A 71,469-nucleotide genomic window follows, 5' to 3' on the forward strand; every position below is an offset into this window, starting at 1 on the left:
GTCCTGCATCCCATGCAAAGCAGGGTGTGGCATTTGACGTAAGAAAAGGTCAGAAGGCAAAGATGCTTCCAAGCTGCGCAGGAGAGCTTGACCGGCTGACCTCACCCATACACGCGGGTTTGCCAGAAGAAACCACACCAAAGTGGCTGAAAGCAGCAAAGTTGCAACCAAATTGTGCAGGCTCAGCTGAAAAAGATGTGTTACTAGTGCTTATGTGGGGGGGATCCTGCGCAGAAATACTGAGAAGTGAATGGTAACAGGAATATCATGGGCAGAGCCAAGAGTTTATGTACATTGTAAATGTGAGTATGTGCGTTGTCTTACAGCTGCTCATAAGGAACCAAGATTTGTAACACAGGGTCCGACTCATGCTCCCGGCTGAGAGCACCTTTATTGTGGCAATAAAAAGAGGTTATAACCAATGCGTGCTTCTGCTGCCTTCTTCCCGAAAGGAAGGAATTTCTGTAAGCAAATGCGTTTTGGTAAGTCCTCCCCCTGCTGCCGAGACGTGGGAGCTCTGAGATCCCTCCTGCTCTGCATTTTGCTATTGAAAGTGAAATTGCCCCAGTCCCAGGCGTTGCTTTGATTTTCTCTACATCCTAAAGCACCGTCTTGGGCAGGAGACAGGACACCTCGGGAGGTCTGACACTCCTCTGGACCAAAAGCTGGGGTGTTCCTAGGAATCCCGGGAGGCCTGGCATGCCGATAGCTCCCTTTGTCGAGGGAACTGCTCACAAGACCTGTCTCCATTTCCATCATGGTGTCTCAGCTGCCTGGCTCATGTGCACGCTCTGCAGACACTGACATTGCTTGAGCAACCTGGTCTGACACCAGAGCTGACACTGCTTTGAGCTGCAGCTTCCACTAGGGACCTCTGAAGCTCCTTCCACCCCACATGGGCCTGTGACGCGCTGACGGACACAGGATCTGTTTAGAGCATTAGGTACGTATTTAGATCTACTCAGCTCCTGCTGAATCCCTTCTCGTAAGGAACACGCCAGGAGCTGGCAGCACCAGCTGATGAAGTGGCTGAAAGGGACTGGCTGGGGCTCTCGAGCTGAGCCTCCTGCCCAGAAGGGAACTATCGCCAACCCCGGGGTCAGGTTGGCTGCAACACTCTGCAGTGAAAACTGAAGGGATCCAAAGATGGAAATCACAAACACTGTCTGAGGGCCCAGCAGGTTTCTAGGGTGTCTTGGTACAACCTCTTTACATGAGTGACAGGTAGACCAAAGCAAGTGATGCTCGCCTGACTCTGGTCCTTCCAAAGGAAGAAGCGGAGATCAGGGATGTAAGAACCGCTGTCAGCCTTGATTGCGGTGACCACGACATCGCGGGTCAAGACTTTTGCCTCTTCAGGGGACTTTTGGTGGGAATTCCATGGGCAGCAGCCATCAAGGGACCACACGTGGTGACCGCGAGGCTGGGGACTGTCAGCCGTGGGGCCACTCTCACATCTACCCAGGCTGGAGACAATGGAGTCGCGCTGGACAGACCCCGGACACGGGGCTCCCCATGGGGTCCTGGGACGTTGCTGTGCCCTGGCCCTGCCCATGGGGTTCCCTTTGCCACCCCCCACCACAGCACAGCCACCTCAAAAAGGATAAAAAGAAAAAAAAAATAAAAGCCCTACTAAAATCCAGAGAAACTACATCCATCGCCTTCCCTCCATCCATAAGTTGGCTGACCTTTTCCTAGAAGGATTTCGAGTCAGTTAAACAACACTTTCCCTTTCTGAACCCACATTGTCTGTGCAGCAGGTGCCAGGAGGGCGGGTGCTGGGACCTGGTGGGGCCTCTGCCCCACGGCAGGGGCTGCGGCCCACGGAACAGCAGGGGCCACAGGGGTGGGACAAGGTCGGCGCTGGCGGCGAGAAGCCGCGTGGCCCACGGCTGCCGTCTGGTGGCACGGCCCGGGATACTGACTGTGTGAGTGGGCGGCTGCCATGGAGACGGGGGCTCTAGAACATGGGGGTGGCTGGGGCGGAGGGGAGGGAGGTGGCACAGGGGCCATGGGCCGGGGGCTGGGGGCTGCTGGGCCTTTCCTCTGATTGGCTGCCTGGGAACGAACCCTTGATCCTTGTGTTGGCAGTTGCACTTTCCTCCCCCACATGCCCTGAGAACTGGTGTGGCAGTTGCACATCCCCCTCTCAGAACTGGGGCCTTCAATGGGGCAGCTAATGGCTCTTTGTGGAGACCCAGAGTCGGTGGGCAGGGTCGTTAGCAGAGGAGGGGCCAGGAGCGCCCACAGCCCAGAGAAGCTGAGAAGCTTCTCGAAGGCCCACACTCGAGGGGGTGGGGTATAGAGAAGCCGAGAAGCTTCTGGAATATCCACAGCCAGATCTGATCAGACTAAAAACGGGGTTCCCGCCAGCGACTGCCCTTGGTGTGGTCTCCTCGGAGCTGCGGGTCTGCCATGCTGCCGGAGTCCCTCCGCTTAGACGGAGAAGCCGTCTAAGGTAACCTCCCGGGAGTGGGAGCGCCTCACCTCCACGTGTGGGTGAGTGATAAATTACTGAGTATATGCTTTAATAAGTCCTTGCCTGGTAGGCAAGTGTACCTTCCTCGTCTGGGGCAGACGAGTGTAAAGTCCTGGCCACAGTAGGCTAGTGTTTATCTATTATGGGCACAACGGGGCAGAGGGGGCTCTGGTTTGTTTCCTTGTGAGTGCGTATCTGCACGCTGTGGATCCTCATTCTTATTTTGCTGCACCCCAAATAATTTCCTAACCTAATATCCAAACCTTTATCTTATGTTATCGGAGTGCTAGTCCGCCTAAACTTATATTTGGGATGCCTCCATGACAATCCTCCCATCACATGACTGGTCAGAAAGCCTGTCAATCACCCATGCGCCACTCTCCTTCCAGGCACGATTGGTGGAGCCAGCATGGCCCGCCCTTCACAGTGCCCAGCCTTTTCCAAGCCTTGCCACCTTCCCTGCAGCCCGAAAGCTTTATTGGTTGGTTACATGTAAATCACGGACCTTCTCCCCGCCTCCTCAAATGCCATTGGCTGTCCTCACTCCCACACCGACTTCTGGGCGCTTGCTGCCACGCAACGAGCTCCTCTTAGAAATGAAGCTGGGGGCTCTGAGCAAAGGCCACGGGTAATGAAAGACATGCCAGGACCCTCAACATGAGGATTTGGGCCCTAAGAAGGAGGCGCTGGGCACTCCAAAGGACGGGCAGATGCTACAGATGGCGCTTTGGGCCCTGAACACGAGGGGACCCTCTTGGTTCCCACCCGAGCTGGGTTTGGTGCCTGTGACCCCACGGAACAGACACCTGTGCTGTCTGGAGTGGCCACGGGACAGACGGAGCCCAAAGCCACGGACTCCATGAGCTCAACGGGGTGTTGTGGCATTTCATGGACGTTTCACAGGGGAGGTCCATGGGCTGAGGAAATGGAGGGGGAGAATCAGAGTAAACGTGAAAAAACTCGTGTGTTGAGATCAAAGCAGTTTAATAAGGGAAATTAAATAATGAGAATAAGTATGTATAGTAATGAAAAGGCAAAAAGAGAGAGAAATAAAACCCAAGAAAGACAAGTGATGCAGATGAAAACAATTGCTCCCCACCAACCAACCGCTGCCCAGCCAGGCCCCAAGCAGCGGCCCCTCCACCAAGCTCCCTCCTTGGTGGAAAAAGGTACAAAAGCGCTACAGGGGCGGCCTCCATACGAAGCTGCGAGAAGCTTCCACTGTGTCCCATAGAGTCAAGTCCAGCCGGCTCCAAGACAGACCTGGCCAAGGCTGAGCCAATCAGCGATGGTGGTGGCACCTCTGTGATGACATATTCAAGAAAAGGGAAAAAATAACAAAAAGAACAAGAAATTGCAGCAGTCAGGAGAGGGCCAGAAGGTGCTTGAACCTGTAGGACACTGCAATATCATCCTCAAGACTCGTTGCCATTGTCTTTTCTTCTCCAACACTACTGTCCAAGTTTGCCAGGAGAACCACTTTCTTCAGCGCTACAAGGAAGAAGGAAGAGCGGAAACCCATTTTGTTAACAAGGTGACCCTGTTGATGGGGACGGTCAGTGGCAGTGTTTGTAATGCCATGTTTGCATTGTCTCTCTAGTGTCAAATGTTGCACGTGGGAGAAGACACGATGAATCCCACACAAGCGACCTGAGCCTCTAATCGAGCAGCTCTGGAGATGCTCTATTCCTGGGCATTTTTTTCGCCGAGATCTCTACATGCTAATTTAATATGTACGGCAGCTGTAGAAAGCTTCCACCTTCTGGATGACAAGGGTGCTTTCACAGAGAAAGTCTGAAGTAAAAAAAAAAAAACCAACCCCAAACAAAAGCCAAACCCAAAGCTGTTCCATTCTTTCCTGCATGGTCAAAGTCTCTAGAGAAATCAGATGCACCGCTGAGGACTGGGTTTGGTTATGACGGCATTTTTATTGTTTCTGTCATAAACGTCAAGTTCAGTGGTCAGCATTCTCTTGAGCGTGTTTGTCTGTGGCCTTTGTTGGTCCATTGCTGGTTGCGATGGTAATTTCAGTCACAAGCACTGAACGCTTCTGTCCGTAAGCCGTGCACCTGGAACACCCGGCAGAGAGGTCGGCAACATTTCCAGGCGAGGCTGCAAACGCTGCCTCCTCCGTACGCCTCCTCTCCAGTGTTCTCTTTGGCTTTCTTTATCTTCTCCCCTTTCTACCATTTGCTTTTCAAGTTTGGATCACCAGAAAGCTCACTTCCTTCCTCCGCCACTTTCTTTCGGGCGCACTTTCACCCTCCTCTGCACAGGACCGTTTTCTCTTTCTGCATGGTGGTTTTTCAGTTGCAGCCTCTGGGTGAACGGGCACTGGGGGGGCGCACGTTGTTGTTCAAATGGGTATTTCCCCGGCTGCTGCTCCCCTAACGATCCAGGATGTGAGTCTGGCTTTCTCGGTGCCACGAAGCCTTCAGAAAATGAACTCTTCAGCTCTCGAACCAACTTTGCCAACCAAGCGCTCTGTGTCTTCTTGGTGTTCGGTGCCCACTCCAGGGGTCAAATCATGGTGGGAAAAACAGGGATCTTAGTTTACGGTTGTCCTTGCGGCCTCCGCGTGGCTTCAGTCTCATCCTGGCATCTTCCGGCAGCACTTGATACGACACGCAGAAGACTGAACCAGGACTGGAAGCTGGAAATAAGATCATGGTCTGCCAGCCACGTCTGTCCCTTTCAGAGCAGGAACTCATCTTTATATCCTCTTGGATCCCCGTTTCACCTCGTTTCACAGCTACCCAGCCCCAGAGAGCAGACAGCTAGCAATTTACACAAGCGCAAGAATTCAGCGCCAAACAAGGAGGAAGAAGAAAGGACCTGGCCATCTGCAGAACAGACAGAACTCAGCTGGACGGTCATTCTCTCTTAGGACAGAAAGCATAGCCCACCGGAGAAGAACAGCAAGGACAAGATCAGTAACAGGACAGGGAGTGTATTCTGAACACCCTTTCACGCTTGTTCTTACCTGACATAAAAGAGTAAATGAGCGCTCTGGCAGATAGCCGTCTTGATGTCACACGGAACCACAGAGTCATCATTCATCTTGTACCACTGTCCATCGCTGGCCTGCAAAGAAAGGCAATTCTATCTTCAGATGCACGGCAGGGTTTTTAAAACAAAAACACGGGCAGGACGTCACCGAAGGACACAATAGAACAACGCAAATCACGCAGTTGACTTTCACCTTTATGAAACAGTAATAGTGTCCTGCCTGACAGCTGTAACCTTCATGGACCAGGACAGCATACAAGGAATAGAGGAGTGGTCCTCCAGCCGCCTGAGATGTGCATGCGCCAAGGTCCAAATACTCCGGGTACTGCACAACCTAAGGAGAGACCAAGAGGATTCCAAAATTATCCTGAGAGTCTTTAGGAAGCAGCCTGAGAAAATCTTGTCACCAAACAGAGGCCATGGGGATAGAAAGAGATCTTCTCGGTTCATCAGAAACAGGTGTCGCCATTTCATCACCAAAGTGGCAGAAAACTCTTCTTGGCCAAACCAACTCTTTAGGAGCACCCAGGTGCTTATCTTCACCCTGGACCTTTGCTCTGTCCACGAGGGAAAGAGCAAGGCAGAGCTATTGCATTGCTTTTTCTCAGACAGCTGCACTTCACAGCCACCGTGTGCAGACACGAACAACTTCCAAAACAAGCGTTCTCCTTCGGGAAAGGACTCCTTCCAAGCAGACAAGGTGGCCGTGCACTTGTTTACATACCTTGCCAATCTTTCTGCCAGAGAAAGGATCAAATCTCTTCAAGCACACTGTCAGGACATTGGAGAACTGATGGATTGTAAGTCTCTTGGACACACTGACCAGCTGTTCACACCTTGCAAACAAACACAGACCCAACGGTTGCAACCTGTCTTCTCCACATTCTGCCCCCCATCTATGTAGGGTTGTGTTAAGGCTTGTTTTGCCCAGCTCAGGCAGAAGGGGAAAAAAATGTACCCATCTTAGAAACAAATGCACGACTTTCCACGTTGTGGATGATTCAGGTGGTTTAGTTGTACGGGGAAGAAGAACAAACAAACACACAAAATTGTAAGCTCAGTCACAACTGGCTTTCTCAGTGAAGTCAAAACCTAACTAGTGCTCCCAGTCATGCAATACCATAACCCGGTATCTACTGTGAGGATGTCATTAGTAAAGATCTTACTTGCTACATTTATAGCTGTTTTTGCCATCCAGCTGCTCAGGTCTGACAAAGTCTTCCAGAGCTCCAGTGACAGATGAGGCTGCCTGAATGAGAAAGAAAGGAGAGCACTGAGGTCCCGGAAACTCAAAATCCCAAGAAACTGCTCCCCAAGTGGTGCCAGCGTTATCCCAACAAAAAGCTACCCCTGGGCAGCACCAGAGTGTCCTGTGCTCTGCCTGGTCCAAAATAGCAAAAGCCGCAAAAGCCACCCGTCCAGCAATCACGTGCGTACTGAAGAGTCCAAAGCAGGGTGGTAGGACAGTGTCGTCAGGGCTGTCGATACCATCCTTGCTCTTTGCCTGGCTGCCACCCAGCACAGGGAGACCATTTACAGGGCTTCTACGGAAGGAGCACACAAGTCCAGTTCCCTTGCCATCCACCACCACACTCTTGCCTGGGAACAGCTCACAGTTTGAATTCAGTGGAGTTTACTGGAGATAAAGGAGGCCCCTGCAGGGACCTTGAAACATTTTGCACCACCATTTCCAAGTATCTTACCTTGATATCCAAAGGAATATCAAGGAATGCCTCGTAGGTGTCCAAAATGCCTTTGCAGCTCCAGCACGTTACTGGAAGGCAAAGAGAAAAGCTTCTCAGGTTGGGAAGGAGACTAACTCTGCCCGTTTCAATGCCCAATACACCCTGGACATGCTGCTGCATGCAAAAAGCAGTTTAACCCAAACAGCGAAAGAGCCACAGACCGTTCTAAGGACAGGGATATTTTAAGAAATTACCTCTGGATCTTGGAAATCCTCTGAAGACCTGATCAATGAGTGTGCTGGCTTGAGACGATGTGTCCCGGCTGGAAAGAAATGGTAATCACTGCTCAGAAGGTGGAAGGCAGAGACTTTGCTCTTCCAAGAATTTTCCTTGTTAGGAGAGCCCCGGAGAGAGGGTTTCACTGATGATTTAAAGGAAGGAGTCAAAAGGGCTAGAGAACATCTCCATGGTCATGTGCTCATGCTTACTTGCTGCTCAAACAAGCTCTCTGCGTGGCACCCACGGCACAGCCAAAGAATTCATGCGCATCTTCCTGGGTGCCAAGCTGGAACTGTTCTCCTATTCCCGAGAAAGAAGAAGGTTTTCATGTTGATCTCAGTGAAAAAAGAAAGAAAACTGACCTTTCTAAAAGCTCTCCTCCTTCACATGAACACACAGAAAGCAGTTACACAAGGGTGTCTTCAGAGACGTAAAATACCTCCAAATGAAACCATCTGAACTGACTCACGTTGCAGCTCACTGACAACAGCCGTAGGTGCGATGGCACTGCCCGAGCAAGACGGGACCTCCTTAATGTGCACTTCCATTGTACACATCATGCAGAAGCCTTCCTCCACACCTAAGCAGGGAGGGATAGAAGGAAGACTCAAGGGTTTGACAAACAAGGAATGATTTTTCTCCTCCATAAAATTCCAGCTTCTAATACAATCCCACAGACGTTTCTGATCATGTTCACGCCACCTCATTCGCCTTGCTAGGGCTTGTCCCGTCCTCGTGCTTCACCAGTGACCGTATCGTTTACCACCGCAGTGGGGTGCTGCAGAAGCCAGCTGTGGTGCAACTCTGAGAATCCCGGGTGCCCACATGCTCCATCTTAGCAGCCTTGGGCAGCAGCAGGAATGCCAAATGCCAAAGGCTCCCTACAGGCACGCCTTTCAAATGCACTTCGGCAGCCACGGGAAGCAAGCAACGATCTTCCCTGGGAGTACGAGCACGGCGTTTGGCATCGAACTGATACGCTCCCTACACTGTGCTGAGCCCGCTCTGAGCGTGATGTTCAAAGGCAGCTTCTAGAGGAAAATTCAGAGCTGTCTTCCCAGAGTCACTGTGGTTTTTTCAACATTTGGAGCTGCCCAAGAGGTGTAAAAGAACGCGTAGCAATGACTCACAGGACTGGCTGTGCTGGCGAGACAGCAAGTAGTTGGCCAGTGGTTCGGTGTACGTCAAACACTGCAGGACGGAATTGAGGAAGCAGGTACTGCCCAGGTTGTAGAGGCCTCCTCCAGCGCTGCGTGTTTGCTGCCAGGCCGTGCAAATCTTGTGCAGAGGAAACGGGTCCGTGCCCTGTGGGAATTGTGTCTGAATTCCCTCCAGCATCTCCAGGACGTGGTTGAGGATCTACAAGAGAACAGGGGAGGAAAAGGAGGCTAAAGCCACTGAAAGGCATGAGGGAAAAGAGAAACCCAGCAATCTGGGAGAAGGGGAGTCCCTAGCACCGGCTGCCAGGAAAATCCCCCAACCCTCCTGCATGGGGCTCCTTGTTTTCTCCCCCTCAGCACAGCATCGGGGGCTCTTTCCTCTGAACAGTGCACGCTGCTGACAGCTCCAACTCTAAGGGCTTCCCAGCTCCTCCTGGCACCCCGGAGCTCCCCAGCACCTCCTTCTACTAATTCAGCAGCCAGATGGGTTTGCCTCTGCACTGCCAGTTGCTCCTCTTCCATTGCTGTAACCACCCCCACAAGGCATTTTCCACCATCCATGAGGCAGTGTAGAGATAAAGCACCGGCCGTGTTTCTCGTTCAGCGATGCCCAAAGCCAGCTGGATGGCTTTCACCTCTGCAAACTGACTTGATCCCTCTTGTCCTTTAGTGGCTTCTGCAGCTTGTTGTGTGGGACTCCACACAGCAGCTTTCCATCTCCGGTGCTTTCCCACAATACAACAGGACCCAACAGTGAACAAGGCACAGCGCTTCCCATTCTGCGGTCACTTATTATATGGTGGGACCGCTTCAGCACGTTGTCACCTGCTCTTCATCTAGCGACGCTCTGACGTCTTTACCTTCTGGCCAGCCTATGCCAAAGAGAATCAAGCAAGAGTTGTTTATAGAACAGTTTATGCAGACATGAGAAATGTGAAAGGGTAGAGGGGGGCCCTCACATTGAGCCACGGGGCTCAGAATGGACCCCTTGCTTTCTAAACTCCTTCTCAGAGAGGAGTCCAGGTGCGGCTGGATCCAAACTTAGTCCCAGACATGGCCAATGGTTCGTGTCTAAGAGACAAAAAAGGTCAGGGAAAACAGGTAAGGGATTATGTGTGTTTATCACCCTATGGGTGATATATGCCTATGGGCATACCCAGTTCTTTATATTGCTTGGCTAGGATTTCAAAGTTTTATAATTCTGCATCTCAACTTGCTTACGTCCCCTCTAGCGGCCTGGTGTCAGGACACTCCAAAGTCTGGATCCCAGGTCTCTCCAAGCAAACTCTCAGGCATCAAAGTTCATAGAAATAAATAACTGAATGGATTAGTACAGCAGCAGGGTCAGCTCGAGGTGGGTACCTTCACAGAGGTGCCAAAATAAGCATAGAAACCCCCAGGTAATTGCACTCCTAGAGACTATTTACCTGCCCCTCATACCATGTTTCAGTCCAGTAGTAATATTTGAGTCTGGAGTCTTCTTGCTTCTCATTGGATTCTTTCACTGTCTTCAGACAGGCCTTTATCTTGTTTAGCTGCAGATGTTGTCGATAGTTTGTAGCTGCTTCATGCTGGCCTTGAAGGCATTATTTTGTCCAAATGAATCCTATTTTGCTTAGTAAAGTGCAGAACAGGCTCATCTTGCAGGTGCTGCTGGTGGTTTGTAGCTGCTTTGTTCTCATTAAGTAGACACAAGTTGGGTAAATATGAGCAAAACTTTACAACATATGGTTTAAGATTATAGCAAATTTAGGTTACTAAGTAACGCAAAGCAGGACATATATTAAAAGTCACACAACCTTATAGTTCTAAGTGATTAATTCCATTTAAAATGTACTTATTTATTCTAAATAATTATTATAAAACTGAAGTTAACCCAGTGACCTCTGATTAATGAAAGATCATTGCCATACGGCCACGCTTGTCTGGCAGGGAGATTTCACAGTAGCTCACCCAGGCTATCATATTTATGGAATAAAGTGGTTGGCTCATAGTCAAATTGCACACAGTGGGAAAGGTCTGCACAAGACTCCCTGCACCCACAACTTATCGGTGTTCAGTTTGCTGTTGTGCTTCCTTGGAGGTTTCCTAAAAGGAGTTCTCAGCCCAGCTGCAGCTCAGGCCTTTTCCTCCTCTGGAGCCTCTACCAGACTGCTGCTGGTTTGGCTGGGTGGGGTCGAGTGCATCTGTCACAGGATCTCAGGAGATCCCAGTTGAATTTTTGGATTTTCCACAGAAATCGGTCATGTCACAATTCATATCTGCCCCCACTCCCACAACAGCAAGTCTCATCTCTGTGTGAGTATGAAGACTGAGTAGGAAGGGTTCCAGTTTTCAGCTAATTTTTGAAGGTACTCCTATCACCTTCTGACATCTTTTCCACTTGAAAACAGGAAAATCAGTGGGAAATTTGATCTACAGCAAACATTTACAGTAGTATTCAAAAGGCTTGGAAACAGAGTTTAGTACTTGTTAATGATCTCATGCCAGTCAAAACCACGTTCAAAACAATTGTCTTTGCTGTTTGGACCACTACATCAAAAGAAGAAGAAAACCTGAAATATCTAATGAGTATAAACCAAATGTGGATTACTGTTGCTTGCCAGCAAAATGTCTGCATTATGGATTTGATCCACACACAGACCCTTTGGGAGGATTTTGACCTCCTGTTTTTATGGGGTTTTTTTAAAGGTAATATCTGAACTGTCAGCAGTACAGGATTAGACAAGTGTACAAAAAAAAGTGAGGAAATGGGGCTGCTGCAAGAATATCACTGTGAGAGAAATACTTTTTTCTTCTTTCAGATCATCCCATTTGCTCACCTGTTCCTCAAACAGTTCCACACTGTCCAATACAGCTGCAAGACGTCCCTTCATTCCTGCATTTCCCACCAATTCCCATCCCTGGTCACCCTGTGCAAAAACACAGTTCTTTCCCATGTAGTACAGGTACAGAGGAAATGGAGAAGAGGTAAGGGTGAATTAGGAGGTATGTTGTCTGAGACTCTCTCTATACGGATAAAAAACTCCCTGAAAAATCCTCCTGGCTCAGCCATGACCAACGGCTGTTGCCAGGTGGGCAGGGCAGCCCAGGCCTCTCCTCATTGAGCTGCCCCGGCCCCGCAGCTGCTCCTGAGCTGGCTGGACATTGGGCTTGCGGACAGAAGGGCCATTGCACCTGGACTTCTTCTCCCAGCGGCACAAGTGTGTGCACAGCTCTGCCATCCCGCAGTCCGCTCGTGGGTTCTGGGCCTGCTCAGGAAGGGACAGAAGGGGTGGATGCGGGGGAAGGAGAGAGGATATGACAGGGGGACAAGAGGGAACAGGAGGAGGAGAGGAGCTGTCCTGGACTTGCTCTGGACCACCAAGTCTTTCCCTGCTTGCTCTGGCCAGGCTGGGACCTGGCAGCAGACGGGGTTCTGCCCGTGGCCACACCTGCCATGCCAAATCCAGCACCCAGGGCCTTCGTCGGGCCTTGCCTTCCCCTGTTGCTGAGGAGGAGCGACGCCCTGTCCTGGCAGGGCCCAGGGCATCCTTCTGTGTCCAGAAGAAAGGACAGAGCCCAGTCACTCTCCCTAGGGGGTCTGACAACTGTCCTTTGTGTCTGTCCCGGGGGTTCCTCAGCACTGGCTGGCCCTGCAGGGCAGCAGGGACATACAAATGTCCAGGCACCAGGGGCTCAGGGCAACTTTGGGCAGCTCTGAAGCCGAGGCGGGGCTGCCCCTTTGCTTCTGCCGTTATTTGCTGCCCCCTTCATGGTCAACACTGTTTCTCCTCATGGCACATGGGCTGCACAGATGACACGTCCCTGTTAGTCTAGGAGGACTTCAGGGAAAGGAGGAAGTCCCAGCATGCCCACAGATGGCAGGACAGTGAAAAGGACCAGGCTGTTCTTTTGTTTCACCATTGAACTCAGACATTTCACAGAATCACAGAATCACAGAATCACAGAATGTCAGGGATTAGAAGGGACCTCAAAAGCTCATCCAGTCCAATCGCCCTGCCAGAACAGGAACACCCAGATGAGGTTACACAGGAAGGTGTCCAGGCGGGTTGGAATGTCTGCAGAGAAGGAGACTCCACAACCTCCCTGGGCAGCCTGGTCCAGGCTCTGGCACCCTCACCATGAAGAAGTTTCTTCTCAAATTTAAGTGGAACCTCTTGTGTTCCAGCTTGAATCCATTGCCCCTTGTCTTACTGTTGATTGTCACCGAGAAGAGCCTGGCTCCATCCTCGTGACACCCACCCTTTATATATTTATAAACATTGATGAGGTCACCCCTCAGTCTCCTCTTCTCCAAGCTAAAGAGACCCAGCTTCCTCAGCCTTTCCACATAAGGGAGATGCTCCACTCCCTTAATCACCTTCGTGGCCCTGCGCTGGACTCTCTCCAGCAGTTCCCTATCCTTCTTGAACTGAGGGGCCCAGAACTGGACACAAAATCACAGAATCACAGAATGGTTGGGTTTGGAAGAGACAGCTGGAGACGATCTAGTCCAACCCACTGCTAAAGCACGGTCACCAGAGCAGATCACACAGGGTCATGTCCAGGCAGGTTTGAATGTCTTCCGAGAAAGAGACTCCACAACCTCTTTGGGCAGCCTGTCCCAGGGCTCAGGCATCTCAAAGTAAAGAAGTTTCTCCTCATTCTCAGATGGACCCAACAGTGAACAAGGCACAACGCTTCCCATTCTGTGGTCATTTATTATATGGTGGGAGCGCTTCAGCACGTTGTCACCTGCTCTTCATCTAGTGACACTCTGACGTCTTTACCTTCTGGCCAGTCTTTGTTCACTTCTAATATCCCTGGGTGATTGGGATTCCCTATTGCAGCCCGTCGGGTGATCAGTGTAACCCACTTACTCCATGGAGCATTGGTTGCATGACGAGGAGACATTCCGTTTGAACATCCAGCCCAGCAACAACAGTCGAGGTACCAGGAGAAGTCCAGGCTGGAAATTCCGACTCATTAAATATGGAGCGTGACGCTAATGGTGTGGAATATTGTCATTGATCAGCCCAGATGTCAGTCAAGGTCTGTCCCATCCCTGCCCCGCTTCCCGGCTGCCTGTGCACCTGCAGACAGAGAGCTCAGGAAGACCTTGGCTCCCAGGCAACAACTAAGATAACTGTAAGTTCTCACATGCTCTTTGTTCCAACTTCAAAAGACTGGAAAGAGTCTCGGGGTGTTCTCTTCTTGTTCTCAGCTGCGCTGAGACCTCCAGCTGCCCTGAGACCTCCAGCTGCCCTGTAAGCCACGCCAGTAGCTGGCACCACAAGCCAGGGGTCCCTACAAGCCCTGGTTGGGTCCAGTAACTGGCATCCAGTCCAGCCACACAAGCCGCCCAGTTGCTGGTTCATAGTCCCTTCAGGTCACATACGCACAGGAGAAAAGGGAAGATTACACAGAGATTACACTAAGAAAAGATTTAATAAGAACATATGAGACGACAGGACAGATATCATCTGTGTCCTGCTACCAGTCACTTGACTCTGAAGAGACGCTGGTGTCATCAGGTGGTTCGTCATCTGAAACTTCTTCGACAAGATTAGAGGGGACGAAACCCCTTGTGCCGTCGGTCAGCTCTCCCACATACCAACCGTCTTCATCCACGTCTCCAAAGACATAAACATATTGTCCAGCAACCAGAGGAAGCTCTAGTTCAGGCCGCTCATTGGGAGCATGGAAAGGATCATAGCTGTATCGAGCTATGAATGCCCGGAGCTCTGCCGGTTGTTTTCTCATGGCCTCCAGGAGGATGGACTCCTTGTCTGCTCCCGGGTCAGCGTGGGGCGGCCTGGAAATGATACGGCTGGATCTTTCCCTTTCCAGACGTTCAGGTTCCTGAAAAAGCTGCTGGCTTTGGGTGGGCAGCGGCACTCGAGTATTGATGAGGCCATGGATGGTCGCCTGCAGTTGTCTGCATCTTTCTTGCAGCTGGCAGGCCAGGGCAGCTAGTTGAGCACTTTTCTGCTGCAGCCTCTGTGCCTCCTTGCCCGCTTCTGGAGAGCCTTCCTTTGTCAGGAGGTGGCTCTCCCTCTCAAGGGCACGTTTCTGCCTCTCCAAGTCTTCTCGAAGACGCTGCAGGCAGGTGTTCTTCTCCCGGAGGCGGCTGCACGTGCTGCCCAGCAGCACCAAGGCTTCCCCCTCTGGCAGCTGGAGCTGAGCAGCTGCCACAGCCTTGCGTGCTGTTTGCTGCCCAGCGCTGTGGCTTTCTGGCGGTGTTTGCTGTGGTGGCGCCAGGGCCTGGGGCCCGCTTGTGCTGGAGGAGCAGGATCTCTGTGTCTCCTGCTGGCCCTGGTGCGCAGGAGGGCCTTGGGGCTGGGCCGTGCCGGCGCAGGCGGGCAGTTCGCCCTCGAACCGCTGCAGGATGTATTTGATGAAGAGTTTCCTCTCCAGCTGCAGCTGGTTCTGGAGGTGGCGGATGTGGGTGGGCTGGTCGCCATCCGTCTCCCAGCGGAGCTTGCTGAGGAGGTCCCGGAGCTTGCTTCGGGCCTCCCTGCCGCTCCTGCTGGGCCTCCCCATCTCCCGGGCCAGCTGGCGCTGCAGATCCCGCGCCTGGCAAGCGGCGGCGGTGCACTCCCGCCGCAGCAGCTCCTGTCCCTCGCGGAGCTCAGCCTCCTTCCAGCGCAGCAGCTGGCGGGTCTCTGCCACCCGCTGCCGCTGGCTCAGCTCCAGCAGCCGCCGCAGCTCCCGCGCCTGTCGCTGCTGCCACTGGCACTGGAGCCGCTCTGCCAGGAACTGCTGCTCCCTCTCCAGAGCCGCCTTCAGCTCCCGGGTTTCGGCGGCGAAGCGGCGACGCAGCTCTTGGGTGCGGAGCCGCTCTTCCCCCAGCTCAGCCCGCAGTGCTTCCAGCTCCCGCCTCTGCTCTTGCTCCTGCGCGAGGCTGCCAGGGGCTCGGGGCTCGGGGCGGCTGAACGCCGCCGGCCCCCGTCCTGCTGCGCCCCGTGTCATGGCGTCGGCCACCAAACGCTGCCGCCACAGGCCACCAACGGCCGCGGTCCCTGGCTCTGTGACGGGTGGCAGCCCCTGACCCCGCTGCAGCCGCTGCCGTCCTTCACGGAGCAGAAGCACAGACAGAATCTGCCACGGCCGGGCTGGGCGAGCGTGGCCGTGTCTGTGTGTCCTGCCCCACGTCACAGTGGCGGGTGGGGCCGTGTGGCCTCATGTGCTGTGTCCTGCATCCCATGCAAAGCAGGGTGTGGCATTTGACGTAAGAAAAGGTCAGAAGGCAAAGATGCTTCCAAGCTGCGCAGGAGAGCTTGACCGGCTGACCTCACCCTTACGAGCGGGTTTGCCAGAAGAAACCACACCAAAGTGGCTGAAAGCAGCAAAGTTGCAACCAAATTGTGCAGGCTCAGCTGAAAAAGATGTGTTACTAGTGCTTATGTGGGGGGAATCCCGTGCAGAAATACTGAGAAGTGAATGGTAACAGGAATATCATGGGCAAAGCCAAGAGTTTATGTACATTGTAAATGTGAGTATGTGCGTTGTCTTACAGCTGCTCATAAGGAACCAAGATTTGTAACACAGGGTCCGACTCATGCTCCCGGCTGAGAGCACCTTTATTGTGGCAATAAAAAGAGGTTATAACCAATGTGTGCTTCTGCTGCCTTCTTCCCGAAAGGAAGGAATTTCTGTAAGCAAATCCGTTTTGGTAAGTCCTCCCCCTGCTGCCGAGACGTGGGAGCTCTGAGATCCCTCCTGCTCTGCATTTTGCTATTGAAAGTGAAATTGGCCCAGTCCCAGGTGTTGCTTTGATTTTCTTTACATCCTAAAGCACCGTCTTGGGCAGGAGACAGGACACCTCAGGAGGTCTGACACTCCTCTGGACCAAAAGCTGGGGTGTTCCTAGGAATCCCAGGAGGCCTGGCATGCCGATAGCTCCCTTTGTGGAGGGATCTGCTCACAAGACCTGTCTCCATTTCCGTCAGGGTGTCTCAGCTGCCTGGCTCGTGTGCACGCTCTGCAGACACTGACATTGCTTGAGCAACCTGGTCTGACACCAGAGCTGACACTGCTTTGAGCTGCAGCTTCCACTAGGGACCTCTGAAGCTCCTCCCACCCCACATGGGCCTGTGACGCGCTGACGGACACAGGATCTGTTTAGAGCATTAGGTACGTATTTAGATCTACTCAGCTCCTGCTGAATCCCTTCTCGTAAGGAACACGCCAGGAGCTGGCAGCACCAGCTGATGAAGTGGCTGAAAGGGACTGGCTGGGGCTCTCGAGCTGAGCCTCCTGCCCAGAAGGGAACTATCGCCAACCCCGGGTTAGGTTGGCTGCAACACTCTGCAGTGAAAACTGAAGGGATCCAAAGATGGAAATCACAAACACCGTCTGAGGGCCCAGCAGGTTTCTAGGGTGTCTTGGTACAACCTCTTTACATGAGTGACAGGTAGACCAAAAGAAGTGATGCTCGCCTGACTCTGGTCCTTCCAAAGGAAGAAGCGGAGATCAGGGATGTAAGAACCGCTGTCAGCCTTGATTGTGCTGACCACGACACCGTGGGTCAAGACTTTTGCCTCTTCAGGGGACTTTTGGTGGGAATTCCATGTGCAGCAGCACTCAAGGGACCACACGTGGTGACCGCGAGGCTGGGGACTGTCAGCCGCGGGGCCACTCTCACATCTACCCAGGCTGGAGACAATGGAGTCGCGCTGGACAGACCCTGGACACGGGGCTCCCCATGGGGTCTTGGGGCGTTGCTGTGCCCTGCCCCTGCCCATGGGGTTCCCTTTGCCACCCCCCACCACAGCACAGCCACCTCAAAAAGGATAAAAAGGAAAAAAATAATATAAAAGCCCTACTAAAAATCAGAGAAACTACATCCATCGCCTTCCCTCCATCTATAAGTTGGCTGACCTTTTCCTAGAAGGATTTCGAGTCAGTTAAACAACACTTTCCCTTTCTGAACCCACATTGTCTGTGCCTGATTTTTGCCTTGTTCTGATTCTGCCTTTCAGTAGAGTTAGAGTCGCAGCTCTGGAGTTCCCTGTGTCTTCCCTCACAGCTTACTTGTACTTTGGAATAAATCCATATTGGTCTTCATCGAGGGTCTCTGGCGTCCGCGGTGTCTTTGCCCCAGTGCCCCCAGCGTCGGCTCCTGGATCCGATCTCTTGAGCGTGGGTGGTGTCGTTTTGTGCTGCTACTCAGCAGAAGTCGTGCAGCTCTTTCTTCATTTAGTGGAACACTCTGCTTTCCCAGCTCGCAAGCCAAGGACATCCCGCTTTGCCTCATGTCCAGTCTCTACAGAGCTGTTGTTTCTCCATGAAGTTCCTGTTACGTTAGGCCTGGTCTTGTTCCATTATGCCCAGGGGTTTCTCAGGGACTTTTGTTCCTCTCATCAGCAGCAGGAGCAGCAGGTGCCAGGAGGGCGGGTGCTGGGACCTGGTGGGGCCTCTGCCCCACGGCAGGGGCTGCGGCCCACGGAACAGCAGGGGCCACAGGGGTGGGACAAGGCCGGCGCTGGCGGCGAGAAGCCGGGTGGCCCACGGCTGCCGTCTAGTGGCACGGCCCGGGATACTGACTGTGTGAGCGGGCGGCTGCCATGGAGACGGGGGCTCTAGAACATGGGGGTGGCCGGGGCGGAGGGGAGGGAGGTGGCACAGGGGCCATGGGCCGGGGGCTGGGGGCTGCTGGGCCTTTCCTCTGATTGGCTGCCTGGGAACGAACCCTTGATCCTTGTGTTGGCAGTTGCACTTTCCTCCCCCACATGCCCTGAGAACTGGTGTGGCAGTTGCACATCCCCCTCTCAGAACTGGGGCCTTCAATGGGGCAGCTAATGGCTCTTTGTGGAGACCCAGAGTCGGTGGGCAGGGTCGTTAGCAGAGGAGGGGCCAAGAGCGCCCACAGCCCAGAGAAGCTGAGAAGCTTCTCAAAGGCCCACACTCGAGGGGGCGGGGTGTAGAGAAGCCGTGAAGCTTCTGGAATGCCCATAGTCAGATCTGATCACATGATAAATGGCGTTCCCGCAGTCGACTCCCCTTGGTGTGGTCTCCTCGGAGCTGCGGTTCTGCCATGCTGCCGGAGTCCCGCCCCTTAGATGGAGAAGCCGTCTAAGGTAACCTCCCGGGAGTGGGAGCGCCTCACCTCCACGTGTGGGTGAGTGATAAATTACTGAGTATATGCTTTAATAAGTCCTTGCCTGGTAGGCAAGTGTACCTTCCTCGTCTGGGGCAGACGAGCGTAAAGTCCTGGCCGCAGTAGGCTAGTGTTTATCTATTATGGGCAAAACGGGGCAGAGGGGGCTCTGGTTTGTTTCCTTTTGAGTGTGTATATGCACGCTGTGGATCCTCATTCTTATTTTCCTGCACCCCAAATAATTTCCTAACCTAATATCTGAACCTTTAGATTATGTCATCGGAGTGCTAGTCCGCCTTAAACTTATATTTGGGATGCCTCCGTGACATTTAAATGGCTCAGCGAGCAGGGTATTAAAAATGGAATTATTTCGGGGTTACAGCTGTAATAATCCTCCCGCGGCTGCCTGCATCCGGGCCGAAGCGAGGTGGTTTAGTCCCGAAATTATCGTAGCCGCGTGCGCTGTGTTCTTTGTTGCCGTGTGTGTGCTACTGTTTGTCCTGCACAAATGCCTTAAGCAAACACAGGACCAGTCAGGGAGATGTGATTATAAAATGCAGCTGTAAATAGATGATTTCAGAAGGAGGTTGGAAAAGTGACAACTGGAAAGAGATCGTTTGAGAAGGAGGTTGGATTTGTTAGAAATAAAGTGGTTGAGGGCGGAATCGCTACGGGAGGAATGGCGCATGCGTTTGTTAGAACAAAAGAGATGGTGTTCGTTAACCCGGGCAAGTCCCCCACCTAGGGCTCCCCGAATTCGGAAAGTAATTACCAAGGACTGGGACGGAGGTATCTGGGGAGAGTCTGAAAATAGTGCTGATGAGGAGGTGGAGACAAAGTATGTGCGTCCTCTCATTAGAACTGAGACCCATACGGGACCACAGGGTGGAAATCCCTCCCCGAGGCGGCTTTATCCGGACGGCTCCCCGGCGCGTCGGGAACCTGAACTCGGCAACTTGCAATCTAAATTCTCACACGAGCCGGGCGAGATACAAACTGAATACGTTCATCATGTTCCACTTCTGGGGGTTGATCAGAATGAGGAAGTTGCGGGCTTTTGGGAACTTGATATGTTCTTCAGTGATAGTTTGGGTGGCTTCTTCCCCGACCCCGGGAACGAGATGGGAACAAAAGAGTTTGGAGAGCAGGCTGCGAGTCTCCCCCAGGCGGCTCCCCCCGACTGAGGAAGGTGGAAAGACCGACACCATTAGTGTAGGAGGCTTGCCGGAGCTAGTCGAGGGCGCTCAGGGGTCTGAGACAGGGTTACAGGGACTTCCCCCCACCGTGGCTGCGCCGGTAAATCCGACCCACCTTCAGCCGCTTGAGCTGCCGAACGCCTTAAACATACATGTTCAGTCCGTCAGGGAGAGAATCCAGGAGGACATCGACCTTAGTAAGCAGAACCCCCGAAATCCTCCTGCACATGTGTTAATCTGGGCTGAAATCTTAGACAACTTAGGTACCATGTGGGTATGGGACCTGGGAGGTCACACAGAAAACGAGTCGCGAGCGTCCCCCACTCCGCGATCGTGGAGCAGAGCCGCCTGTGGCGCCCGGCCTCGGGAGCAACCCCCGCACCGAGGTAGAGGAAAAAAAAAAGTAGAAGCCGCGGCTTGGGACCTGGACCGCCCAGCCCACTTAGTAGCTGATAAGGGTGCTTAGAATTTGAGAGCCGCGGGGCAGAGGGAGCTGCCATTAGGACCTTGCAATATACCTCTGCACTGTTGCAGCCTAAGGGAGCTGCTGATATTAAGGTTTTAAACTTGCTCGTGCTTTGCTACTATCTAAATAACTTGCACTCCTAATATCTCCTGCTGAATGCAGCAAAATGAGGCATTATGGAGGTCATTAATGATCTTGAAAACAAAGATAATCAGCCGCACCCATTCTTCCTGTGTCTGACGAGCAGTGGTGATTAACAAAGATATGCTTTTCATGATTCCCCTCCAAGGGAGGAAGACAAAGCACAATTTGCTTTTCTCCAAAATCAGGGCATCTCGCCCTGAGAGGCTGCTAACAGACAAAGGGTCACCGCCCCCCTCTTCAAGGGGATGGCACAGAAAGCAACAGTAAAATGGGAAAACCCACTGCATTAGTGTCCAGTGGATAGTTCCGGACTCCTAACAACTGCAAAGCCTGGTTCCAAAGGGACCGAGGTCTGTCTTTGTGTTCTCTTGCAGGACAAAAGGAAGACGAACAATCCTGACCGCTCCAACATATGGACGGGGTGGAAGAAGCTCCAGCTGAAACTGGGTGGTGGTTAAAGTCAGTCTTTGGAATGAGAGTCACGCCAGGGCGACACCATTGAGGAAGATTAGTGCCTGCGTGTGTAAGCAGTTGGTCTTAACAGAACCCTGTTACCTGAAATGTGCTTTTAGAGTTTCTGTAATGCTGGCTTGTCATCTGTATGCATGACATCGCATAGGCTCCCTAAACAGAATGACTGTCCAAAGCCAGGCCATGTTACATTTGATCCTATTGAAGGAAAAGGTGTATACTGGAAGCTGTGTCTACGTCCTGAGCATCTGGGTGCCATCACAAGAACCGCTACAAGAGCAAATAACAGAGGACCCAGGGGCAATTGTTGCCATACTGGGGACCAACTGGTTTTGTTTCTGGACTCAGGGCAATTGTTGCTATACTGGGGACCAACTGATAAGAACTTTCACTGTATTTGTTTTCTTTATCAGGATGGCTAACCAGCCTCCTCCAATATTTGTTGTTAACTGTAATTGTTGTAATTTGCACTGTTCTATTCTTTATTAGCAGGTTGATTTCTGATGATAATGATAACAAGGATGTGACACATAAGGTATGGTGATCCACAGTGGGCATTAAAACTCACCAAAAGATTGCCCCCTTTGACTTTGGAGGCAAGAGGTGACTGCACCACCACTCCAAAGTGGTCTGTCAGATCATGACTATGGTCCCGGGGTGGATTGTGTTGGCAGTTGCACTTTCCTCTCCCACATGCCCTGAGAACTGGTGTGGCAGTTGCACATCCCCCTCTCAGAACTGGGGCCTTCAATGGGGCAGCTAATGGCTCTTTGTGGAGACCCAGAGTCGGTGGGCAGGGTCGTTAGCAGAGGAGGGGCCAGGAGCGCCCACAGCCCAGAGAAGCTGAGAAGCTTCTCAAAGGCCCACACTCGAGGGGGCGGGGTGTAGAGAAGCCGAGAAGCTTCTGGAATGCCCACAGTCAGATCTGATCAGACGATAAATGGGGTTCCCGCCAGCGACTGCCCTTGGTGTGGTCTCCTCGGAGCTGCGGGTCTGCCATGCTGCCGGAGTCCCTCCCCTTAGATGGAGAAGCCGTCTAAGGTAACCTCCCGGGAGTGGGAGCGCCTGGCCTCCGCATGTGGGTGAGTAATAAATTCCTGAATATATGCTTTAATAAGTCCTGGCCGCAGTAGGCTAGTGTTTATCTGTTATGGGCAAAACGGGGCAGAGGGGGCTCTGGTTTGTTTCCTTGTGTGTGCGTATATGCACGCTGTGGATCCTCATTCTTATTTTGCTGCACCCCAAATAATTTCCTAACCTAATATCCGAACCTTTATCTTATGTTATCGGAGTGCTAGTCCGCCTAAACTTATATTTGGGATGCCTCCATGACAATCCTCCCATCAAATGACTGGTCAGAAAGCCTGTCAATCACCCATGCGCCACTCTCCTTCCAGGCATGATTGGTGGAGCCAGCATGGCCCGCCCTTCACAGTGCCCAGCCTTTTCCAAGCCTTGCCACCTTCCCTGCAGCCTCAAAGCTTTATTGGTTGGTTACATGTCAATCACGGACCTTCTCCCCGCCTCCTCAAATGCCATTGGCTGTCCTCACTCCCACACCGACTTCTGGGCACTTGCTGCCACGCAACGAGCTCCTCTTAGAAATGAAGCTGGGGGCTCTGAGCAAAGGCCACGGGTAATGAAAGACATGCCAGGACCCTCAACATGAGGATTTGGGCCCTAAGAAGGAGGCGCTGGGCACTCCAAAGGACGGGCAGATGCTACAGATGGCGCTTTGGGCCCTGAACACGAGGGGACCCTCTTGGTTCCCACCTGAGCTGGGTTTGGTGCCCGTGACCCCACGGAACAGACACCTGTGCTGTCCGGAGTGGCCACGGGACAGACGGAGCCCAAAGCCACGGACTCCATGAGCTCAACGGGGTGTTGTGGCATTTCATGGACGTTTCACAGGGGAGGTCCATGGGCTGAGGAAATGGATGGGGAGAATCAGAGTAAACGTGAGAAAACTCGTGTGTTGAGATCAAAGCAGTTTAATAAGGGAAATTAAATAATGAGAATAAGTATGAATAGTAATGAAAAGGCAAATAGAGAGAGAAGTAAAAACCAAGAAAGACAAGTGATGCAGATGAAAACAATTGCTCCCCACCAAACAACCGCTGCCCAGCCAGGCCCCGAGCAGCGGCCCCTCCACCAACCTCCCTCCTCGGTGGAAAAAGGTACAAAAGCGCTACAGGGGCGGCCTCCATGCGAAGCTGCGAGAAGCTTCCACTGTGTCCCATAGAGGTAAGTCCAGCCAGCTCCAAGACAGACGTGACCAAGGCTGAGCCAATCAGCGATGGTGGTGGCACCTCTGTGATGACATATTTAAGAAAAGGGAAAAAACAACAAAAAGAACAACAAATTGCAGCAGTCAGGAGAGGGCCAGAAGGTGCTTGAACCTGTAGGACACTGCAATATCATCCTCAAGACTCATTGCCATTGTCTTCTCTTCTCCAACACTACTGTCCAAGTTTGCCAGGAGAACCACTTTCTTCAGCGCTACAAGGAAGAAGGAAGAGCGGAAACCCATTGTGTTAACAAGGTGACCCTGTTGATGGGGACGGTCAGTGGCAATGTTTGTAATGCCGTGTTTGCATTGTCTCTCTAGTGTCAAATGTAGCACGTGGGAGAAGACACGATGAATCCCACACAAGCGACCTGAGCTTCTAATCGAGCAGCTCTGGAGATGCTCTGTTCCTGGGCATTTTTTTCGCCGAGATCTCTACATGCTAATTTAATATGTACGGCAGCTGTAGAAAGCTTCCACCTTCTGGATGACAAGGGTGCTTTCACAGAGAAAGTCTGAAGTAAAAACAAACAAACCAACCCCAAACAAAAGCCAAACACAAAGCTGTTCCATTCTTTCCTGCATGGTCAAAGTCTCTAGAGAAATCAGATGCACTGCTGAGGACTGGGTTTGGTTATGACGGCATTTTTATTGTTTCTGCATAAACGTCAAGTTCAGTGGTCAGCATTCTCTTGAGCGTGTTTGTCTGTGGCCTTTGTTGGTTCATTGCTGGTTGCGATGGTAATTTCAGTCACAAGCACTGAACGCTTCTGTCCGTAAGCCGTGCACCTGGAACACCTGGCAGAGAGGTCGGCAACATTTCCAGGTGAGGCTGCAAACGCTGCCTCCTTCGTACGCCTCCTCTCCAGTGTTCTCTTTGGACTTCTTTATCTTCTCCCCTTTCTAGCATTTGCTTTTCAAGTTTGGATCACCAGAAAGCTCACTTCAATCCTCCGCCACTTTCTTTCGGGCGCACTTTTACCCTCCTCTGCACAGGACCGTTTTCTCTTTCTGCATGGTGGTTTTTCAGTTGCAGCCTCTGGGTGAACGGGCACTGGAGGGGGTGCACGTTGTTGTTCAAACGAGTATTTCCCCGGCTGCTGCTCCCCTAGCGACCCAGGATGTGAGTCCGGCTTTCTCGGTGCCACGAAGCCTTCAGAAAATGAACTCTTCAGCTCTCGAACCCACTTTGCCAACCAAGCGCTCTGTGTCTCTTGGTGTTCAGCGCCCACTCCAGGGGTCAAATCATGGTGCCTGGAGGAAAAACAGGGATCTTAGTTTACGGTTGTCCTTGCGGCCTCCGCGTGGCTTCAGTCTCATCCCGGCATCTTCCAGCAGCACTTGATACGACACGCAGAAGACTGAACCAGGACGGGAAGCCGGAAATTAGATCATGGTCTGCCAGCCACGTCTGTCCCATTCAGAGCAGGAACTCATCTTTATACCCTCTAGGACCCCTGTTTCACCTCTTTTCAGAGCTGCCCAGCGCCAGAGAGCAGACAGCTAGCAATTTACACAAGCGCAAGAATTCAGCGCCAAACAAGGAGGAAGAAGAAAGGACCTGGCCATCTGCAGAACAGACAGAACTCAGCTGGACGGTCATTGTCTCTTAGGACAGAAAGCATAGCCCACCGGAGAAGAACAGCAAGGACAAGATCAGTAACAGGACAGGGAGCGTATTCTGAACACCCTTTCACGCTTGTTCTTACCTGACATAGAAGAGTAAATGAGCGCTCTGGCAGAGAGCCGTCTTGATGTCACACGGAACCACAGAGTCATCATTCATCTTGTACCACTGTCCATCGCTGGCCTGCAAAGAAAGGCAATTCTATCTTCAGATGCACGGCAGGGTTTTTAAAACAAAAACACGGGCAGGACGTCACCGAAGGACACAATAGAACAACGCAAATCACGCAGTTGACTTTCACCTTTATGAAACAGTAAGAGCGTCCTGCCTGACAGCTGTAACCTTCATGGACCAGGACAGCATACAAGAAATAGAGGAGTGGTCCTCCAGCCGCCTGAGATGTGTATGTGCCAAGGTCCAAGTATTCCGGGTACTGCACAACCTAAGGAGAGACAAGAGGATTCCAAAATTATCCTGAGTCTATTTAGGAAGCAGCCTGAGAAAATCTTGTCACCAAGCACAGGCCAGAGGGATAGAAAGAGATCTTCTCGGTTCATCAGAAACAGGTGTCGCCATTTCATCACCAAAGTGGCAGAAAACTCTTCTTGGCCAAACCAACTCTTTAGGAGCACCCAGGTGCTTATCTTCACCCTGGAACTTTGCTCTGTCCCCGAGGGAAAGAGCAAGGCAGAGCTATTGCATTGCTTTTTCTCAGACAGCTGCACTTCATAGCCATCGTGTGCAGACACGAACAAATTCCAAAACAAGCGTTCTCCTTCGGGAAAGGACTCCTTCCAAGCAGACAAGGTGGCCGTGCACTTGTTTACATACCTTGCCAATCTTTCTGCCAGAGAAAGGATCAAATCTCTTCAAGCACACTGTCAGGACATTGGAGAACTGATGGATTGTAAGTCTCTTGGACACACTGACCAGCTGTTCACACCTTGCAAACAAACACAGACCCAACGGTTGCAACCTGTCTTCTCCACATTCTGCCCCCCATCTATGCAGGGTTGTGTTAAGGCTTGTTTTGCCCAGCTCAGGCAGAAGGGGAAAAAAATGTACCCATCTTAGAAACAAATGCACAATTTTCCAAGTTGTAGATGATTCAGGTGGTTTAGTTGTACGGGGAAGAAGAAGAAACAAACACACAAAAGCGCGAGCTGTGTCACAACTGGCTTTCTCAGTGAAGTCAAAACCTAACTAGTGCTCCCAGTTGTGGAATACCATAACCGCTACATACCTACTGTGAAGATGTCATTAGTAAAGATCTTACTTGCTACATTTATAGCTGTTTTTGCCATCCAGCTGCTTAGGTCTGACAAAGTCTTCCAGAGCTCCAGTGACAGATGAGGCTGCCTGGATGAGAAAGAAAGGAGAGCACTGAGCTCCCGGAAACTCAAAATCCCAAGAAACTGCTCCCCAAGTGGTGCCAGCGTTATCCCAATAAACAGCTACCCCTGGGCAGCACCAGAGTGTCCTGTGCTCTGCCTGGTCCAAAATACCAAAAGCCACAAAAGCCACCCGTCCAGCAATCACATGTGTACTGTAGAGTCCAAAGCAGGGTGGTAGGACAGTGTCGTCAGGGCTGTTGATACCATCCTTGCTCTTTGCCTGGCTGGCACCCAGCACAGGGAGACCATTTACAGGGCTTCTACAGAAGGAGCACACAAGTCCAGTTCCCTTGCCATCCACCACCACACTCTTGCCTGGGAACAGCTCACAGTTTGAATTCAGTGGAGTTTACTGGAGATAAAGGAGGCCCCTGCAGGGACCTTGAAACATTTTGCACCACCATTTCCAAGTATCTTACCTTGATATCCAAAGGAATATCAAAGAATGCCTCGTAGGTGTCCAAAATGCCTTTGCAGCTCCAGCACGTTACTGGAAGGCAAAGAGAAAAGCTTCTCAGGTTGGGAAGGAGACTAACTCTGCCCGTTTCAATGCCCAATACACCCCGGACATGCTGCTGCATGCAAAAAGCAGTTTAACCCAAACAGCGAAAGAGCCACAGACCGTTCTAAGGACAGTGATATTTTAAGAAATTACCTCTGGATCTTGGAAATCCTCCAAACACCTGATCAATGACTGTGCTGGCTTGAGACGATGTGTCCTGGCTGGGAAGAAATGGTAATCGCTGCTCAGAAGGTGGAAGGCAGAGACTTTGCTCTTCCAAGAATTTTCCTTGTTAGGAGAGCCCCGGAGAGAGGGTTTCACTGATGATTTAAAGGAAGGAGTCCAAAGGGCTAGAGAACATCTCCATGGTCATGTGCTCATGCTTACTCGCTGCTCAAACAAGCTCTCTGCATGGCACCCACGGCACAGCCAAAGAATTCATGCGCATCTTCCTGGGCGCCAAGCTGGAACTGTTCTCCTATTCCCGAGAAAGAAGAAGGTTTTCATGTTGATCTCAGTGAAAAAAGAAAGAAAACCAACCTTTCTAAAAGCTCTCCTCCTTAACATGATCCTGCAGAAAGCAGTTACACAAGGGTGCCTTCAGAAATGTAAAATACCTCCAAATGAAACCATCTGAACTGATTCACGTTGCAGCTCACTGACAACAGCCGTAGGTGTGATGGCACTGCCCGAGCAAGACAGGACCTCCTTAATGTGCACTTCCATTGTACACATCATGCAGAAGCCTTCCTCCACACCTAAGCGGGGAGGGATAGAAGGAAGACTCAAGGGTTTGACAAACAAGGAATGATTTTTCTCCTCCATAAAATTCCAGCTTCTAATACAATCCCACAGACGTTTCTGATCACGTTCACGCCATCTCATTCGCCTTGCTAGGGCTTGTCCCATCCTCGTGCTTCACCAGTGACCGTATCGTTTACCACCGCAGTGGGGCACTGCAGAAGCCAGCTGTGGTGCAACTCTAAGAATCCCGGGTGCCCACATGCTCCATCTTAGCAGCCTTGGGCAGCAGCAAGAACGCCAAATGCCAAAGGCTCCCTACAGGCACGCCTTTCGAATGCACGTCGGCAGCCACGGGAAGCAAGCAACGATCTTCCCTGGGAGTACGAGCACGGCGTTTGGCATTGAACTGACGCGCTCCCTACGCTGTGCTGAGCCGGCTCTGAGCGTGATGTTCAAAGGCAGCTTCTAGAGGAAAATTCAGAGCTGTCTTCCCAGAGTCACTGTGGTTTTTTCAACATTTGGAGCTGCCCAAGAGGTGTAAAAGAACGCGTAGCAATGACTCACAGGACTGGCTGTGCTGGCGAGACAGCAAGTAGTTGGCCAGTGGTGGGGTGTACGTCAAACACTGCAGGACGGAACTGAGGAAGCAGGTACTGCCCAGGTTGTAGAGGCCTCCTCCAGCACTGCATGTTTGCTGCCAGGCCGTGCAAATCCTGTGGGGAGGAAACGGGTCCGTGCCCTGTGGGAATTGTGTCTGAACTCCCTCCAGCATCTCCAGGATGTGGTTGAGGATCTACAAGAGAACGGGGGAGGAAAAGGAGGCTAAAGCCACTGAAAGGCACGAGGGAAAGGAGAAACCCAGCAATGTGGGAGAAGGGGAGTCCCTAGCACCGGCTGCCAGGCAAATCCCCAAACCCTCCTGCATGGGGCTCCTTGTTTTCTCCCCCTCAGCACAGCATCGGGGGCTCTTTCCTCTGAACAGTGCACGCTGCTGACAGCTCCAACTCTAAGGGCTTCCCAGCTCGTCCTGGCACCCCGGAGCTCCCCAGCACCTCCTTCTACTAATTCAGCAGCCAGATGGGTTTGCCTCTGCACTGCCAGTTGCTCCTCTTCCATTGCTGTAACCACCCCCACAAGGCATTTTCCACCATCCATGAGGCAGTGTAGAGATAAAGCACCGGCCGTGTTTCTCGTTCAGCGATGCCCAAAGCCAGCTGGATGGCTTTCACCTCTGCAAACTGACTTGATCCCTCTTGTCCTTTAGTGGCTTCTGCAGCTTGTGGCGTGGGACTCCACACAGCAGCTTTCCATCTCCGGTGCTTTCCCACATTACAACAGGACCCAACAGTGAACAAGGCACAGCGCTTCCCATTCTCCGGTCATTTATTATATGGTGGGACCGCTTCAGCACCTTGTCACCTGCTCTTCATCTAGTGACGCTCTGACGTCTTTACCTTCTGGCCAGCCTATGCCAAAGAGAATCAAGCAAGAGTTGTTTTAGAACGGTTTATGCAGACATGAGAAATGTGAAAGGGTAGAGGGAAGCCCTCACATTGAGCCGTGGGGCTCAGAATGGACCCCTTGCTTTCTAAACTCCATCTCAGAGAGGAGTCCAGGTGCGACTGGATCCAAACTTAGTCCCAGACATGGCCAATGGTTCGTGTCTAAGAGACAAAAAAGGTCAGGGAAAACAGGTAAGGGATTATGTGTGTTTATCACCCTATGGGTGATATATGCCTATGGGCATACCCAGTTCTTTATATTGCTTGACTAGGATGTTGAAGTTTTATAATTCTGCATCTCAACTTGCTTATGTCCCCTCTAGCGGCCTGGTGTCAGGACACTCCAAAGTCTGGATCCCAGGTCTCTCCAAGCAAACTCTCAGGCATCGAAGTTCATAGAAATAAATAACTGAATGGATTAGTACAGCAGCAGGGTCAGCTCGAGGTGGGTACCTTCACAGAGGTGCCAAAACAAGCATAGAAACCCCCAGGTAATTACACCCCCAGAGACTATTTACCTGCCCCTCATACCATGTTTCAGTCCAGTAGTAATATTTGAGTCTGGAGTCTTCTTGCTTCTCATTGGATTCTTTCACTGTCTTCAGACAGGCCTTTATCTTGTTTAGCTGCAGATGTTGTCGATAGTTTGTAGCTGCTTCATGCTGGCCTTGAAGGCATTATTTTGTCCAAATGAATCCTATTTTGCTTAGTAAAGTGCAGAACAGGCTCATCTTGCAGGTGCTGCTGGTGGTTTGTAGCTGCTTTGTTCTCATTAAGTAGACACAAGTTGGGTAAATATGAGCAAAACTTTACAACATATGGTTTAAGATTATAGCAAATTTAGGTTACTAAGTAACGCAAAGCAGGACATATATTAAAAGTCACACAACCTTATAGTTCTAAGTGATTAATTCTATTTAAAATGTACTTATTTATTCTAAATAGTTATTATAAAACTGAAATTAACCCAGTGACCTGTGATTAATGAAAGATCATTGCCATACGGCCACGCTTGTCTAGCAGGGAGAGCTCACAGTAGCTCACCCAGGCTATCATATTTATGGAATAAAGTGGTTGGCTCATAGTCAAATTGCACACAGTGGGAAAGGTCTGCACAAGACTCCCTGCACCCACAACTTATCGGTGTTCAGTTTGCTGTTGTGCTTCCTTGGAGGTTTCCTAAAAGGAGTTCTCAGCCCAGCTGCAGCTCAGGCCTTTTCCTCCTCTGGAGCCTCTACCAGACTGCTGCTGGTTTGGCTGGGTGGGGTCGAGTGCATCTGTCACAGGATCTCAGGAGATCCCAGTTGAATTTTTGGATTTTCCACAGAAATCGGTCATGTCACAATTCATATCTGCCCCCACTCCCACAACAGCAAGTCTCATCTCTGTGTGAGTATGAAGACTGAGTAGGAAGGGTTCCAGTTTTCAGCTAATTTTTGAAGGTACTCCTATCACCTTCTGACATCTTTTCCACTTGAAAACAGGAAAATCAGTGGGAAATTTGATCTACAGCAAACATTTACAGTAGTATTCAAAAGGCTTGGAAACAGAGTTTAGTACTTGTTAATGATCTCATGCCAGTCAAAACCACGTTCAAAACAATTGTCTTTGCTGTTTGGACCACTACATCAAAAGTAGAAGAAAACCTGAAATATCTAATGAGTATAAACCAAATGTGGATTACTGTTGCTTGCCAGCATTATGGATTGTTTGCATTATGGATTTGATCCACACACAGACCCTTTTGGGAGGATTTTGACCTCCTGTTTTTATGGGGATTAGACAAGTGTACAAACAAAAAGTGAGGAAATGGGGCTGCTGCAAGAATATCACTGTGAGAGAAATACTTTTTTCTTCTTTCAGATCATCCCATTTGCTCACCTGTTCCTCAAACAGTTCCACACTGTCCAATACAGCTGCAAGACGTCCCTTCATTCCTGCCTTTCCCACCAATTCCCATCCCTGGTCACCCTGTGCAACAGCAGGGTTCTTTCCCATGTAGTACAGGTACAGAGGAAATGGAGAAGAGGTAAGGGTGAATTAGGAGGTATGTTGTCTGAGACTCTCTCTATACGGATAAAAAACTCCCTGAAAAATCCTCCTGGCTCAGCCATGACCAACGGCTGTTGCCAGGTGGGCAGGGCAGCCCAGGCCTCTCCTCATTGAGCTGCCCCAGCCCCGCAGCTGCTCCTGAGCTGGCTGGACATTGGGCCTGCGGACAGAAGGGCCATTGCACCTGGACTTCTTCTCCCAGCGGCACAAGCGTGTGCACAGCTCTGCCATCCCGCAGTCCGCTCGTGGGTTCTGGGCCTGCTCAGGAAGGGACAGAAGGGGTGGATGCAGGGGAAGGAGAGAGGATATGACAGGGGGACAGGAGGGAACAGGAGGAGGAGAGGAGCTGTCCTGGACTTGCTCTGGACCACCAAGTCTTTCCCTGCTTGCTCTGGCCAGGCTGGGACCTGGCAGCAGACGGGGTTCTGCCCGTGGCCACACCTGCCATGCCAAGCCCAGCACCCAGGGCCTTCGTCGGGCCTTGCCTTCCCCTGTTGCTGAGGAGGAGCGACGCCCTGTCCTGGCAGGGCCCAGGGCATCCTCCTGTGGCCAGAAGAAAGGACAGAGCCCAGTCACTCTCCCTATGGGGTCTGACAACTCTCCTTTGTGTCCGTCCCGGGGGTTCCTCAGCACTGGCTGGCCCTGCAGGGCAGCAGGGACATACAAATGTCCAGGCACCAGGGGCTCAGGGCAGCTTTGGGCAGCTCTGAAGCCGAGGCGGGGCTGCCCCTTTGCTTCTGCAGTTATTTGCTGCCCCCTTCATGGTCAACACTGTTTCTCCTCATGGCACATGGGCTGCACAGATGACACGTCCCTGTTAGTCTGGGAGGACTTCAGGGAAAGGAGGAAGTCCCAGCATGCCCACAGACGGCAGGACAGTGAAAAGGACCAGGCTGTTCTTTTGTTTCACCATTGAACTCAGACATTTCACAGAATCGCAGAATCACAGAATCACAGAATGTTAGGGATTGGAAGGGATCTCAAAAGCTCATCCAGTCCAATCGCCCTGCCAGAACAGGAACACCCAGATGAGGTTACACAGGAAGGTGTCCAGGCGGGTTGGAATGTCTGCAGAGAAGGAGACTCCACAACCTCCCTGGGCAGCCTGGTCCAGGCTCTGGCACCCTCACCATGAAGAAGTTTCTTCTCAAATTTAAGTGGAACCTCTTGTGTTCCAGCTTGAATCCATTGCCCCTTGTCTTAGTGTTGGTTGTCACCGAGAAGAGCCTGGCTCCATCCTCGTGACACCCACCCTTTATATATTTATAAACATTGATGAGGTCACCCCTCAGTCTCCTCTTCTCCAAGCTAAAGAGACCCAGCTTCCTCAGCCTTTCCACATAAGGGAGGTGCTCAACTCCCTTAATCACCTTCGTGGCCCTGCGCTGGACTCTCTCCAGCAGTTCCCTATCCTTCTTGAACTGAGGGGCCCAGAACTGGACACAAAATCACAGAATCACAGAATGGTTGGGTTTGGAAGAGACAGCTGGAGACGATCTAGTCCAACCCACTGCTAAAGCAGGGTCACCAGAGCAGATCACGCAGGGTCACGTCCAGGCAGGTTTGAATGTCTTCCGAGAAAGAGACTCCACAACCTCTTTGGGCAGCCTGTCCCAGGGCTCAGGCATCTCAAAGTAAAGAAGTTTCTCCTCATTCTCAGATGGACCCAACAGTGAACAAGGCACAACGCTTCCCATTCTGTGGTCATTTATTATATGGTGGGAGCGCTTCAGCATGTTGTCACCTGCTCTTCATCTAGTGACACTCTGATGTCTTTACGTTCTGGCCAGTCTTTGTTCACTTCTAATATCCCTGGGTAATTGGGATTCCCTATTGCAGCCCGTCGGGTGATCAGTGTGACCCACTTACTCCAAGGAGCATAAGTTGCATGACGAGGAGACATTCCCTTTGAACATCCAGCCCAGCAACAACAGTCGAGGTACCAGGAGAAGTCCAAGCTGGAAATCCCGACTCATTAAATATGGCGCGTGACGCTAATGGTGTGGAATATTGTCATTGATCAGCCCAGATGTCAGTCAAGGTCTGTCCCATCCCTGCTCCGCTTCCTGGCTGCCTGCGCACCTGCAGACAGAGAGCTCAGGAAGACCTTGGCTCCCAGGCAACAACTAAGATAACTGTAAGTTCTCACATGCTCTTTGTTCCAACTTCAAAAGACTGGAAAGAGTCTCGGGGTGTTCTCTTCTTGTTCTCAGCTGCGCTGAGACCTCCAGCTGCCCTGTAAGCCACGCCAGTAGCTGGCACCACAAGCCAGGGGTCCCTACAAGCCCTGGTTGGGTCCAGTAACTGGCATCCAGTCCAGCCACACAAGCCGCCCAGTTGCTGGTTCATAGTCCTTTCAGGTCATATACGCACAGGAGCAAATGGAAGATTACACAGAGATTACACTAAGAAAAGATTTAATAAGAACATGTGAAACGACAGGACAGATATCATCTGTGTCCTGCTACCAGTCACTTGACTCTGAAGAGACACTGGTGTGATCAGGTGGTTCATCATCTGAAACTTCTTCGATGAGATTAGAGGGGACGAAACCCCTTGTGCCGTCGGTCAGCTCTCCCACATACCAACCGTCTTCATCCACGTCTCCAAAGACATAAACATATTGTCCAGCAACCAGAGGAAGCTCTAGTTCAGGCCACTCATTGGGAGCATGGAAAGGATCATAGCTGTATCGAGCTATGAATGCCCGGAGCTCTGCCGGTTGTTTTCTCATGGCCTCCAGGAGGATGGACTCCTTGTCTGCTCCCGCGTCAGCGTGGGGCGGCCTGGAAGCGATACGGCTGGATCTTTCCCTTTCCAGCCGTTCAGGTTCCTGAAAAAGCTGCTGGCTTTGGGTGGGCAGCGGCACTCGAGTATTGATGAGGCCATGGATGGTCGCCTGCAGTTGTCTGCATCTTTCTTGCAGCTGGCAGGCCAGGGCAGCTAGTTGAGCACTTTTCTGCTGCAGCCTCTGTGCCTCCTTGCCCGCTTCTGGAGAGCCTTCCTTTGTCAGGAGGTGGCTCTCCCTCTCAAGGGCACGTTTCTGCCTCTCCAAGTCTTCTCGAAGACGCTGCAGGCAGGTGTTCTTCTCCCGGAGGCGGCTGCACGTGCTGCCCAGCAGCACCAAGGCTTCCCCCTCTGGCAGCTGGAGCTGAGCAGCTGCCACAGCCTTGCGTGCTGTTTGCCGCCCAGCGCTGTGGCTTTCTGGCGGTGTTTGCTGTGGTGGCGCCAGGGCCTGGGGCCCGCTTGTGCTGGAGGAGCAGGATCTCTGTGTCTCCTGCTGGCCCTGGTGCGCAGGAGGGCCTTGGGGCTGGGCCGTGCCGGCGGAGGCGGGCAGTTCGCCCTCGAACCGCTGCAGGATGTATTTGATGAAGAGTTTCCTCTCCAGCTGCAGCTGGTTCTGGAGGTGGCGGATGTGGGTGGGCTGGTCGCCATCCGTCTCCCAGCGGAGCTTGCTGAGGAGGTCCCGGAGCTTGCTTCGGGCCTCCCTGCCGCTCCTGCTGGGCCTCCCCATCTCCCGGGCCAGCTGCCGCTGCAGGTCCCGCGCCTGGCAAGCGGCGGCGGTGCACTCCCGCCTCAGCAGCTCCTGTCCCTCGCGGAGCTCAGCCTCCTTCCAGCGCAGCAGCTGGCGGGTCTCTGCCACCCGCTGCCGCTGGCTCAGCTCCAGCAGCCGCCGCAGCTCCCGCGCCTGTCGCTGCTGCCACTGGCACTGGAGCCGCTCTGCCAGGAACTGCTGCTCCCTCTCCAGAGCCGCCTTCAGCTCCCGGGTTTGGGCGGTGAAGCGGCGACGCAGCTCTTGGGTGCGGAGCCGCTCTTCCCCCAGCTCAGCCCGCAGCGCTTCCAGCTCCCGCCTCTGCTCCTGCTCCTGCGCGAGGCTGCCAGGGGCTCGGGGCTCGGGGCGGCTGAACGCCGTCGGCCCCCGTCCTGCTGCGCCCCGCGTCATGGCGTCGGCCACCAAACGCTGCTGCCACAGGGCACCAACGGCCGCCTCCCTGGCTCTGTGACCGGCGGCAGCCCCTGACCCCGCTGCAGCCGCTGCCGTCCTTCACGGAGCAGAAGCACAGACAGAATCTGCCACGGCCGGGCTGGGCGAGCGTGGCCGTGTCTGTGTGTCCTGCCCCACGTCACAGTGGCGGGTGGGGCCGTGTGGCCTCATGCGCTGTGTCCTGCATCCCATGCAAAGCAGGGTGTGGCATTTGACGAAAGAAAAGGTCAGAAGGCAAAGATGCTTCCAAGCTGCGCAGGAGAGCTTGACCGGCTGACCTCACCCATATGAGTGGGTTTGCCAGAAGAAACCACACCAAAGTGGCTGAAAGCAGCAAAGTTGCAACCAAATTGTGCAGGCTCAGCTGAAAAAGATGTGTTACTAGTGCTTATGTGGGGGGGATCCCGCGCAGAAATACTGAGAAGTGAATGGTAACAGGAATATCATGGGCAAAGCCAAGAGTTTATGTACATTGTAAATGTGAGTATGTGCGTTGTCTTACAGCTGCTCATAAGGAACCAAGATTTGTAACACAGGGTCCGACTCATGCTCCCGGCTGAGAGCACCTTTATTGTGGCAATAAAAAGAGGTTATAACCAATGTGTGCTTCTACTGCCTTCTTTCCGAAAGGAAGGAATTTCTGTAAGCAAATCCGTTTTGGTAAGTCCTCCCCCTGCTGCCGAGACGTGGGAGCTCTGAGATCCCTCCTGCTCTGCATTTTGCTATTGAAAGTGAAATTGGCCCAGTCCCAGGCGTTGCTTTGATTTTCTTTACATCCTAAAGCACCGTCTTGGGCAGGAGACAGGACACCTCAGGAGGTCTGACACTCCTCTGGACCAGAGCTGGGGTGTTCCTAGGAATCCCGGGAGGCCTGGCATGCCGATAGCTCCCTTTGTGGAGGGAACTGCTCACAAGACCTGTCTCCATTTCCATCATGGTGTCTCAGCTGCCTGGCTCGTGTGCACGCTCTGCAGACACTGACATTGCTTGAGCAACCTGGTCTGACACCAGAGCTGACACTGCTTTGAGCTGCAGCTTCCACTAGGGACCTCTGAAGCTCCTTCCACCCCACATGGGCCTGTGACACGCTGACGGACATAGGATCTGTTTAGAGCATTAGGTACGTATTTAGATCTACTCAGCTCCTGCTGAATCCCTTCTCGTAAGGAACACGCCAGGAGCTGGCAGCACCAGCTGATGAAGTGGCTGAAAGGGACTGGCTGGGGCTCTCGAGCTGAGCCTCCTGCCCAGAAGGGAACTATCGCCAACCCCGGGGTCAGGTTGGCTGCAACACTCTGCAGTGAAATCTGAAGGGATCCAAAGATGGAAATCACAAACACTGTCTGAGGGCCCAGCAGGTTTCTAGGGTGTCTTGGTACAACCTCTTTACATGAGTGACAGGTAGACCAAAACGAGTGATGCTCGCCTGACTCTGGTCCTTCCAAAGGAAGAAGCGGAGATCAGGGATGTAAGAACTGCTGTCAGCCTTGATGGCGGTGACCACGACATCGCGGGTCAAGACTTTTGCCTCTTCAGGGGACTTTTGGTGGGAATTCCATGGGCAGCAGCACTCAAGGGACCACACGTGGTGACCGCGAGGCTGGGGACTGTCAGCCGCAGGGCCACTCTCACATCTACCCAGGCTGGAGACAATGGAGTCGCGCTGGACAGACCCCGGACACGGGGCTCCCCATGGGGTCTTGGGGCGTTGCTGTGCCCTGCCCCTGCCCATGGGGTTCCCTTTGCCACCCCCCACCACAGCACAGCCACCTCAAAAAGGACAAAAAGAAAAAAAAAATAAAAGCCCTACTAAAATCCAGAGAAACTACATCCATCGCCTTCCCTCCATCCATAAGTTGGCTGACCTTTTCCTAGAAGGATTTCGAGTCAGTTAAACAACACTTTCCCTTTGTGAACCCACATTGTCTGTGCCTGATTTTTGCCTTGTTCTGATTCTGCCTTTCAGTAGAGTTAGAGTCGCAGCTCTGGAGTTCCCTGTGTCTTCCCTCACAGCTTACTTGTACTTTGGAATAAATCCATATTGGTCTTCATCGAGGGTCTCTGGCGTCCGCGGTGTCTTTGCCCCAGTGCCCCCAGCGTCGGCTCTTGGATCCGATCTCTTGAGCGTGGGTGGTGTCGTTTTGTGCTGCTACTCAGCAGAAGTCGCGCAGCTCTTTCTTCATTTAGTGGAACACTCCGCTTTCCCAGCTCGCAAGCCAAGGACATCCCGCTTTGCCTCATGTCCAGTCTCTACAGAGCTGTTGTTTCTCCATGAAGTTCCTGTTACGTTAGGCCTGGTCTTGTTCCATTATGCCCAGGGGTTTCTCAGGGACTTTTGTTCCTCTCATCAGGAGCAGGAGCAGCAGGTGCCAGGAGGGCGGGTGCTGGGACCTGGTGGGGCCTCTGCCCCACAGCAGGGGCTGCGGCCCACGGAACAGCAGGGGCCACAGGGGTGGGACAAGGCCGGCGCTGGCGGCGAGAAGCCGGGTGGCCCACGGCTGCCGTCTAGTGGCACGGCCCGGGATACTGACTGTGTGAGCGGGCGGCTGCCATGGAGACGGGGGCTCTAGAACATGGGGGTGGCCGGGGCGGAGGGGAGGGAGGTGGCACAGGGGCCATGGGCCGGGGGCTGGGGGCTGCTGGGCCTTTCCTCTGATTGGCTGCCTGGGAACGAACCCTTGATCCTTGTGTTGGCAGTTGCACTTTCCTCCCCCACATGCCCTGAGAACTGGTGTGGCAGTTGCACATCCCCCTCTCAGAACTGGGGCCTTCAATGGGGCAGCTAATGGCTCTTTGTGGAGACCCAGAGTCGGTGGGCAGGGTCGTTAGCAGAGGAGGGGCCAAGAGCGCCCACAGCCCAGAGAAGCTGAGAAGCTTCTCGAAGGCCCACACTCGAGGGGGTGGGGTATAGAGAAGCCGAGAAGCTTCTGGAATATCCACAGCCAGATCTGATCAGACTAAAAATGGGGTTCCCGCCAGCGACTGCCCTTGGTGTGGTCTCCTCGGAGCTGCGGGTCTGCCATGCTGCCGGAGTCCCTCCCCTTAGATGGAGAAGCCGTCTAAGGTAACCTCCCGGGAGTGGGAGCGCCTCACCTCCACGTGTGGGTGAGTGATAAATTACTGAGTATATGCTTTAATAAGTCCTTGCCTGGTAGGCAAGTGTACCTTCCTCGTCTGGGGCAGATGAGTGTAAAGTCCTGGCCGCAGTAGGCTAGTGTTTATCTATTATGGGCAAAACGGGGCAGAGGGGGCTCTGGTTTGTTTCCTTGTGAGTGCGTATCTGCACGCTGTGGATCCTCATTCTTATTTTGCTGCACCCCAAATAATTTCCTAACCTAATATCCAAACCTTTATCTTATGTTATCGGAGTGCTAGTCCGCCTAAACTTATATTTGGGATGCCTCCATGACAATCCTCCCATCAAATGACTGGTCAGAAAGCCTGTCAATCACCCATGCGCCACTCTCCTTCCAGGCATGATTGGTGGAGCCAGCATGGCCCGCCCTTCACAGTGCCCAGCCTTTTCCAAGCCTTGCCACCTTCCCTGCAGCCTCAAAGCTTTATTGGTTGGTTACATGTCAATCACGGACCTTCTCCCCGCCTCCTCAAATGCCATTGGCTGTCCTCACTCCCACACCGACTTCTGGGCACTTGCTGCCACGTAACGAGCTCCTCTTAGAAATGAAACTGGGGTCTCTGAGCAAAGGCCACGGGTAATGAAAGACATGCCAGGACCCTCAACATGAGGATTTGGGCCCTAAGAAGGAGGCGCTGGGCACTCCAAAGGACGGGCAGATGCTACAGATGGTGCTTTGGGCCCTGAACACGAGGGGACCCTCTTGGTTCCCACCCGAGCTGGGTTTGGTGCCCGTGACCCCACGGAACCGACACCTGTGCTGTCTGGAGTGGCCACGGGACAGACGGAGCCCAAAGCCACGGACTCCATGAGCTCAACGGGGTGTTGTGGCATTTCATGGACGTTTCACAGGGGAGGTCCATGGGCTGAGGAAATGGAGGGGGAGAATCAGAGTAAACGTGAAAAAACTCGTGTGTTGAGATCAAAGCAGTTTAATAAGGGAAATTAAATAATGAGAATAAGTATGTATAGTAATGAAAAGGCAAAAAGAGAGAGAAATAAAACCCAAGAAAGACAAGTGATGCAGATGAAAACAATTGCTCCCCACCAACCAACCGCTGCCCAGCCAGGCCCCAAGCAGCGGCCCCTCCACCAACCTCCCTCCTCGGTGGAAAAAGGTACAAAAGCGCTACAGGGGCGGCCTCCATGCGAAGCTGCGAGAAGCTTCCACTGTGTCCCATAGAGTCAAGTCCAGCCGGCTCCAAGACAGACCTGGCCAAGGCTGAGCCAATCAGCAATGGTGGTGGCACCTCTGTGATGACATATGTAAGAAAAGGGAAAAAACAACAAAAAGAACAACAAATTGCAGCAGTCAGGAGAGGGCCAGAAGGTGCTTGAACCTGTAGGACACTGCAATATCATCCTCAAGACTCGTTGCCATTGTCTTTTCTTCTCCAACACTACTGTCCAAGTTTGCCAGGAGAACCACTTTCTTCAGCGCTACAAGGAAGAAGGAAGAGCGGAAACCCATTGTGTTAACAAGGTGACCCTGTTGATGGGGACGGTCAGTGGCAGTGTTTGTAATGCCATGTTTGCATTGTCTCTCTAGTGTCAAATGTTGCACGTGGGAGAAGACACGATGAATCCCACACAAGCGACCTGAGCCTCTAATCAAGCAGCTCTGGAGATGCTCTGTTCCAGGGCATTTTTTTCGCCGAGATCTCTACATGCTAATTTAATATGTACGGCAGCTGTAGAAAGCTTCCACCTTCTGGATGACAAGGGTGCTTTCACAGAGAAAGTCTGAAGTAAAAACAAACAAACAAACCAACCCCAAAGAAAAGCCCAAACCCAAAGCTGTTCCATTCTTTCCTGCATGGTCAAAGTCTCTAGAGAAATCAGATGCACCGCTGAGGACTGGGTTTGGTTATGACGGCATTTTTATTGTTTCTGTCATAAACGTCAAGTTCAGTGGTCAGCATTCTCTTGAGCATGTTTGTCTGTGGCCTTTGTTGGTCCATTGCTGGTTGCGATGGTAATTTCAGTCACAAGCACTGAACGCTTCTGTCCATAAGCCGTGCACCTGGAACACCTGGCAGAGAGGTCGGCAACATTTCCAGGTGAGGCTGCAAACGCTGCCTCCTTCGTACGCCTCCTCTCCAGTGTTCTCTTTGGATTTCTTTATCTTCTCCCCTTTATAGCATTTGCTTTTCAAGTTTGGATCACCAGAAAGCTCACTTCCATCCTCCGCCACTTTCTTTCGGGCGCACTTTCACCCTCCTCTGCACAGGACCGTTTTCTCTTTCTGCATGGTGGTTTTTCAGTTGCAGCCTCTGGGTGAACGGGCACTGGGGGGGGCGCACGTTGTTGTTCAAATGAGTATTTCCCCGGCTGCTGCTCCCCTAGTGACCCAGGATGTGAGTCCGGCTTTCTCGGTGCCACGAAGCCTTCAGAAAATGAACCCACTTCAGAAAATGAATACACCCAGCTCTTGAACCCACTTTGCCAACCAAGCGCTCTGTGTCTCTTGGTGTTCAGCGCCCACTCCAGGGGTCAAATCATGGTGCCTGGAGGAAAAACAGGGATCTTAGTTTACGGTTGTCCTTGCGGCCTCCGCGTGGCTTCAGTCTCATCCTGGCATCTTCCGGCAGCACTTGATACGACACGCAGAAGACTGAACCAGGACGGTAAGCTGGAAATTACATCATGGTCTGCCAGCCACGTCTGTCCCATTCAGAGCAGGAACTCATCTTTATACCCTCTTGGACCCCTGTTTCACCTCTTTTCAGAGCTACCCAGCGCCAGAGAGCAGACAGCTAGCAATTTACACAAGCGCAAGAATTCAGCGCCAAACAAGGAGGAAGAAGAAAGGACCTGGCCATCTGCAGAACAGACAGAACTCAGCTGGACGGTCATTCTCTCTTAGGACAGAAAGCATAGCCCACTGGAGAAGAACAGCAAGGACAAGATCAGTAACAGGAGAGGGAGTGTATTCTGAACACCCTTTCGTGCTTGTTCTTACCTGACATAGAAGAGTAAATGATCACTCTGGCAGAGAACCGTCTTGATGTCACACGGAACCACAGAGTCATCATTCATCTTGTACCACTGTCCATCGCTGGCCTGCAAAGAAAGGCAATTCTATCTTCAGATGCACGGCAGGGTTTTTAAAACAAAAACACGGGCAGGACGTCACCGAAGGACACAATAGAACAACGCAAATCACGCAGTTGACTTTCACCTTTATGAAACAGTAATAGCGTCCTGCCTGACAGCTGTAACCTTCATGGACCAGGACAGCATACAAGGAATAGAGGAGTGGTCCTCCAGCCGCCTGAGATGTGTATGCGCCAAGGTCCAAATACTCCAGGTACTGCACAACCGAAGGAGAGACCAAGAGGATTCTAAAATTATCCTGAGTCTCTTTAGGAAGCAGCGTGAGAAAATCTTGTCACCAAGCACAGGCCAGAGGGATAGAAAGAGATCTTCTTGGTTCATCAGAAACAGGTGTCGCCATTTCATCACCAAAGTGGCAGAAAACTCTTCTTGGCCAAACCAACTCTTTAGGAGCACCCAGGTGCTTATCTTCACCCTGGAACTTTGCTCTGTCCAGGAGGGAAAGAGCAAGGCAGAGCTATTGCATTGCTTTTTCTCTGACAGCTGCACTCCATAGCCACCGTGTGCAGACACGAACAACTTCCAAAACAAGCGTTCTCCTTCGGGAAAGGACTCCTTCCAAGCAGACAAGGTGGCCGTGCACTTGTTTACATACCTTGCCAATCTTTCTGCCAGAGAAAGGATCAAATCTCTTCAAGCACACTGTCAGGACATTGGAGAACTGATGGATTGTAAGTCTCTTGGACACACTGACCAGCTGTTTACACCTTGCAAACAAACACAGACCCAACGGTTGCAACCTGTCTTCTCCACACTCTGCCCCCCATCTATGTAGGGTTGTGTTAAGGCTTGTTTTGCCCAGCTCAGGCAGAAGGGGAAAAAAATGTACCCATCTTAGAAACAAATGCACAATTTTCCAAGTTGTGGATGATTCAGGTGGTTTAGTTGTACGGGGAAGAAGAACAAACAAACACACAAAATTGTAAGCTCAGTCACAACTGGCTTTCTCAGTGAAGTCAAAACCTAACTAGTGCTCCCAGTCGTGGAATACCATAACCCGGTATCTACTGTGAAGATGTCATTAGTAAAGATCTTACTTGCTACATTTATAGCTGTTTTTGCCATCCAGCTGCTCAGGTCTGACAAAGTCTTCCAGAGCTCCAGTGACAGATGAGGCTGCCTGGATGAGAAAGAAAGGAGAGCACTGAGCTCCCGGAAACTCAAAATCCCAAGAAACCGCTCCCCAAGTGGTGCCAGCGTTATCCCAATAAACAGCTACCCCTGGGCAGCACCAGAGTGTCCTGTGCTCTGCCTGGTCCAAAATAGCAAAAGCCACAAAAGCCACCCGTCCAGCAATCACATGTGTACTGAAGAGTCCAAAGCAGGGTGGTAGGACAGTGTCATCAGGGCTCTCGATACCATCCTTGCTCTTTGCCTGGCTGCCACCCAGCACAGGGAGACCATTTACAGGGCTTCTACGGAAGGAGCACACAAGTCCAGTTCCCTTGCCATCCACCACCACACTCTTGCCTGGGAATAGCTCACAGTTTGAATTCAGTGGAGTTTACTGGAGATAAAGGAGGCCCCTGCAGGGACCTTGAAACATTTTGCACCACCATTTCCAAGTATCTTACCTTGATATCCAAAGGAATATCAAAGAATGCCTCGTAGGTGTCCAAAATGGCTTTGCAGCTCCAGCTGTTACTGGAAGGCAAAGAGAAAAGCTTCTCAGGTTGGGAAGGAGACTAACTCTGCCCATTTCAATGCCCAATACACCCCGGACATGCTGCTGCATGCAAAAAGCAGTTTAACCCAAACAGCGAAAGAGCCACAGACCGTTCTAAGGACAGGGATATTTTAAGAAATTACCTCTGGATCTTGGAAATCCTCTGAAGACCTGATCAATGAGTGTGCTGGCTTGAGACGATGTGTCCCGGCTGGGAAGAAATGGTAATCGCTGCTCAGAAGGTGGAAGGCAGAGACTTTGCTCTTCCAAGAATTTTCCTTGTCAGGAGAGCCCCGGAGAGAGGGTTTCACTGATGATTTAAAGGAAGGAGTCAAAAGGGCTAGAGAACATCTCCATGGTCATGTGCTCATGCTTACTCGCTGCTCATACAAGCTCTCTGCATGGCACCCACGGCACAGCCAAAGAATTCATGCGCATCTTCCTGGGCGCCAAGCTGGAACTGTTCTCCTATTCCCGAGAAAGAAGAAGGTTTTCATGTTGATCTCAGTGAAAAAAGAAAGAAAACTGACCTTTCTAAAAGCTCTCCTCCTTAACATGAACCCGCAGAAAGCAGTTACACAAGGGTGTCTTCAGAGACGTAAAATACCTCCAAATGAAACCATCTGAACTGACTCACGTTGCAGCTCACTGACAACAGCCGAAGGTGTGATGGCACTGCCCGAGCAAGACGGGACCTCCTTAATGTGCACTTCCATTGTACACATCATGCAGAAGCCTTCCTCCACACCTAAGCAGGGAGGGATAGAAGGAAGACTCAAGGGTTTGACAAACAAGGAATGATTTTTCTCCTCCATAAAATTCCAGCTTCTAATACAATCCCACAGACGTTTCTGATCATGTTCACGCCACCTCATTCGCCTTGCTAGGGCTTGTCCCGTCCTCGTGCTTCACCAGTGACCGTATCGTTTACCACCGCAGTGGGGCACTGCAGAAGCCAGCTGTGGTGCAACTCTGAGAATCCCGGGTGCCCACATGCTCCATCTTAGCAGCCTTGGGCAGCAGCAGGAACGCCAAATGCCAAAGGCTCCCTACAGGCACGCCTTTCGAATGCACGTCGGCAGCCATGGGAAGCAAGTAATGATCTTCCCTGGGAGTACGAGCACGGCGTTTGGCATCGAACTGACGCGCTCCCTACACTGTGCTGAGCCCGCTCTGAGCGTGATGTTCAAAGGCAGCTTCTAGAGGAAAATTCAGAGCTGTCTTCCCAGAGTCACTGTGGTTTTTTCAACATTTGGAGCTGCCCAAGAGGTGTAAAAGAACGCGTAGCAATGACTCACAGGACTGGCTGTGCTGGCGAGACAGCAAGTAGTTGGCCAGTGGTGGGGTGTACGTTAAACACTGCAGGACGGAACTGAGGAAGCAGGTACTGCCCAGGTTGTAGAGGCCTCCTCCAGCACTGCGTGTTTGCTGCCAGGCCGTGCAAATCCTGTGGGGAGGAAACGGGTCCGTGCCCTGTGGGAATTGTGTCTGAACTCCCTCCAGCATCTCCAGGATGTGGTTGAGAATCTACAAGAGAACGGGGGAGGAAAAGGAGGCTAAAGCCACTGAAAGGCACGAGGGAAAGGAGAAACCCAGCAATCTGGGAGAAGGGGAGTCCCTAGCACCGGCTGCCAGGCAAATCCCCAAACCCTCCTGCATGGGGCTCCTTGTTTGCTCCCCCTCAGCACAGCATCGGGGGCTCTTTCCTGTGAACAGTGCACGCTGCTGACAGCTCCAACTCTAAGGGCTTCCCAGCTCCTCCTGGCACCCCGGAGCTCCCCAGCACCTCCTTCTACTAATTGTCCTGCTTCCTCCATGCAGGATCCTGAACTCCACCATCTCATGGTCACTGCAGCCAAGGAAATAGTTGACCTTGATGTTGCCAGCCCAAATCTGGGCTGAGACACTTCAGTCCTGGCAGCTCAATCCAGTTGCTGGTTGTTCTGTTCTTCAGGGACCCGACTTTTTTAGGCACACGAGGCACACTCTTACAGGCAGGTTCTCTAGCCGGCAGCAATAGCAAACCATAATTCAGCAGCCAGATGGGTTTGTCTCTGCACTGCCAGTTGCTCCTCTTCCATTGCTGTAACCACCCCCACAAGGCATTTTCCACCATCCATGAGGCAGTGTAGAGATAAAGCACCGTCCGTGTTTCTCGTTCAGCGATGTCCAAAGCCAGCTGGATGGCTTTCACCTCTGCAAACTGACTTGATCCCTCTTGTCCTTTAGTGGCTTCTGCAGCTGGTGGCGTGGGACTCCACACAGCAGCTTTCCATCTCCGGTGCTTTCCCACAATACAACAGGACCCAACAGTGAACAAGGCACAGCGCTTCCCATTCTCCGGTCATTTATTATATGGTCGGACCGCTTCGGCACCTTGTCACCTGCTCTTCATCTAGCGACGCTCTGACGTCTTTACCTTCTGGCCAGCCTATGCCAAAGAGAATCAAGCAAGAGTTGTTTTAGAACGGTTTATGCAGACATGAGAAATGTGAAAGGGTAGAGGGGGGCCCTCACATTGAGCTGCGGGGCACAGAATGGACCCCTTGCTTTCTAAACTCCTTCTCAGAGAGGAGTCCAGGTGCGGCTGGATCCAAACTTAGTCCCAGACATGGCCAATGGTTCATGTCTAAGAGACAAAAAAGGTCAGGGAAAACAGGTAAGGGATTATGTGTGTTTATCACCCTATGGGTGATATATGCCTATGGGCATACCCAGTTCTTTATATTGCTTGGCTAGGATGTCGAAGTTTTATAATTCTGCATCTCAACTTGCTTATGTCCCCTCTAGTGACCTGGTGTCAGGACACTCCAAAGTCTGGATCCCAGGTCTCTCCAAGCAAACTCTCAGGCATGCAAGTTCATAGAAATAAATAACTGAATGGATTAGTACAGCAGCAGGGTCAGCTCGAGGTGGGTACCTTCACAGAGGTGCCAAAACAAGCATAGAAACCCCCAGGTAATTACACCCCCAGAGACTATTTACCTGCCCCTCATACCATGTTTCAGTCCAGTAGTAATATTTGAGTCTGAAGTCGTCTTGCTTCTCATTGGATTCTTTCACTGTCTTCAGACAGGCCTTTATCTTGTTTAGCTGCAGATGTTGTCGATAGTTTGTAGCTGCTTCATGCTGGCCTTGAAGGCATTATTTTGTCCAAATGAATCCTATTTTGCTTAGTAAAGTGCAGAACAGGCTTATCTTGCAGGTGCTGCTGGTGGTTTGTAGCTGCTTTGTTTTCATTAAGTAGACACAAGTTGGGTAAATATGAGCAAAACTTTACAACATGGTTTAAGATTATAGCAAATTTAGGTTACTAAGTAACGCAAAGCAGGACATATATTAAAAGTCACACAACCTTATAGTTCTAAGTGATTAATTCTATTTAAAATGTACTTATTTATTCTAAATAGTTATTATAAAACTGAAATTAACCCAGTGACCTGTGATTAATGAAAGATCATTGCCATACGGCCACGCTTGTCTAGCAGGGAGAGCTCACAGTAGCTCACCCAGGCTATCATATTTATGGAATAAAGTGGTTGGCTCATAGTCAAATTGCACACAGTGGGAAAGGTCTGCACAAGACTCCCTGCACCCACAACTTATCGGTGTTCAGTTTGCTGTTGTGCTTCCTTGGAGGTTTCCTAAAAGGAGTTCTCAGCCCAGCTGCAGCTCAGGCCTTTTCCTCCTCTGGAGCCTCTACCAGACTGCTGCTGGTTTGGCTGGGTGGGGTCGAGTGCATCTGTCACAGGATCTCAGGAGATCCCAGTTGAATTTTTGGATTTTCCACAGAAATCGGTCATGTCACAATTCATATCTGCCCCCACTCCCACAACAGCAAGTCTCATCTCTTTGCGAGTATGAAGACTGAGTAGGAAGGGTTCCAGTTTTCAGCTAATTTTTGAAGGTACTCCTATCACCTTCTGACATCTTTTCCACTTGAAAACAGGAAAATCAGTGGGAAATTTGATCTACAGCAAACATTTACAGTAGTATTCAAAAGGCTTGGAAACAGAGTTTAGTACTTGTTAATGATCTCATGCCAGTCAAAACCACGTTCAAAACAATTGTCTTTGCTGTTTGGACCACTACATCAAAAGTAGAAGAAAACCTGAAATATCTAATGAGTATAAACCAAATGTGGATTACTGTTGCTTGCCAGCAAAATGTTTGCGTTATGGATTTGATCCACACACAGACCCTTTGGGAGGATTTTGACCTCCCTGTTTTTATGGGTTTTTTTAAAGGTAATATCTGAACTGTCAGCAGTACAGGATTAGACAAGTGTACAAACAAAAAGTGAGGAAATGGGGCTGCTGCAAGAATATCACTGTGAGAGAAATACTTTTTTCTTCTTTCAGATCATCCCATTTGCTCACCTGTTCCTCAAACAGTTCCACACTGTCCAATACAGCTGCAAGACGTCCCTTCATTCCTGCCTTTCCCACCAATTCCCATCCCTGGTCACCCTGTGCAACAGCAGGGTTCTTTCCCATGTAGTACAGGTACAGAGGAAATGGAGAAGAGGTAAGGGTGAATTAGGAGGTATGTTGTCTGAGACTCTCTCTATACGGATAAAAAACTCCCTGAAATATCCTCCTGGCTCAGCCATGACCAACGGCTGTTGCCAGGTGGGCAGGGCAGCCCAGGCCTCTCCTCATTGAGCTGCCCCGGCCCCGCAGCTGCTCCTGAGCTGGCTGGACATTGGGCCTGCGGACAGAAGGGCCATTGCACCTGGACTTCTTCTCCCAGCGGCACAAGTGTGTGCACAGCTCTGCCATCCCGCAGTCCGCTCGTGGGTTCTGGGCCTGCTCAGGAAGGGACAGAAGGGGTGGATGCGGGGGAAGGAGAGAGGATATGACAGGGGGACAGGAGGGAACAGGAGGAGGAGAGGAGCTGTCCTGGACTTGCTCTGGACCACCAAGTCTTTCCCTGCTTGCTCTGGCCAGGCTGGGACCTGGCAGCAGACGGGGTTCTGCCCGTGGCCACACCTGCCATGCCAAGCCCAGCACCCAGGGCCTTCGTCGGGCCTTGCCTTCCCCTGTTGCTGAGGAGGAGCGACGCCCTGTCCTGGCAGGGCGCAGGGCATCCTCCTGTGGCCAGAAGAAAGGACAGAGCCCAGTCACTCTCCCTATGGGGTCTGACAACTGTCCTTTGTGTCCGTCCCGGGGGTTCCTCAGCACTGGCTGGCCCTGCAGGGCAGCAGGGACATACAAATGTCCAGGCACCAGGGGCTCAGGGCAGCTTTGGGCAGCTCTGAAGCCGAGGCGGGGCTGCCCCTTTGCTTCTGCAGTTATTTGCTGCCCCCTTCATGGTCAACACTGTTTCTCCTCATGGCACATGGGCTGCACAGATGACACGTCCCTGTTAGTCTGAGAGGACTTCAGGGAAAGGAGGAAGTCCCAGCATGCCCACAGACGGCAGGACAGTGAAAAGGACCAGGCTGTTCTTTTGTTTCACCATTGAACTCAGACATTTCACAGAATCGCAGAATCACAGAATCACAGAATGTTAGGGATTGGAAGGGACCTCAAAAGCTCATCCAGTCCAATCGCCCTGCCAGAACAGGAACACCCAGATGAGGTTACACAGGAAGGTGTCCAGGCGGGTTGGAATGTCTGCAGAGAAGGAGACTCCACAACCTCCCTGGGCAGCCTGGTCCAGGCTCTGGCACCCTCACCATGAAGAAGTTTCTTCTCAAATTTAAGTGGAACCTCTTGTGTTCCAGCTTGAATCCATTGCCCCTTGTCTTAGTGTTGGTTGTCACCGAGAAGAGCCTGGCTCCATCCTCGTGACACCCACCCTTTATATATTTATAAACATTAATGAGGTCACCCCTCAGTCTCCTCTTCTCCAAGCTAAAGAGCCCTAGCTCCCTCAGCCTTTCCTCACATGGGAGATGCTCCACTCCCTTCAGCATCTTGGTGGCTGCGCTGGACTCTCTCCAGCAGTTCCCTATCCTTCTTGAACTGAGGGGCCCAGAACTGGACACAAAATCACAGAATCACAGAATGGTTGGGTTTGGAAGAGACAGCTGGAGACGATCTAGTCCAACCCACTGCTAAAGCAGGGTCACCAGAGCAGATCACGCAGGGTCACGTCCAGGCAGGTTTGAATGTCTTCCGAGAAAGAGACTCCACAACCTCTTTGGGCAGCCTGTCCCAGGGCTCAGGCATCTCAAAGTAAAGAAGTTTCTCCTCATTCTCAGATGGACCCAACAGTGAACAAGGCACAACGCTTCCCATTCTGTGGTCATTTATTATATGGTGGGACTGCTTCAGCACATTGTCACCTGCTCTTCATCTAGTGACACTCTGATGTCTTTACCTTCTGGCCAGTCTTTGTTCACTTCTAATATCCCTGGGTAATTGGGATTCCCTATTCCAGCCCGTTGGGTGATCAGTGTAACCCACTTACTCCATGGAGCATAAGTTGCATGATGAGGAGACATTCCCTTTGAACATCCAGCCCAGCAACAACAGTCGAGGTACCAGGAGAAGTCCAAGCTGGAAATCCCGACTCATTAAATATGGCGCGTGACGCTAATGGTGTGGAATATTGTCATTGATCAGCCCAGATGTCAGTCAAGGTCTGTCCCATCCCTGCCCCGCTTCCCGGCTGCCTGCGCACCTGCAGACAGAGAGCTCAGGAAGACCTTGGCTCCCAGGCAACAACTAAGATAACTGTAGGTTCTCACATGCTCTTTGTTCCAACTTCAAAAGACTGGAAAGAGTCTCGGGGTGTTCTCTTCTTGTTCTCAGCTGCGCTGAGACCTCCAGCTGCCCTGTAAGCCACACCAGTAGCTGGCACCACAAGCCAGGGGTCCCTACAAGCCCTGGTTGGGTCCAGTAACTGGCATCCAGTCCAGCCACACAATCCGCCCAGTTGCTGGTTCGTAGTCCCTTCAGGTCACATACGCACAGGAGCAAATGGAAGATTACACAGAGATTACACTAAGAAAAGATTTAATAAGAACATATGAGACGACAGGACAGATATCATCTGTGTCCTGCTACCAGTCACTTGACTCTGAAGAGACGCTGGTGTCATCAGGTGGTTCGTCATCTGAAACTTCTTCGACAAGATTAGAGGGGACGAAACCCCTTGTGCCGTCGGTCAGCTCTCCCACATACCAACCGTCTTCATCCACGTCTCCAAAGACATAAACATATTGTCCAGCAACCAGAGGAAGCTCTAGTTCAGGCCGCTCATTGGGAGCATGGAAAGGATCATAGCTGTATCGAGCTATGAATGCCCGGAGCTCTGCCGGTTGTTTTCTCATGGCCTCCAGGAGGATGGACTCCTTGTCTGCTCCCGGGTCAGCGTGGGGCGGCCTGGAAGTGATACGGCTGGATCTTTCCCTTTCCAGCCGTTCAGGTTCCTGAAAAAGCTGCTGGCTTTGGGTGGGCAGCGGCACTCGAGTATTGATGAGGCCATGGATGGTCGCCTGCAGTTGTCTGGATCTTTCTTGCAGCTGGCAGGCCAGGGAAGCTAGTTGAGCACTTTTCTGCTGCAGCCTCTGTGCCTCCTTGCCCGCTTCTGGAGAGCCTTCCTTTGTCAGGAGGTGGCTCTCCCTCTCAAGGGCACGTTTCTGCCTCTCCAAGTCTTCTCGAAGACGCTGCAGGCAGGTGTTCTTCTCCCGGAGGCGGCTGCACATGCTGCCCAGCAGCACCAAGGCTTCCCCCTCTGGCAGCTGGAGCTGAGCAGCTGCCACAGCCTTGCGTGCTGTTTGCCGCCCAGCGCTGTGGCTTTCTGGCGGTGTTTGCTGTGGTGGCGCCAGGGCCTGGGGCCCGCTTGTGCTGGAGGAGCAGGATCTCTGTGTCTCCTGCTGGCCCTGGTGCGCAGGAGGGCCTTGGGGCTGGGCCGTGCCGGCGCAGGCGGGCAGTTCGCCCTCGAACCGCTGCAGGATGTATTTGATGAAGAGTTTCCTCTCCAGCTGCAGCTGGTTCTGGAGGTGGCGGATGTGGGTGGGCTGGTCGCCATCCGTCTCCCAGCGGAGCTTGCTGAGGAGGTCCCGGAGCTTGCTTCGGGCCTCCCTGCCGCTCCTGCTGGGCCTCCCCATCTCCCGGGCCAGCTGCCGCTGCAGGTCCCGCGCCTGGCAAGCGGCGGCGGTGCACTCCCGCCGCAGCAGCTCCTGTCCCTCGCGGAGCTCAGCCTCCTTCCAGCGCAGCAGCTGGCGGGTCTCTGCCACCCGCTGCCGCTGGCTCAGCTCCAGCAGCTGCCGCAGCTCCCGCGCCTGTTGCTGCTGCCACCAGCACTGGAGCCGCTCTGCCAGGAACTGCTGCTCCCTCTCCAGAGCCGCCTTCAGCTCCCGGGTTTCGGCAGCGAAGCGGTGACGCAGCTCTTGGGTGCGGAGCCGCTCTTCCCCCAGCTCAGCCCGCAGCGCTTCCAGCTCCCGCCTCTGCTCCTGCTCCTGCGCGAGGCTGCCAGGGGCTCGGGGCTCGGGGCGGCTGAACGCCGCCGGCCCCCGTCCTGCTGCGCCCCGCGTCATGGCGTCGGCCACCAAACGCTGCTGCCACAGGGCACCAACGGCCGCCTCCCTGGCCCTGTGACGGGCGGCAGCCCCTGACCCCGCTGCAGCCGCTGCTGTCCTTCACGGAGCAGAAGCACAGACAGAATCTGCCACGGCCGGGCTGGGTGAGCGTGGCCGTGTCTGTGTGTCCTGCCCCACGTCACAGTGGCGGGTGGGGCCGTGTGGCCTCATGCGCTGTGTCCTGCATCCCATGCAAAGCAGGGTGTGGCATTTGACGTAAGAAAAGGTCAGAAGGCAAAGATGCTTCCAAGCTGCGCAGGAGAGCTTGACCGGCTGACCTCACCCATACAAGTGGGTTTGCCAGAAGAAACCACACCAAAGTGGCTGAAAGCAGCAAAGTTGCAATCAAATTGTGCAGGCTCAGCTGAAAAAGATGTGTTACTAGTGCTTATGTGGGGGGGATCCCGCGCAGAAATACTGAGAAGTGAATGGTAACAGGAATATCATGGGCAAAGCCAAGAGTTTATGTACATTGTAAATGTGAGTATGTGCGTTGTCTTACAGCTGCTCATAAGGAACCAAGATTTGTAACACAGGGTCCGACTCATGCTCCCGGCTGAGAGCACCTTTATTGTGGCAAGAAAAAGAGGTTATAACCAATGTGTGCTTCTGCTGCCTTCTTTCCGAAAGGAAGGAATTTCTGTAAGCAAATCCGTTTTGGTAAGTCCTCCCCCTGCTGCCGAGACGTGGGAGCTCTGAGATCCCTCCTGCTCTGCATTTTGCTATTGAAAGTGAAATTGCCCCAGTCCCAGGCGTTGCTTCGATTTTCTTTACATCCTAAAGCACCGTCTTGGGCAGGAGACAGGACACCTCGGGAGGTCTGACACCCCTCTGGACCAAAAGCTGGGGTGTTCCTAGGAATCCCGGGAGGCCTGGCATGCCGATAGCTCCCTTTGTGGAGGGAACTGCTCACAAGACCTGTCTCCATTTCCATCATGGTGTCTCAGCTGCCTGGCTCGTGTGCACGCTCTGCAGACACTGACATTGCTTGAGCAACCTGGTCTGACACCAGAGCTGACACTGCTTTGAGCTGCAGCTTCCACTAGGGACCTCTGAAACTCCTTCCACCCCACATGGGCCTGTGACGCGCTGACGGACACAGAATCTGTTTAGAGCATTAGGTACGTATTTAGATCTACTCAGCTCCTGCTGAATCCCTTCTCGTAAGGAACACGCCAGGAGCTGGCAACACCAGCTGATGAAGTGGCTGAAAGGGACTGGCTGGGGCTCTCGAACTGAGCCTCCTGCCCAGAAGGGAACTATCGCCAACCCCGGGGTCAGGTTGGCTGCAACACTCTGCAGTGAAATCTGAAGGGATCCAAAGATGGAAATCACAAACACTGTCTGAGGGCCCAGCAGGTTTCTAGGGTGTCTTGGTACAACCTCTTTACATGAGTGACAGGTAGACCAAAAGAAGTGATGCTCGCCTGACTCTGGTCCTTCCAAAGGAAGAAGCGGAGATCAGGGATGTAAGAACCGCTGTCAGCCTTGATTGCGGTGACCACGACATCGCGGGTCAAGACTTTTGCCTCTTCAGGGGACTTTTGGTGGGAATTCCATGGGCAGCAGCACTCAAGGGACCACACGTGGTGACTGCGAGGCTGGGGACTGTCAGCCGCGGGGCCACTCTCACATCTACCCAGGCTGGAGACAATGGAGTCGCGCTGGACAGACCCCGGACACGGGGCTCCCCATGGGGTCTTGGGGCGTTGCTGTGCCCTGCTCCCACCCATGGGGTTCCCTTTGCCAGCCCCCACCACAGCACAGCCACCTCAGAAAGTATAAAAAGAAAAAAAAAATAAAAGCCCTACTAAAATCCAGAGAAACTACATCCATCGCCTTCCCTCCATCCATAGGTTGGCTGACCTTTTCCTAGAAGGATTTCGAGTCAGTTAAACAACACTTTCCCTTTGTGAACCCACATTGTCTGTGCCTGATTTTTGCCTTGTTCTGATTCTGCCTTTCAGTAGAGTTAGAGTCGCAGCTCTGGAGTTCCCTGTGTCTTCCCTCACAGCTTACTTGTACTTTGGAATAAATCCATATTGGTCTTCATCGAGGGTCTCTGGCGTCCGCGGTGTCTTTGCCCCAGTGCCCCCAGCGTCGGCTCCTGGATCCGATCTCTTGAGCGTGGGTGGTGTCGTTTTGTGCTGCTACTCAGCAGAAGTCGCGCAGCTCTTTCTTCATTTAGTGGAACACTCCGCTTTCCCAGCTCGCAAGCCAAGGACATCCCGCTTTGCCTCATGTCCAGTCTCTACAAGAGCTGTTGTTTCTCCATGAAGTTCCTGTTACGTTAGGCCTGGTCTTGTTCCATTATGCCCAGGGGTTTCTCAGGGACTTTTGTTCCTCTCATCAGCAGCAGCAGCAGGTGCCAGGAGGGCGGGTGCTGGGACCTGGTGGGGCCTCTGCCCCACGGCAGGGGCTGCGGCCCACGGAACAGCAGGGGCCACAGGGGTGGGACAAGGTCGGCGCTGGCGGCGAGAAGCCGGGTGGCCCACGGCTGCCGTCTAGTGGCACGGCCCGGGATACTGACTGTGTGAGCGGGCGGCTGCCATGGAGACGGGGGCTCTAGAACATGGGGGTGGCCGGGGCGGAGGGGAGGGAGGTGGCACAGGGGCCATGGGCCGGGGGCTGGGGGCTGCTGGGCCTTTCCTCTGATTGGCTGCCTGGGAACGAACCCTTGATCCTTGTGTTGGCAGTTGCACTTTCCTCCCCCACATGCCCTGAGAACTGGTGTGGCAGTTGCACATCCCCCTCTCAGAACTGGGGCCTTCAATGGGGCAGCTAATGGCTCTTTGTGGAGACCCAGAGTCGGTGGGCAGGGTCGTTAGCAGAGGAGGGGCCAAGAGCGCCCACAGCCCAGAGAAGCTGAGAAGCTTCTCGAAGGCCCACACTCGAGGGGGTGGGGTATAGAGAAGCCGAGAAGCTTCTGGAATATCCACAGCCAGATCTGATCAGACTAAAAATGGGGTTCCCGCCAGCGACTGCCCTTGGTGTGGTCTCCTCGGAGCTGCGGGTCTGCCATGCTGCCGGAGTCCCTCCCCTTAGATGGAGAAGCCGTCTAAGGTAACCTCCCGGGAGTGGGAGCGCCTCACCTCCACGTGTGGGTGAGTGATAAATTACTGAGTATATGCTTTAATAAGTCCTTGCCTGGTAGGCAAGTGTACCTTCCTCGTCTGGGGCAAACGAGTGTAAAGTCCAGGCCACAGTATGCTCGTGTTTATCTATTATGGGCAAAATGGACCAGAGAGGGCTCTGGTTTGTTTCCTTGTGAGTGCGTATATGCACCTTTTGGATCCTCATTCTTATTTTACTGCACCCCAAATAATTTCGTAACTTAATATCTGAACCTTTAGATTATGTCATCGGAGTGCTAGTCCCCCTGAAGTTATATTTGGGATGCCTCCGTGACATTTAAATGGCTCAGCGAGCAGGGTATTAAAAATGGAATTATTTCAGGGTTACGGCTGTAATAATCCTCCCGCAGCTGCCTGCATCCGGGCTGAAGCGAGGTGGTTCGGTCCCGAAATTATCGTAGCCACGTGCGCTGTGTTCTATGTTGCCGTGTGTGTGCTACTGTTTGTCCTGCGCAATTGCCTTAAGCAAACACAGGACCAGTCAGGGAGGTGTGATTATAAAATGCAGCTGTAAATAGATGATTTCAGAAGGAGGTTGGAAAAGTGACAACTGGAAAGAGATCGTTTGAGAAGGAGGTTGGATTTGTTAGAAATAAAGTGGTTGAGGGCGGAATCGCTACGGGAGGAAAAGCGCATGCGTTTGTTAGAACAAAAGAGATGGTGTTCGTTAACCCGGGCAAGTCCCCCACCTAGGGCTCCCCGAATTCGGTAAGTAATTACCAAGGACTGGGACGGAGATATCTGGGGAGAGTCTGAAAATAGTGCTGATGAGGAGGTGGAGACAAAGTATGTGCGTCCTCTCATTAGAACTGAGACCCATACGGGACCACAGGGTGGAAATCCTCCCCTGAGGCGGCTTTATCCGGACGGCTCCCCGGCGCGTCGGGAACCTGAACTTGGCGACTTGCAATCTAAATTCTCACACGAGCCGGGCGAGATACAAACTGAATACGTTCATCATGTTCCACTTCTGGGGGTTGATCAGAATGAGGAAGTTGCGGGCTTTTGGGAACTTGATATGTTCTTCAGTGATAGTTTGGGTGGCTTCTTCCCCGACCCCGGGAACGAGATGGGAACAAAAGAGTTTGGAGAGCAGGCTGTGAGTCTCCCCCAGGCGGCTCCCCCCGACTGAGGAAGGTGGAAAGACCGACACCATTAGTGTAGGAGGCTTGCCGGAGCTAGTCGAGGGCGCTCAGGGGTCTGAGACAGGGTTACAGGGACTTCCCCCCACCGTGGCTGCGCCGGTAAATCCGACCCACCTTCAGCCGCTTGAGCTGCCGAACGCCTTAAACATACATGTTCAGTCCGTCAGGGAGAGAATCCAGGAGGACATCGACCTTAGTAAGCAGAACCCCCGAAATCCTCCTGCACATGTATTAATCTGGGCTGAAATCTTAGACAACTTAGGTACCATGTGGGTATGGGACCTGGGAGGTCACACAGAAAACGAGTCGCGAGCGTCCCCCACTCCGCGATCGTGGAGCAGAGCTGCCTGTGGCTCCCGGCCTCGGGAGCAACCCCCGCACCGAGGTAGAGGAAAAAAAAGTAGAAGCCACGGCTTGGGACCTGGACCGCCCAGCCCACTTAGTAGCTGATAAGGGTGCTTAGAATTTGAGAGCCGCGGGGCAGAGGGAGCTGCCATTAGGACCTTGCAATATACCTCTGCACTGTTGCAGCCTAAGGGAGCTGCTGATATTAAGGTTTTAAACTTGCTCGTGCTTTGCTACTATCTAAATAACTTGCACTCCTAATATCTCCTGCTGAATGCAGCAAAATGAGGCATTATGGAGGTCATTAATGATCTTGAAAACAAAGATAATCAGCCGCACCCATTCTTCCTGTGTCTGACGAGCAGTGGTGATTAACAAAGATATGCTTTTCATGATTCCCCTCCAAGGGAGGAAGACAAAGCACAATTTGCTTTTCTCCAAAATCAGGGCATCTCGCCCTGAGAGGCTGCTAACAGACAAAGGGTCACCGGCCCCCTCTTCAAGGGGATGGCACAGAAAGCAACAGTAAAATGGGAAAACCCACTGCATTAGTGTCCAGTGGATAGTTCCGGACTCCTAACAACTGCAAAGCCTGGTTCCAAAGGGACCGAGGTCTGTCTTTGTGTTCTCTTGCAGGACAAAAGGAAGACGAACAATCCTGACCGCTCCAACATATGGACGGGGTGGAAGAAGCTCCAGCTGAAACTGAGTGGTGGTTAAAGTCAGTCTTTGGAATGAGAGTCACGCCAGGGCGACACCATTGAGGAAGATTAGTGCCTGCGTGTGTAAGCAGTTGGTCTTAACAGAACCCTGTTACCTGAAATGTGCTTTTAGAGTTTCTGTAATGCTGGCTTGTCATCTGTATGCATGACATCGCATAGGCTCCCTAAACAGAATGACTGTCCAAAGCCAGGCCATGTTACATTTGATCCTATTGAAGGAAAAGGTGTATACTGGAAGCTGTGTCTACGTCCTGAGCATCTGGGTGCCATCACAAGAACCGCTACAAGAGCAAATAACAGAGGACCCAGGGGCAATTGTTGCCATACTGGGGACCAACTGGTTTTGTTTCTGGACTCAGGGCAATTGTTGCTATACTGGGGACCAACTGATAAGAACTTTCACTGTATTTGTTTTCTTTATCAGGATGGCTAACCAGCCTCCTCCAATATTTGTTGTTAACTGTAATTGTTGTAATTTGCACTGTTCTATTCTTTATTAGCAGGTTGATTTCTGATGATAATGATAACAAGGATGTGACACATAAGGTATGGTGATCCACAGTGGGCATTAAAACTCACCAAAAGATTGCCCCCTTTGACTTTGGAGGCAAGAGGTGACTGCACCACCACTCCAAAGTGGTCTGTCAGATCATGACTGTGGTCACGGGGTGGATTGTGTTGGCAGTTGCACTTTCCTCTCCCACATGCCCTGAGAACTGGTGTGGCAGTTGCACATCCCCCTCTCAGAACTGGGGCCTTCAATGGGGCAGCTAATGGCTCTTTGTGGAGACCCAGAGTCGGTGGGCAGGGTCGTTAGCAGAGGAGGGGCCAAGAGCGCCCACAGCCCAGAGAAGCTGAGAAGCTTCTCGAAGGCCCACACTCGAGGGGGCGGGGTATAGAGAAGCCGAGAAGCTTCTGGAATGCCCACAGTCAGATCTGATCAGACGATAAATGGGGTTCCCGCAGTCGACTGCCCTTGGTGTGGTCTCCTCGGAGCTGCGGGTCTGCCATGCTGCCGGAGTCCCTCCCCTTAGATGGAGAAGCCGTCTAAGGTAACCTCCTGGGAGTGGGACCGCCTGGCCTCCGCATGCGGGTGAGTAATAAATTCCTGAATATATGCTTTAATAAGTCCTGGCCGCAGTAGGCTAGTCTTTATCTGTTATGGGCAAAACGGGGCAGAGGGGGCTCTGGTTTGTTTCCTTGTGAGTGCATATATGCACGCTGTGGATACTCATTCTTATTTTGCTGCACCCCAAATAATTTCCTAACCTGATATCCAAACCTTTATCTTATGTTATCGGAGTGCTAGTCCGCCTAAACTTATATTTGGGATGCCTCCATGACAATCCTCCCATCAAATGACTGGTCAGAAAGCCTGTCAATCACCCATGCACCACTCTCCTTCCAGGCATGATTGGTGGAGCCAGCATGGCCCGCCCTTCACAGTGCCCAGCCTTTTCCAAGCCTTGCCACCTTCCCTGCAGCCCGAAAGCTTTATTGGTTGGTTACATGTAAATCACGGACCTTCTCCCCGCCTCCTCAAATGCCATTGGCTGTCCTCACTCCCACACTGACTTCTGGGCACTTGCTGCCATGCAACGAGCTCCTCTTAGAAATGAAACTGGGGGCTCTGAGCAAAGGCCACGGGTAATGAAAGACATGCCAGGACCCTCAACATGAGGATTTGGGCCCTAAGAAGGAGGCTCTGGGCACTCCAAAGGACGGGCAGATGCTACAGATGGCGCTTTGGGCCCTGAACATGAGGGGACCCTCTTGGTTCCCACCCGAGCTGGGTTTGGTGCCCGTGACCCCGCGGAACAGACACCTGTGCTGTCCGGAGTGGCCACGGGACAGATGGAGCCCAAAGCCACGGACTCCTTGAGCTCAACGGGGTGTTGTGGCGTTTCACGGACGTTTCACAGGGGAGGTCCATGGGCTGAGGAAATGGACGGGGAGAATCAGAGTAAACGTGAAAAAACTCGTGTGTTGAGATCAAAGCAGTTTAATAAGGGAAATTAAATAATGAGAATAAGTATGAATAGTTATGAAAAGGCAAATAGAGAGAGAAATAAAACCCAAGAAAGACAAGTGATGCAGATGAAAACAATTGCTCCCCACCAACCAACCGCTGCCCAGCCAGGCCCCGAGCAGCGGCCCCTCCACCAACCTCCCTCCTCGGTGGAAAAAGGTACAAAAGCGCTACAGGGGCGGCCTCCATGCGAAGCTGCGAGAAGCTTCCACTGTGTCCCATAGAGTCAAGTCCAGCCGGCTCCAAGACAGACCTGGCCAAGGCTGAGCCAATCAGCAATGGTGGTGGCACCTCTGTGATGACATATGTAAGAAAAGGGAAAAAACAACAAAAAGAACAACAAATTGCAGCAGTCAGGAGAGGGCCAGAAGGTGCTTGAACCTGTAGGACACTGCAATATCATCCTCAAGACTCGTTGCCATTGTCTTTTCTTCTCCAACACTACTGTCCAAGTTTGCCAGGAGAACCACTTTCTTCAGCGCTACAAGGAAGAAGGAAGAGCGGAAACCCATTGTGTTAACAAGGTGACCCTGTTGATGGGGACGGTCAGTGGCAGTGTTTGTAATGCCATGTTTGCATTGTCTCTCTAGTGTCAAATGTTGCACGTGGGAGAAGACACGATGAATCCCACACAAGCGACCTGAGCCTCTAATCGAGCAGCTCTGGAGATGCTCTATTCCTGGGTATTTTTTTCGCCGAGATCTCTACATGCTAATTTAATATGTACGGCAGCTGTAGAAAGCTTCCACCTTCTGGATGACAAGGGTGCTTTCACAGAGAAAGTCTGAAGTAAAAACAAACAAACCAACCCCAAACAAAAGCCAAACCCCAAGCTGTTCCATTCTTTCCTGCATGGTCAAAGTCTCTAGAGAAATCAGATGCACCGCTGAGGACTGGGTTTGGTTATGATGGCATTTTTATTGTTTCTGTCATAAACGTCAAGTTCAGTGGTCAGCATTCTCTTGAGCATGTTTGTCTGTGGCCTTTGTTGGTCCATTGCTGGTTGCGATGGTAATTTCAGTCTCAAGCACTGAACGCTTCTGTCCGTAAGCCGTGCACCTGGAACACCTGGCAGAGAGGTCGGCAACATTTCCAGGTGAGGCTGCAAACGCTGCCTCCTTCGTACGCCTCCTCTCCAGTGTTCTCTTTGGATTTCTTTATCTTCTCCCCTTTCTACCATTTGCTTTTCAAGTTTGGATCACCAGAAAGCTCACTTCCTTCCTCCGCCACTTTCTTTCGGGCGCACTTTCACCCTCCTCTGCACAGGACTGTTTTCTCTTTCTGCATGGTGGTTTTTCAGTTGCAGCCTCTGGGTGAAGGGCACTGGGGGGGGCGCACATTGTTGTTCAAATGAGTATTTCCCCGGCTGCTGCTCCCCTAGCGACCCAGGATGTGAGTCCAGCTTTCTCGGTGCCACGAAGCCTTCAGAAAATGAACTCTTCAGCTCTCGAACCCACTTTGCCAACCAAGCGCTCTGTGTCTCTTGGTGTTCGGCGCCCACTCCAGGGGTCAAATCATGGTGCCTGGAGGAAAAACAGGGATCTTAGTTTATGGTTGTCCTTGCGGCCTCCGCGTGGCTTCAGTCTCATCCTGGCATCTTCCAGCAGCACTTGATACGACACGCAGAAGACTGAACCAGGACGGAAGCTGGAAATTAGATCATGGTCTGCCAGCCACGTCTGTCCCTTTCAGAGCATGAACTCATCTTTATACCCGCTTGGATCCCCATTTCACCTCTTTTCAGAGCTACCCAGCGCCAGAGAGCAGACAGCTAGCAATTTACACAAGCGCAAGAATTCAGCGCCAAACAAGGAGGAAGAAGAAAGGACCTGGCCATCTGCAGAACAGACGGAACTCAGCTGGACGGTCATTGTCTCTTAGGACAGAAAGCATAGCCCACCGGAGAAGAACAGCAAGGACAAGATCAGCAACAGGAGAGGGAGTGTATTCTGAACACCCTTTCACGCTTGTTCTTACCTGACATAGAAGTGTAAATGAGCACTCTGGCAGAGAACCGTCTTGATGTCACACGGAACCACAGAGTCATCATTCATCTTGTACCACTGTCCATTGCTGGCCTGCAAAGAAAGGCAATTCTATCTTCAGATGCACGGCAGGGTTTTTAAAACAAAAACACGGGCAGGATGTCACCGAAGGACACAATAGAACAACGCAAATCACGCAGTTGGCTTTTACCTTTATGAAACAGTAATAATGTCCTGCCTGACAGCTGTAACCTTCATGGACCAGGACAGCATACAAGGAATAGAGGAGTGGTCCTCCAGCCGCCCGAGATGTGTATGCGCCAAGGTCCAAATACTCCGGGTACTGCACAACCTAAGGAGAGACCAAGAGGATTCTAAAATTATCCTGAGAGTCTTTAGGAAGCAGCCTGAGAAAATCTTGTCACCAAGCACAGGCCAGAGGGATAGAAAGAGATCTTCTCGGTTCATCAGAAACAGGTGTCGCCATTTCATCACCAAAGTGGCAGAAAACTCTTCTTGGCCAAACCAACTCTTTATGAGCACCCAGGTGCTTACTTCACCCTGGAACTTTGCTCTGTCCACGAGGGAAAGAGCAAGGCAGAGCTATTGCATTGCTTTTTCTCAGACAGCTGCACTCCGTAGCCATCGTGTGCAGACACGAACAACTTCCAAAACAAGCGTTCTCCTTTGAGAAAGGACTCCTTCCAAGCAGACAAGGTGGCCGTGCACTTGTTTACATACCTTGCCAATCTTTCTGCCAGAGAAAGGATCAAATCTCTTCAAGCACACTGTCAGGACATTGGAGAACTGATGGATTGTAAGTCTCTTGGACACACTGACCAGCTGTTCACACCTTGCAAACAAACAGAGACCCAACGGTTGCAACCTGTCTTCTCCACACTCTGCCCCCCATCTATGCAGGGTTGTGTTAAGGCTTGTTTTGCCCAGCTCAGGCAGAAGGGAAAAAAAATGTACCCATCTTACAAACAAATGCACGATTTTCCAAGTTGTGGATGATTCAGGTGGTTTAGTTGTACGGGGAAGAAGAACAAACAAACACACAAAAGCGCGAGCTGTGTCACAACTGGCTTTCTCAGTGAAGTCAAAACCTAACTAGCGCTCCCAGTCGTGGAATACCATAACTACTACATACCTACTGCGAAGATGTCATTAGTAAAGATCTTACTTGCTACATTTATAGCTGTTTTTGCCATCCAGCTGCTCAGGTCTGACAAAGTCTTCCAGAGCTCCAGTGACAGATGAGGCTGCCTGGATGAGAAAGAAAGGAGAGCACTGAGCTCTCGGAAACTCAAAATCCCAAGAAACTGCTCCCCAAGTGGTGCCAGCGTTATCCCAATAAACAGCTACCCCTGGGCAGCACCAGAGTGTCCTGTGCTCTGCCTGGTCCAAAATACCAAAAGCCACAAAAGCCACCCGTCCAGCAATCACGTGCATACTGAAGAGTCCAAAGCAGGGTGGTAGGACAGTGTCGTCATGGCTGTCGATACCATCCTTGCTCTTTGCCTGGCTGGCACCCGGCACAGGGAGACAATTTACAGGGCTTCTACGGAAGGAGCACACAAGTCCAGTTCCCTTGCCATCCACCACCACACTCTTGCCTGGGAATAGCTCACAGTTTGAATTCAGTGGAGTTTACTGGAGATAAAGGAGGCCCCTGCAGGGACCTTGAAACATTTTGCACCACCATTTCCAAGTATCTTACCTTGATATCCAAAGGAATATCAAGGAATGCCTCGTAGGTGTCCAAAATGGCTTTGCAGCTCCAGCTGTTACTGGAAGGCAAAGAGAAAAGCTTCTCAGGTTGGGAAGGAGACTAACTCTGCCCGTTTCAATGCCCAATACACCCTGGACATGCTGCCGCATGCAAAAAGCAGTTTAACCCAAACAGCGAAAGAGCCACAGACCTTTCTAAGGACAGGGATATTTTAAAAAATTACCTCTGGATCTTAGAAATCCTCTGAAGACCTGATCAATGAGTGTGCTGGCTTGAGAAGATGATGTCCCGGCTGGAAAGAAATGGTAATCGCTGCTCAGAAGGTGGAAGGCAGAGACTTTGCTCTTCCAAGAATTTTCCTTGTTAGGAGAGCCCCGGAGAGAGGGTTTCACTGATGATTTAAAGGAAGGAGTCAAAAGGGCTAGAGAACATCTCCATGGTCATGTGCTCATGCTTACTTGCTGCTCAAACAAGCTCTCTGCGTGGCACCCACGGCACAGCCAAAGAATTCATGCGCATCTTCCTGGGCGCCAAGCTGGAACTGTTCTCCTATTCCCGAGAAAGAAGAAGGTTTTCATGTTGATCTCAGTGAAAAAAGAAAGAAAACTGACCTTTCTAAAAGCTCTCCTCCTTAACATGAACACACAGAAAGCAGTTACACAAGGGTGTCTTCAGGAACGTAAAATACCTCCAAATGAAACCATCTGAACTGACTCACGTTGCAGCACACTGACAACGGCCGTAGGTGCGATGGCACTGCCCGAGCAAGACAGGACCTCCTTAATGTGCACTTCCATTGTACACATCATGCAGAAGCCTTCCTCCACACCTAAGCGGGGAGGGATAGAAGGAAGACTCAAGGGTTTGACAAACAAGGAATGATTTTTCTCCTCCATAAAATTCCAGCTTCTAATACAATCCCACAGACGTTTCTGATCATGTTCACGCCACCTCATTCGCCTTGCTAGGGCTTGTCCCGTCCTCGTGCTTCACCAGTGACCGTATCGTTTACCATCGCAGTGGGGCACTGCAGAAGCCAGCTGTGGTGCAACTCTGAGAATCCCGGGTGCCCACATGCTCCATCTTAGCAGCCTTGGGCAGCAGCAGGAATGCCAAATGCCAAAGGCTCCCTACAGGCACGCCTTTCGAATGCACTTTGGCAGCCACGGGAAGCAAGCAACGATCTTCCCTGGGAGTACGAGCACGGCGTTTGGCATTGAACTGATGCGCTCCCTACGCTGTGCTGAGCCGGCTCTGAGCGTGATGTTCAAAGGCAGCTTCTAGAGGAAAATTCAGAGCTGTCTTCCCAGAGTCACTGTGGTTTTTTCAACATTTGGAGCTGCCCAAGAGGTGTAAAAGAACACGTAGCAATGACTCACAGGACTGGCTGTGCTGACGAGACAGCAAGTAGTTGGCCAGCGGTGGTGTGTATGTTCAACACTGCAGGACGGAATTGAGGAAGCAGGTACTGCCCAGGTTGTAGAGGCCTCCTCCAGCACTGCGTGTTTGCTGCCAGGCCGTGCAAATCTTGTGCAGAGGAAACGGGTCCGTGCCCTGTGGGAATTGTGTCTGAACTCCCTCCAGCATCTCCAGGATGTGGTTGAGGATCTACAAGAGAACGGGGGAGGAAAAGGAGGCTAAAGCCACTGAAAGGCATGAGGGAAAAGAGAAACCCAGCAATCTGGGAGAAGGGGAGTCCCTAGCACTGGCTGCCAGGAAAATCCCCCAACCCTCCTGCATGGGGCTCCTTGTTTGCCCCCCTCAGCGCAGCATTGGGGCTCTTTCCTCTGAACAGTGCACGCTGCTGACAGCTCCAACTCTAAGGGCTTCCCAGCTCCTCCTGGCATCCCGGAGCTCCTCAGCACCTCCTTCTACTAATTCAGCAGCCAGATGGGTTTGCCTCTGCACTGCCAGTTGCTCCTCTTCCATTGCTGTAACCACCCGCACAAGGCATTTTCCACCATCCATGAGGCAGTGTAGAGATAAAGCACCGGCCGTGTTTCTCGTTCAGCGATGGCCAAAGCCAGCTGGATGGCTTTCACCTCTGCAAACTGACTTGATCCCTCTTGTCCTTTAGTGGCTTCTGCAGCTTGTGGCGTGGGACTCCACACAGCAGCTTTCCATCTCCGGTACTTTCCCACAATACAACAGGACCCAACAGTGAACAAGGCACAGCGCTTCCCATTCTCCGGTCATTTATTATATGGTGGGACCGCTTCAGCACGTTGTCACCTGCTCTTCATCTAGCGACGCTCTGACGTCTTTACCTTCTGGCCAGCCTATACCAAAGAGAATCAAGCAAGAGTTGTTTTAGAACGATTTATGCAGACATGAGAAATGTGAAAGGGTAGAGGGGGGCCCTCACATTGAGCCACGGGGCTCACAATGGACCCCTTGCTTTCTAAACTCCTTCTCAGAGAGGAGTCCAGGTGCGGCTGGATCCAAACTTAGTCCCAGACATGGCCAATGGTTCGTGTCTAAGAGACAAAAAAGGTCAGGGAAAACAGGTAAGGGATTATGTGTGTTTATCACCGAAGGATTCTATAGGCATACCCAGTTCTTTATATTGCTTGGCTAGGATTTCAAAGTTTTATAATTCTGCATCTCAACTTGCTTACGTCCCCTCTAGCGGCCTGGTGTCAGGACACTCCAAAGTCTGGATCCCACTCTCTCCAAGCAAACTCTCAGGCATCAAAGTTCATAGAAATAAATAACTGAATGGATTAGTACAGCAGCAGGGTCGGCTCGAGGTGGGTACCTTCACAGAGGTGCCAAAATAAGCATAGAAACCCCCAGGTAATTACACCCCCAGAGACTATTTACCTGCCCCTCATACCATGTTTCAGTCCAGTAGTAATATTTGAGTCTGGAGTCTTCTTGCTTCTCATTGGATTCTTTCACTGTCTTCAGACAGGCCTTTATCTTGTTTAGCTGCAGATGTTGTCGATAGTTTGTAGCTGCTTCATGCTGGCCTTGAAGGCATTATTTTGTCCAAATGAATCCTATTTTGCTTAGTAAAGTGCAGAACAGGCTCATCTTGCAGGTGCTGCTGGTGGTTTGTAGCTGCTTTGTTTTCATTAAGTAGACACAAGTTGGGTAAATATGAGCAAAACTTTACAACATGGTTTAAGATTATAGCAAATTTAGGTTACTAAGTAACGCAAAGCAGGACATATATTAAAAGTCACACAACCTTATAGTTCTAAGTGATTAATTCTATTTAAAATGTACTTATTTATTCTAAATAGTTATTATAAAACTGAAATTAACCCAGTGATCTGTGATTAATGAAAGATCATTGCCATACGGCCACGCTTGTCTAGCAGGGAGAGCTCACAGTAGCTCACCCAGGCTATCATATTTATGGAATAAAGTGGTTGGCTCATAGTCAAATTGCACACAGTGGGAAAGGTCTGCACAAGACTCCCTGCACCCACAACTTATCGGTGTTCAGTTTGCTGTTGTGCTTCCTTGGAGGTTTCCTAAAAGGAGTTCTCAGCCCAGCTGCAGCTCAGGCCTTTTCCTCCTCTGGAGCCTCTACCAGACTGCTGCTGGTTTGGCTGGGTGGGGTCGAGTGCATCTGTCACAGGATCTCAGGAGATCCCAGTTGAATTTTTGGATTTTCCACAGAAATCGGTCATGTCACAATTCATATCTGCCCCCACTCCCACAACAGCAAGTCTCATCTCTTTGCGAGTATGAAGACTGAGTAGGAAGGGTTCCAGTTTTCAGCTAATTTTTGAAGGTACTCCTATCACCTTCTGACATCTTTTCCACTTGAAAACAGGAAAATCAGTGGGAAATTTGATCTACAGCAAACATTTACAGTAGTATTCAAAAGGCTTGGAAACAGAGTTTAGTACTAGTTAATGATCTCATGCCAGTCAAAACCACGTTCAAAACAATTGTCTTTGCTGTTTGGACCACTACATCAAAAGAAGAAGAAAACCTGAAATATCTAATGAGTATAAACCAAATGTGGATTACTGTTGCTTGCCAGCAAAATGTTTGCGTTATGGATTTGATCCACACACAGACCCTTTGGGAGGATTTTGACCCCCCTGTTTTTATGGGTTTTTTTAAAGGTAATATCTGAACTGTCAGCAGTACAGGATTAGACAAGTGTACAAACAAAAAGTGAGGAAATGGGGCTGCTGCAAGAATATCACTGTGAGAGAAATACTTTTTTCTTCTTTCAGATCATCCCATTTGCTCACCTGTTCCTCAAACAGTTCCACACTGTCCAATACAGCTGCAAGACGTCCCTTCATTCCTGCATTTCCCACCAATTCCCATCCCTGGTCACCCTGTGCAACAGCAGGGTTCTTTCCCATGTAGTACAGGTACAGAGGAAATGGAGAAGAGGTAAGGGTGAATTAGGAGGTATGTTGTCTGAGACTCTCTCTATACGGATAAAAAACTCCCTGAAATATCCTCCTGGCTCAGCCATGACCAACGGCTGTTGCCAGGTGGGCAGGGCAGCCCAGGCCTCTCCTCATTGAGCTGCCCCGGCCCCGCAGCTGCTCCTGAGCTGGCTGGACATTGGGCCTGCGGACAGAAGGGCCATTGCACCTGGACTTCTTCTCCCAGCGGCACAAGTGTGTGCACAGCTCTGCCATCCCGCAGTCCGCTCGTGGGTTCTGGGCCTGCTCAGGAAGGGACAGAAGGGGTGGATGCGGGGGAAGGAGAGAGGATATGACAGGGGGACAGGAGGGAACAGGAGGAGGAGAGGAGCTGTCCTGGACTTGCTCTGGACCACCAAGTCTTTCCCTGCTTGCTCTGGCCAGGCTGGGACCTGGCAGCAGACGGGGTTCTGCCCGTGGCCACACCTGCCATGCCAAGCCCAGCACCCAGGGCCTTCGTCGGGCCTTGCCTTCCCCTGTTGCTGAGGAGGAGCGACGCCCTGTCCTGGCAGGGCCCAGGGCATCCTCCTGTGGCCAGAAGAAAGGACAGAGCCCAGTCACTCTCCCTATGGGGTCTGACAACTCTCCTTTGTGTCCGTCCCGGGGGTTCCTCAGCACTGGCTGGCCCTGCAGGGCAGCAGGGACATACAAATGTCCAGGCACCAGGGGCTCAGGGCAGCTTTGGGCAGCTCTGAAGCCGAGGCGGGGCTGCCCCTTTGCTTCTGCCGTTATTTGCTGCCCCCTTCATGGTCAACACTGTTTCTCCTCATGGCACATGGGCTGCACAGATGACACGTCCCTGTTAGTCTGGGAGGACTTCAGGGAAAGGAGGAAGTCCCAGCATGCCCACAGACGGCAGGACAGTGAAAAGGACCAGGCTGTTCTTTTGTTTCCCCATTGAACTCAGACATTTCACAGAATCACAGTATCACAGAATGTCAGGGATTGGAAGGGACCTCAAAAGCTCATCCAGTCCAATCCGCCTGCCAGAACAGGAACACCCAGATGAGGTTACACAGGAAGGTGTCCAGGCGGGTTTGGAATATCTCCAGAGAAGGACACTCCAGAACCTCCCTGGGCAGCCTGGTCCAGGCTCTGGCACCCTCACCATGAAGAAGTTTCTTCTCAAATTTCAGTGGAACCTCTTGTGTTCCAGCTTGAATCCATTACCCCTTCTCTTACTGTTGGTTGTCACCGAGAAGAGCCTGGCTCCATCCTTGTGACACCCACCCTTTATATATTTATAAACATTGATGAGGTCACCCCTCAGTCTCCTCTGCTCCAAGCTAAAGAGACCCAGGTCCCTCAGCCTTTCCTCATAAGGGAGATGCTCCACTCCCTTAATCATCTTCGTGGACCTGCGCTGGACTCTCTCCAGCAGTTCCCTATCCTTCTTGAACTGAGGGGCCCAGAACTGGACACAAAACCACAGAATCACAGAATGGTTGGATTTGGAAGAGACGGCTGGAGACGATCTAGTCCAACCCACTGCTAAAGCAGGGTCACCAGAGCAGATCACGCAGGGTCACGTCCAGGCAGGTTTGAATGTCTTCTGAGAAAGAGACTCCACAACCTCTTTGGGCAGCCTATCCCAGGGCTCAGGCATCTCAAAATGAAGAATTTTCTCCGCATTTTCAGATGGACCCAACAGTGAACAAGGCACAACGCTTCCCATTCTGCGGTCATTTATTATATGGTGGGACCGCTTCAGCACGTTGTCACCTGCTCTTCATCTAGTGACACTCTGACGTCTTTACCTTCTGGCCAGTCTATGTTCACTTCTAATATCCCTGGGTAACTGGGATTCCCTATTCCAGTACGTCGGGTGAGCAGTGTAACCCACTTACTCCATGGAGCATTGTTTGCATGACGAGGAGACATTCCCTTTGAACATCCAGCCCAGCAACAACAGTCGAGGTACCAGGAGAAGTCCAAGCTGGAAATCCCGACTCATTAAATATGGCGCGTGACGCTAATGGTGTGGAATATTGTCATTGATCAGCCCAGATGTCAGTCAAGGTCTGTCCCATCCCTGCCCCGCTTCCTGGCTGCCTGCGCACCTGCAGACAGAGAGCTCAGGAAGACCTTGGCTCCCAGGCAACAACTAAGATAACTGTAAGTTCTCACATGCTCTTTGTTCCAACTTCAAAAGACTGGAAAGAGTCTCGGGGTGTTCTCTTCTTGTTCTCAGCTGCGCTGAGACCTCCAGCTGCCCTGTAAGCCGCACCAGTAGCTGGCACCACAAGCCAGGGGTCCCTACAAGCCCTGGTTGGGTCCAGTAACTGGCATCCAGTCCAGCCACACAAGTCGCCCAGTTGCTGGTTCATAGGCCTTTCAGGTCACATACGCAGAGGAGAAAATGGAAGATTACACTAAGGAAAGATTTAATAAGAACATGTGAGACGACAGGACAGATATCATCTGTGTCCTGCTACCAGTCACTTGACTCTGAAGAGACGCTGGTGCGATCAGGTGGTTCGTCATCTGAAACTTCTTCGACGAGATTAGAGGGGACGAAACCCCTTGTGCCGTCGGTCAGCTCTCCCACATACCAACCGTCTTCATCCACGTGTCCAAAGACATAAACATATTGTCCAGCAACCAGAGGAAGCTCTAGTTCAGGCCGCTCATTGGGAGCATGGAAAGGATCATAGCTGTATCGAGCGATGAATGCCCGGAGCTCTGCCGGTTGTTTTCTCATGGCCTCCAGGAGGATGGACTCCTTGTCTGCTCCCGGGTCAGCGTGGGGCGGCCTGGAAGTGATACGGCTGGATCTTTCCCTTTCCAGCCGTTCAGGTTCCTGAAAAAGCTGCTGGCTTTGGGTGGGCAGCGGCACTCGAGTATTGATCACGCCATGGATGGTCGCCTGCAGTTGTCTGGATCTTTCTTGCAGCTGGCAGGCCAGGGCAGCTAGTTGAGCACTTTTCTGCTGCAGCCTCTGTGCCTCCTTGCCCGCTTCTGGAGAGCCTTCCTTTGTCAGGAGGTGGCTCTCCCTCTCAAGGGCACGTTTCTGCCTCTCCAAGTCTTCTCGAAGACGCTGCAGGCAGGTGTTCTTCTCCCGGAGGCAGCTGCACATGCTGCCCAGCAGCACCAAGGCTTCCCCCTCTGGCAGCTGGAGCTGAGCAGCTGCCACAGCCTTGCGTGCTGTTTGCCGCCCAGCGCTGTGGCTTTCTGGCGGTCTTTGCTGTGGTGGCGCCAGGGCCTGGGGCCCGCTTGTGCTGGAGGAGCAGGATCTCTGTGTCTCCTGCTGGCCCTGGTGCGCAGGAGGGCCTTGGGGCTGGGCCGTGCCGGCAGAGGCGGGCAGTTCGCCCTCGAACCGCTGCAGGATGTATTTGATGAAGAGTTTCCTCTCCAGCTGCAGCTGGTTCTGGAGGTGGCGGATGTGGGTGGGCTGGTCGCCATCCGTCTCCCAGCGGAGCTTGCTGAGGAGGTCCCGGAGCTTGCTTCGGGCCTCCCTGCCGCTCCTGCTGGGCCTCCCCATCTCCCGGGCCAGCTGCCGCTGCAGGTCCCGCGCCTGGCAAGCGGCGGCGGTGCACTCCCGCCGCAGCAGCTCCTGTCCCTCGCGGAGCTCAGCCTCCTTCCAGCGCAGCAGCTGGCGGGTCTCTGCCACCCGCTGCCGCTGGCTCAGCTCCAGCAGCCGCCGCAGCTCCCGCGCCTGTCGCTGCTGCCACTGGCACTGGAGCCGCTCTGCCAGGAACTGCTGCTCCCTCTCCAGAGCCGCCTTCAGCTCCTGGGTTTCGGCAGCGAAGCGGCGACGCAGCTCTTGGGTGCGGAGCCGCTCTTCCCCCAGCTCAGCCCGCAGCGCTTCCAGCTCCCGCCTCTGCTCCTGCTCCTGCGCGAGGCTGCCAGGGGCTTGGGGCTCGGGGCGGCTGAACGCCGCCGACCCCCGTCCTGCTGCGCCCCGCGTCATGGCGTCGGCCACCAAACGCTGCTGCCACAGGGCACCAACGGCCGCCTCCCTGGCTCTGTGACGGGCGGCAGCCCCTGACCCCGCTGCAGCCGCTGCCGTCCTTCACGGAACAGAAGCACAGACGGAATCTGCCACGGCCGGGCTGGGCGAGCGTGGCCGTGTCTGTGTGTCCTGCCCCACGTCACAGTGGCGGGTGGGGCCGTGTGGCCTCATGCGCTGTGTCCTGCATCCCATGCAAAGCAGGTTGTGGCATTTCATGTAAGAAAAGGTCAGAAGGCAAAGATGCTTCCAAGCTGCGCAGGAAAGCTTGACCGGCTGACCTCACCCATACAAGCGGGTTTGCCAGAAGAAACCACACCAAAGTGGCTGAAAGCAGCAAAGTTGCAACCAAATTGTGCAGGCTCAGCTGAAAAATATGTGTTACTAGTGCTTATGTGGGGGGGATCCTGCGCAGAAATACTGAGAAGTGAATGGTAACAGGAATATCATGGGCAGAGCCAAGAGTTTATGTACATTGTAAATGTGAGTATGTGCGTTGTCTTA

This window comes from Caloenas nicobarica, chromosome 26 (genome assembly GCF_036013445.1).
Source record: "Caloenas nicobarica isolate bCalNic1 chromosome 26, bCalNic1.hap1, whole genome shotgun sequence".
NCBI classification, from domain to species: Eukaryota; Metazoa; Chordata; class Aves; order Columbiformes; family Columbidae; genus Caloenas; species Caloenas nicobarica.